Genomic DNA, 72089 nt, shown 5'->3' with positions numbered 1-72089 from the left:
CTTATTTCGGGAATCTGTGTTTCCTCTCGCCTGTGCCTGTGGCATCCGCCTCCCGTGCAGCCGCATAGCTGCCGAAGGGTCCACCTCCATGCTGATGAGACCCCTCACTGATGCCTCAGGGCACCTCGTGGGGGGCGTGTGAGACTGTGGGAGCCGGTGCGGAACTTGGAGGGGGTCGCGGAGAGGGTGTGACCGCCTGCTGACCCCCGGAGCTGGATCCGGGCAGTGGGAGGCTCCTCACCCCTCCCCCGTCCTCGGACCGTACATCCCGCCCACGGGTCCCGCGGTGGGAGCCATTTTCAAGGATGCGGGCTGGAGCGAGCGATTTGTTATCAGCTATGGACTGAATACGTGCCTGAACCCCGTTAAGGCTTCTAGACGATCTTCTAAGATTATGGCCGTGGATGTGAAGACCTGCTCTTCTCTCTGTGCCCAGGACAAGCCTCGCATGTAAGTCCCCTGCTTCCTAACCCTGCCACCGCCCAGCCTGGAGGGGCTCTTTCTTCGGGCCCTCCTTGCCCTCGGGGTCCCATTTCAGACGTCCCCCGGGAAAGGTCCTGAGGTTTCCGAACCTATAGCATCACCCATGCAAACCGGGTCAGAGGAACACGCATCCTGCCTGGTAAATATTCTACTGTGGAGTGTGACCCCGTGGGACTTGGCCACCCGGACACCAGTTTCCAAAGGTGAGGGCCAAATGGAGAATGCCCTTAAAATAGCTTCTGGATTTTTATCTGTTGACTTTAAAAAAGGTATTTACAAGAAGTGTTCATTTTAATTCTAAACGTAAATGATCTTATTTTACTCTTCAGTGCGGTTGGCATTGACGTGCCCTGGTTTGGGGAAAATTCTCAGTGGATTCTGTTCTTACTGAGGATGAGCCTGGGGAAGCACAGCGCTTTCTGCACCTTTGTCTTTCTCCAGGGGGAGGCGGTCTCAGCGATCATGTCAGCAGGTGCCGGGGGCGTTAGGGAAGCAGAGAGCTTCAGGTTCAAAAGCCTCAGGTTTCCTTCCACTCGTTAGCTTATTCTAGGGCTAGACCTATACTCTGAAGAGTACTGAATCTTACTCTGAGAAATAGTTCCCTAATGTTTCTTTTGGTATCAGATATTTGCAAATGAAACTACTGTGAAGCGTCATCATATCACGTTCGGTAGATTTTTACGTGACTTGTGTCTGCTTAAGTCTATGGGAAGGAAGTCTATCTACAACATAGGTACATGGCATAGCAGATATGGGAAATATATAAATTCCACTTTGTAGAGAGGGTCTTGTACTCATTCCTGTTACACTGTAGAATCCTGCTTCCCAGCTCACCTTGGGCTTTAATTTCAAACATGCAATGATACACTTGTTAATTTTTGTAAAGGAGATTTTTAGGTCAGCCTTTGAAAGGGGAACATGTTCCTGCCCAAAGAATAAATCAAAACGGACATTTGTTTATATAATCAGAAATGTGTCTGTACAGCTCTACCCTGAAGCTGCCTGGAGTGCTTACTAGCATAACTAACACTAAGAAGTAGCCTTCGTCGGTGAACTTCAGTAGAAAAGGAACCAGGGAAATAATCACTGATGGTTTTTCCTCCCGTCCCCTCCCTTCCCCCCCCTTTCTTTTACTCCTTTCTTTTCTTTTCCTCCCCTACTGTTCCATTTCCCCCCTCCTTTCTTTTACTCCTTTCTTTTCTTTTCCTCCCTTACTGTTCTCTTCTCCCCTCCTTTCTTTTACTCCTTTTCTTTTCCTCCCCTACTGTTCCATTCCCCCTCCTTTCTTTTATTCCTTTCTTTCCTTTTCCTCCCCTACTGTTCCCTTCCCTCCTCCTTTCTTTCCTTTTCCTCCCCTACTGTTTCCTTCCCCCCTCCTCTCTTTTCTTTTCCTCCCTCACTGTTCCCTTCCCCCCTCTTTTCCTCCCCCACTGTTCCCTTCCCCCCTCCTCTCTCTTCTTTTCCTCCCCCACTGTTCCCTTCCCCCCTCTCTTTTCCTCCCCCCACTGTTCCTTTCCTCTCTTTTCCTCCCCACCCCCATTCCCTCCCTTTTCTTTCTTTCCTCCTCCTCCTCCCTCTCCTCTTTCTCCTCCTTCTTCTTTAAGAAATGACATAATTTAAGGCACTGCCACAGATGATTTAAAACATGTACTTACCTTCCTATTTTGGAAATGACCTAAAAGGAAAAAATGATGTAAAGGAAGAAAACGACAGATTAGAATAGTTCACCTTCTCTGTGTGAGAAGGAATTTTCTGAGCAGAAAGAATGGTCTCTAGTAGCATGACAGGACGGTAGCTGGAGGCTCTCTGTTCATTGTCAGGGTGATGTTTGGTCTTGGTTTGGAAAATGAAAAGATAATTTAATTGTGTGTGTGTGTATGTGTGTGTGTGCGTGTGTTTTAGCAGAATTACCCCCATAGTGCCATGGGGCTGGCAGAGTAAGGATCTCGTCCCAATGGCCTAAGGACATACAATTATGGAACCGGAGGGATGTGTGGTGACTGCCAGCCAGTCTGGAACTTCGGTTGTATTCACAGCAGTCCATTCAACACCCTTAATCCTTGCCCAGGCGGTAGACCTCTTCTGTGTTATTTTGACTTTCCAACCCGAGGTGGTTTTCTTCCCCCAAAGGCAGGTAAGAACAGCTCCATCAGGTCAGCAGGAAAACATGAACAAAATGGGAGAATCTGGAATTCTATTCCGGAGAGGTCCCGTTTGTCTATGAAGTTACACATATCTTGAATAGCCTGGCCTGTAAAACAATGAGCAAACAAGCAAAAAATAAATAAGAACCAGAAACAGAAAAAAATAAAAATAGTAATAATCAAAACAAACCAAAAACTGTCCTCTGCTTCTCTGGGTTGCTAATTTTTTAACATAATAAAAAATTATTATAAAAATAAGAGATTTTCATGAAGGAAATGTAGATAAGCAAGAAGAAGAAAATGAAAATCACCTCTAATTCTAGCATTCAGAAAAAACATATAGTGTTTACATTTTGGGGAATGGACTTTCAGTATGTTTGTGTGTGTTTGTGTGTGTGTCTTTCTCTGCTTTATGCATCCAATACACACAATATATAAATTTATATAATATATAAAGTTTACAAAATATATATTTACAAAAATGAAACATTTTTGCTTTTCTTTCTCTTAATAAGCATACCCATCCTTTAATAACTGCAGAGTATATGATTGAATAAATATACTCTTGTCACTGGCCATTATTATTGGATAAGGTGTTTTTCAATTTTTCCTTCTTATTAATTATTTTATAAAAGTGTCTTGTAGCCGCATCTTTGTGACGTGACCGATGTTTACTTAGGATAAATTCCTAGAAGTAGGATTTCTATGTTAAAGGTTAAGAATATTTTAAATAGCATTTAAATCTTTAACATTCTATCAGGAGCAGTGTATGAGATTGCCCAGTTTCATTTACTATTCCTGAGTATAATCATTAAAGTTAAAATATCTAAAAGTGAATTGTTTAAGAAGAATAACCAGGCAGTTTAATGCTGCCATTTTGAAGAGTCCAACTTCATTGCAGAACCAAAGGTCTCTTTCAGGAATTCACTTGTTACCAAATGACATAGAATTGTATTCAAGGCAGAAGTCCACAGTGGTCTTGCCAAAGGGTTGTACATTCATTTGTAAGAAAGGTCACGTCTTTCTGGCTTAATTCAAAGGAGCGGAAGCTGGCTTGCTTCCAGGTAGGATATCCTGATTGGAAGTCAGCTCCGACATGCAGCTTTGCTCCTTCCTTACCATCGTTTGGTGTAAATTCCTTAAAGAGGAGTGTGGTGTCTACACATGCTGGTTTGCACACACACAGTGCGACAGACACGTGATCTACTTCAGTCACCCTGTGCCACTTCGGGGCCCAAGGGGAGGAGGGATAGGAAACAGGCTGAGAAAACTGGAAGTTCTTCCTGGAAAATCCATATCAAATGTTAGTGTTTGGCCCACAGACAATTACTCCATCTATTATTCCTATCAACAACAGTGAGTAGTAATTAAACAAAACCACGTGTGCCTGCCAGCACTACATTACATGCTATACAATATGCTTAGGTCGAAGTCCTTGCTAGACCTTTCATTGTAGCCTTGAAAATGATGTCTTGAACGTTTGCAAAGCTCTTTAGAGTTGACAGAGTGTTTTCACATCAGTAAGCTCACGTATGGGGAGTTGTCAGGTTTGGTGGGGCTTTTCTGCTGTTACCTGTCTTTGAAAACTGCTCCGTTTTGGACCTTCTGGAGATTCCTTGTGTTTCAGGTTTGTGATTTAAATCCTTATGGAAAAAGCAATGATGGGCTCAAATCTTTTATCCTATTTCTTAACGGGCTGCAATAAACTAGCAGATGTGGGGAGCTGTTATGACACATTTAAATAAATAAAAAATGCATAAAAGTCAGACTGGGGCAAGATATGCTTTCATTCAGTGCCTTGTCCCCTGGAAGGCAACAAGAAAAAGTCCTGTGGGCCCTGGATTAGAAAAATCCCCAAACATCTTCCATGCATGGCTGGAAGTGTAAGACTTGGTGTCCTGGCTCTAGTCCAGGGCAAAGGGGAATTTCAAAAGCTGGTTCACATACTTGTAATTTTCCAGTTTGAAGCACACACTTCCTATCCTGGCCATTTGTGCTGTCTGAGAGCAGCCAGCAAACTGGTTGTGAAGAGGGCAGAAGCTTCTTGATATCTTAAAACCATAAAGTGCTGTGGGATGTTTTTGGATGAAGATTTCAGAGATGATTAATTTTGTGACCACTCCGTGGTCATTAGTGCAGTTCTAGACTTACAGTGTTTCGTTAGTGTGGTTTGCATTATTAGTTTACTTGGACAATCATGAATTATTGATGTGGTCGTTCTACGATGGGGAAGCCTAGTAAACTGGAGGAAATAAAAAGGCATAGATTTTTGTTGTTGTTTTTAATCCTAGTTTATGAGCTGCAGTGCTCTACGTGCTTGGGAAAGCTACAGCAAGATTTGTTAATTCCCAAAAGGAGATGCTGGTGCAAAGGGCAAGCAGAGGAGTCCCAGAGGGTCTTCGAGCAGCAAAATTGTAGCAGGAGCCACAAAATGATTGAAATGGAGGATTCTCGCAAAAGTTAGGAGGCAGTGGGTTAAAAAGATAAAACCAAGAGCCATTTGACTCTGCAGGTTAGGAATAGCTTTTAAAAAGCTGGAGCTAAAACTAAGCCCGTGCGCCACAACTACAGAGCCTGAGCTCTAGAGCCCGTGAGCCACAACTACTGGACCCGTGCGCCACAGCTGCTGAAACCCGCGCGCCTAGAGCCCGTGCTCTGCCACAAGAGAAGCCACCGCAATGAGAAGCCTGCGCACCGCAGCGAAGAGCAGCCCCCGCTCGCTGCAACTAGAGAAAGCCCACGTGCAGCAACAAAGACCCAACGCAGCCAAAAAAAAAAAAAAAAGCTGGAGCTAAGTGCTAAGAGAAAGCTCCCAAGAAGAGGGACACATGTGGTGTGTCCTACCTGGGCTGCATGGCCGTCATGGGTGCTTGGTGGGTGTCGTCATGAGCGGCTGCTCTGTTCATTGGCTCCTGTGACTGGGCAGAAATCCCAGGTCGGGGAGGGGACCGGAGCAGAGGGTATTTGCTTAAGAAATGGATCAGTACTTTCTCCTTTGAAAAAACTTACAAATAAAGCCACAGCCTTGTTGGTTGCTACCCTCAATCCCAGCATTCTCTCCAGATCTGCTTATCCTTCTGGCTGGTTTCTGTGCTCTTTTGTGATTTTGGCTTTCAGTAAATGGTACCATAACACACACATGAACTAAAACTTGCTTGAAGCATGGCCAATGTCTCATGAAGCTCTTTCCATGTCAGTTGATACAGAACCATGTTTTGTTTGAAACTGCTGTGCTGCATCCCACGGAATACTCTATGTATGCAGTCATTCTGCTATAAATGGATATCTAGGCTTTTCTGATGACGCCTGTCCAGTAAGAACAATGTTGTGGATTCCAGGTGTGTGCTCTCAGTTATTTTCTGCCCAGGCAGGGAGAGAAGAAATGATATTCCAGGAATGTCTAAGGTTGGTGGGCTGGGACTGTCAGACACATTTTTTGGATGTTTATTTGCGTGAGTAGACCTCTTGCTTAGCCCGAGAGGCCCCACTAGAGTATTGACTGATTTGTGTGTGACCAATCAGAGGCCGCTTGTATAGGACAGTTAGATTATTATATTAACATTTTTCTGTTTTCTCCTTTCTGTAAGGGTGAGAGAAAAAGTAATTTTTAATGTATATTTTAGACTTCAGTGAGAACTTTCTTTTCTACCCACCCTTTTATTATTTCTGGTTTTCAATACAGGTATACCTCCTTTTGCTAAAATTCTATTTATTGTGCTTCACAGATATGTAGATTAATAGAAACACCTATGCAAACTTAATGTTTTGGCATTAGTTTATGGCAAAGCTTAGAACATGTTCTTTACAGCCAAAGGTGTTCATGTTGATTTCTGATTTTTAATGACTGTGTTGCCTTCTTGTTCTGTGGCTGACACTTGACTGATATCCGGTTACAACATGTGTGGATCATTTGAGCAGCCATAAAAGGTGTTGATTTTCCTCCTAACGTCATTAAAAGAACAAATCCGATTATGGAGAATAATGATTTGATCACAACATCCGTGAAAGAATAGAGGACCCACTGATTAAAATGACCTGGTTTTAAAATATTTATTTTGTTCATGGGTTTTAATGATTTATGTTCTCATCTGGCAGAAAGGGAACATTTGCCTGCTACCAAGTTGAAAGCATTACAGGTAGTGTTATTACACAATGACCTATGCAGAGGGGGATATTTCATTTAAGTCTCTACACCTTCTATGTCATAAAATAAATATTAGATGTTTCAAAAATAATGAAAAATGGGCGTTGCCCCGGTGACTTCGCTTGGTGGCCACCATTTGAAAAAGAAGAGCGAGTTTAGTTCAGATGATGTGAGAGCAAAGGGTACAGGCGAAAATCGACGATAAAATTGAATATAAATCCCTCCCTCCTGAAATCTCTAAGGGCAGAGTGCATCTGGTCTGGTCGAACACGTTTGGGGATTTCAGATTTCTGAAAGGTCAGAAATTTCTCATTAGAGTGATTAATTGGCTTTGAATTTTGACACTCAGATGTAACTTGGAGTTTTGGGGGAATTTGATGATGACGTTTGATGACTTTCTTATCTGGGAAAGAAGGTGTGTTGGGGACTGCTGTTATGGAGTGGGGTGATTCTTTCTGGAAATATCCAACTTTGATTGTACTCATGCTAACTTCCTGAGCGCTGCTTGAAGTCGTACCATCATGGTAAATTCTTGTGTTGCTCATAATCTGGCAGGGGATCATTGCCTATTCCCTGGCAAAGAGGTACGGCATTTCCAGTTACCCAGGTGTAGGAACAAGAATGCTCTTGCACCCATGGGGCTCAGCTCAGCCCTGTGCAAAGGAATTGGCCCCTTTGGAGTCCTTTTTGATTTGCCGTGCTAGTTTGAGCAAGGGGCACTTGAACAGGCTTGATTCATTTTTGTTTATAAGAGACAAACAAACAGACAACTCCCCACCATTGATCAGGTAATCAACAAGTGTTTATGGAGTACTTACTGTGCACTTTCAGTCCTGCCACGTGCTGTTGGGAATGTGACAGTGAATGATCAGGAGCTGCTGAACTACCTCCCTTCCCACCCCATCCTCTTCAGGCAGGGCCTTCCACTTATCTCTACTGAAAGTCCCAAGTCAGATAACATTCAGGACCACATCCTGCCTTCTCAGAAACATCTAACACATCAGGAGGGAATACAGAGGCTGGCTCGCCATGGGGCTCTGGCCTTGGGACTGCTGGAACTTGGCTCCTTGCCCATCCTTCTTGTCTGCGTCCTAGACCCTTGCTGGACAGCTTTGTTGCTGGTGTTCCTGAGTCCCCTTCTGGCCTCTCCAGGGTTCCTACCTGTCCACATGTCGCCTCCTGTCAGTTCCAAGTCAGATTCCCAGCTCCGCTGTCCTTTGGATTCAACTCCTGTCGACTCCAGAATCTGCCCCTGTCTTGGCCTCACTTTGGTGACCCCAAGTTTTGCTTTGGGCTCTAGAGTCTGCCGTTTTTTCAGCTCACAGCCTGATGCTGAGCCATAGATTATATCTTTTATGGCTTCATCCAGCTGGTCCCAAGGGGAGGGTGGGCAAGAGGACATGAATGTCTTGTTCAAAAATTATTACCTCTTTAGGGAAACTGGTCCAGAGTTTCCCTAAGGGATCTAGCTTGTCACTTGAGGGATCTACCTTGTCACTAAGTCTATGTAGGCTAGATTCTTTTTCATGCTTCTTGTGTTCAGTATTAGTGTTTGCACCATGCTCCTCAGCATCTAATGCCAGCTTTCCCATTTGGAGGTCTGCCCAAGGCTACAGTTAGAGAAATAATGATCTCACTGGCCTCTGTATGTATGTGATTATTATAGCTTAGTCTATAAGGATACGTACAATCCTTTTTTAAAAAGTTATAATTAATTTATTATATATAATTATGCATAATTATGCATCATATAGTAAGGTGCTATGATAGGAGATAGCAGTCATAATATATAGATATATGATTAAAAATAGAATGTATAGGGGCTTCCCTGGTGGCGCAGTGGTTGCGAGTCCGCCTGCCGATGCAGGGGATACAGGTTCGTGCCCCAGTCCGGGAAGATCCCACATGCCGCGGAGCGGCTAGGCCCGTGAGCCATGGCCTCTGAGCCTGCGCGTCCGGAGCTTGTGCTCCGCAACGGGAGAGGCCACAACAGTGAGAGGCCCGCATACAGCCAAAAAAAAAAAAAAAAAAAAAAATGTATAATACGATCCCCTTTTTATAAAAGTAAATAATGAATGTGCATATGTATATACATTTTCAAAAGCATGGAAGGAAATTAAAAAACGTGATAGTGACTATCCTCAAAGTAAGGTTACAGATGACTTTTTGTTTCCTTCCTGTTGATGAATATAGTTTTAAAATTTTAGAAAACCTGTATAACTTTGTAATAAAACAAAATAATAAAACTCATTTAAGCTATTGATCAAGCCAAACCTTTTGCTGACCAAACAAAATCTGGCTGTTTTAATTAGGACGCATACAATCCTTTAATTTATCTGACCTCAGTTTCCTAACTTGTAAAATATGGTTATAGCCAGCTTATCTGTCTCCCAGGATGGTTATTGTAAGTCCAAACTAAAATGTTCTACAAGTACCTTCTAAAGGAATTAGAAAATTCTAAAAGCACAATTAAAGAGCTATAGAAATAAAATAAATCATCTTCATTCTCAGAAGTCTAGAATGGATGTCTTTAGGGTGATTTTTGAACCCATCCTCCCATTGCTTCTTATAAAATAGGAAATCACCCAATGAGAGCTCCTTTTTTTGAGGGGGGGGCATTAGTCTGTGAATCATAGATTTATTTCTTCTAAAGTGACAATGAAATGTAAAGAGAAAGAAAGCCCAACTGCATAAACACATCTATTTCTATTTTAAACTCCAAGTGCATCACCCAAACCACAAAACCCCGGGATCAAATTTAGCTCCTTCCCCGCCCATGCCCAGCCCTCGGGCTCTCCCAGAGGTGAACTGCTGGGAAAGTGTCTGGGCTCTAAGCCCAGGCTGTTTAAATGGCTTCTTCCTCTCCTCCCCCCACGCCTTCCCTCCAGCACACCTGTTTGCAGATCCCTTTCCTCTCTGGCCCAGGCGTCTTGATTCTGGTCACGACCACCTGTTAAGGATGACGCAGATTTAGCCCCACGCACATCCTCGCCTTGCTGCTGCCTTCAGGGTCCCAAACCGTGTTGATTCACCCCACAGGACATTATTTTTAGCCTTTATCTCTTGGTGGTTTTGTTTTCTTTCCGCCACCTTTCGACCCAAGAGCTGGAAATAAAGTCCACCTTCCATAAAGACGAGAAAGTTGTCAGCCTTTTCCTTCCTGCTCACATGAAAGGCCTGCCCAGTGGAGCCTGGGGAAGATGCTGAAAATGTCTATTCCCTGGTCCCGAAAACAGCCGCACTTAGGAGCAGGTTGCATCTCTTCCCTGTGTACTGAGCAGAGCAGTTGTCTGGAACAGGCAGCTGTCCTTTCAAAGGGTCATGAAGACTTGCAAGGGCAGTGAAATAAAAGAAAACCACATTTTTCTCTCCTTTTGATCGTGCTTGCTGGATGCAAACATCTGCGTGAATTTGAGTAGCCTACTTCCTTTTTTTGAAGTAATTAAAAGAAATTCACAGGCAAAGAGAGAAATGATTGCTTTTGGCATAAAACTATGTGAAACAATGGCTTCCTTGGACTGGAGACCTAGTTTTTACTATGGAATAAAATAGGGGAAGGTGCTTTGTAAATTGTAAAGGGCAAGGTGTATTAAAGGGCTTGAAAATCATAGTTTGTTATCCCTGATTTTGAACTGAATGTATGTGTATAGATAATTCAAATAGAAGAGAAAGATATAAAAACAAAAGTGGAAAATGTATGAGTACCCTATATCCTTTTCAATCCAGGAATCCATTACAGGGCTATTAAAATTCAAACAATTGCTTTTTGATGAACTTTTCTTTTCTTTTTGTTTTTTTTTTTTTTTTTTGTTCATCAATATTACTGCAAATAATTTCCTTGTACTTTAGTGAATTTTTCTATCATTATTCTTCAAATTAAGTTATATATGTGAAATTACTGATGCAAAGGCATACACATTTAAAGTTTTGATATACGTTGACAGTCCATCTCCCAGAAGACTGTAGCCACTTACAATTTCTTCAAAAGTATGTGAAAATTTTCGTTTCCTCAAACTCTTGCCAATGGAGGGTTCATCTTCTTAATCTTTATCTTTCTGACCATCTTTGTTATTGGGTAGCTTGAATGTTCTTACGTGTATTAATGAGCTATTTATATTTTGTCCTTAAGGAAATGATTATTTTTATCTTTTTCCATTTTTCCCCTGTGAGGTTATCTTTCACTAATTGACTCATAAGAATCATTTTTCTATTGGATATTAGTTTTTTTGTCTTCTGTGTGCAAGTAACTTTCCAGTTTGCCATTTGTCTTTCAACCTTATAATGGCTTTTTTGTTGCCGTACACTTTTATTTCTTTGTTTTTTTTTTAAGTAGCCACACCTATTAGTCTTTTATGATTTCTGCTTTTTGTGTTTTCCATTCGATGGCTTACCTTGTCGCTGGATGTAAAGCTTGTTTCCAGACAGGTTTTGGAGCCAGGCAGAACAAGTTGAATCCTCTCCTCTGTCTCGTATTGACGGAGACTCAGAAAGGTTAAATCACTTGCCCAAGTTTGTATATGAGAATAATAATATCTACTTCACAGCATTGTTCAATGAAATACAGTGGGCTTAGGTCTTAGGGTTCAGCACTGGACTGAACCCTAAGTTCAGTCCTAACCCTAGGTTAGTTTCCTTTTTTGCTTTCATCTCCAAAATGAACTGGAAACAGTCAGTTTAGTTCTGCTAAAGGAGAGAATGACCAGACCAGAAGATCTTTTTCACTAATCTTCCTTCCAATTAATAAATGCCCTGCAGAAGTGGCTCTAAGGATAGATACCAAGGAACTGCCCATCTGTTCTCTGTTTCAGCATCTTTCTCGGTTGTGCATGAAGTGAGGGAAGGATTGAATCAGGGGACATTCTTCTGTACGAGGATCTCTATAGATTCCCCTCATTTTCACAATCATGATCACTTTGTATACGAGGAAAGCAAGACTGAGAAGAGGTAAATAACTTACCCAAGTCACGAGTCTGTTAGATCACCATGTTTGTGGATTTCCTGAGGATAATTTGAAGCCACATGACAAGCATAGATTTTCCAACTGGTTCCTCTTTCATGACTTGGAGTTGGGTCTGGGGGAAAGATCCTCTTGGCCAGTTATGTGTCAGTGTGTCCTACTAAATGACCCAGCCTTACAGTGATCTTGTTTTTCTCACTCACTCTTTACTTTTTTACCAGCCAATGACTCCTCACTTAATTCTGTGTGTTTCAGTTAGTACTCAGTTTCAATCTATTGTTTGACACATATGTGGGTGGTCAGAAGATTTTCACAATGATATTGATGGTCTGTCCTTGAGAGAAGAAAAATGAGAAAAATCTTTGGTCAACTCTGTGTCATTTTATACATATTATGTTATTTAGTTCTCCGATGTATCTTATAAGATCTGTACTAGCATTCCCATGTTAGAGGGGGTCAACCAGGGGCTGGATGGAGTAATGTAATTTATCTCGGTCACAGAACTAACAAATGGTGAGAGCAGGAGACAGATAAAAGATGTGCTGGAACACTTTCCATCATTTCACACCCTCAGTGTTTTCTTCTTTTTTCTACCTCTTTCCTAGTACCTCTTCCTTTTGGCTGCCTCATATTAGAATCTTTCCCGTTTGCCACAGTACATATACATTAAAAACATCCCAAGTAATAATTCACCAATGACATAAGATGTTATTCCAATAAGTGTGTGTGTGAGTGAGAGTGAGAGGGAGGGAGAGAAGGAGGGAGAGAGGGAGAGAAAGAGGGAGAGATTACCTGCCTATGAAGGTGAAGCTTAATTTTTAAAAAATGCTTCATGGTGAAATTTCAGGAATGTGTTCTCTGCTTATCTAGCAAAACCTTCCTGGGACTCTCTGAATCATAAGAGGGACTTTTATTTATTTATGGAGGTTTAACAAGTTAAAACCACCGTCATCCCTAGAGATGTAATTTTTACACCACGGAAACATGTGAATTTCGAGGCAAAGCTTGTTTTCCTTCCTTTGCTTCTGTGTGACATTGGTCCTAGTAAGGATTTTCCTTTCATTTAATCTAGATTTTTTTGAGTAATGACTTTGCATCATTTTTGCAGCTTTGAGTGAAGACTCTCAGGACTCCCTTTTCATGGTTTTTAGTTTGTATAGGGGGCGGCATGTTTGTTTGCAAATCACTCTGTAAATCTAGTGTTTACCTGAATTAAACAGCCACCTTAGTGTGATAGAGTCTTACTGAGGACTTTCAAACTAGGGAGGGAAAATGTTCAAGGCTTTACGTGCTTTAGGATACAAAATAGACTTTTAATTGCATTTATTTTTAAGTCCTGATAACTTTGTAGGTGACCTCGGCATGTGTGAACAGCATGGGCCAAGAAACTGTTTTTTTCCGGCTTTCAGACGTCAGATTGCTTCCTTTCACACCTTGGAATGTCAGAAATTTATTAACTTCTCTTGGAATATTATTATGGTGACAGTGGTATTCTGTTTACTTGTCACTGAGTAGTTTTCCAAACTCAGTTATCATAAAAATATAAAGGCAACCAACTCCCCCCCACTTCCACCACACGTCACATCAACAAGAACAACAAAATCAACCCTTGCTGTCATTTCTGTCACAAAGAAATTTTACACGAACCTTCTCAAAGGCTAGAGATTTAATACCAAAGTGCATTGTGACATTTGTAGGATGTGTCTCAGCATAGACCAGGGAAGTCAATTCCCTAAAAATTTGGGAAAAAATTCACTGTCTCGTGGAGTAAACTTGATATGTTCCATTATCTATTATCTGTTCCATTTCATTATCTTTTAAATTCCATTGTCTATGAAATAGCAGTCTTGATAGAGGGTTACAGGTTTTTATTGAATAGTTAAACAAAAGAGATACTGGTGGCAGAAGTATTTAGTGCCCAGGGAAGTAATGAAGTAATGTAATTTATCTCAGGTCACAGAACTACCAAATGGCAAAAGCAGTGCTCCGTTGCTTCCATTTGTCACCCTTGTTTGCTTGTAAGTTGGAGCCATTGACCAGTTTTAGCCAATGGGACGTGAGCAGAAGTGCTCTCGTGGTACCCTCATGCCTGGCCAAAGAAGCTCCTCCGTGACTGTCCCGTTCTCTCCTCCTGTGTTGTAAAGTCTCTGGGAGGTGGATAATGGAAGAAGTCTAGAGACACTTCCTGGAGGAAATCCTGCTCTGCACCTCTGAGCAAGAAATGCGCACCCACCCGTGTCCACCTGTCCATGTGTTGGGTTTTCCTTGTTATCTTACCATTGAGTCAGTCAACCTATTGGACATTTCTCCAATTTGTTTAATATCACAATGATTATCTGGATTTTTATCATGGTTCCAAATATCACCTTGGAAACTATCCTGGACGTGAAGACTTTATTTCTGCAATCTTACAATTCTTACCCCAGTGATTCAGATGTATATTTGGAAAAGTGTTGGTGGCAATGTTTGGCAGTTCTTTGTGTTACGCAGAGTGTTCCTGTAGATGTTGAAATGCCCAGACAACCCCAACAATGTGAGGGCTGAGGAGCAGTTTCCCTCCAGAGTTACGCATTTTGTGCACAACACAGGGTGGGAGAAACACTCCTGAGCATTTGCCTGGAGGAGGGTGTCATCTGAAATGATGCCCAGTAAGAGAAAATCAGTTTAGTTCAAGTTGGTCTTTGGAACTCAGCCCTGGAGGAAATTTTGCCCCAATGATCTGTCGCAGCTGTTATTTTTATGTCTTGATCCTTACTGTCTGTCAGACTCCTACCCCTCCTGTGTATGTACATGTGACATTATCCCACGTGGGCTGTCCCTTGTAATTGATTTATTTTCCCAACTTCTCCTTAGAACAAAACTGTCCTCTATGTCATTCCTCCAGTGAACACCTAGTATTATTAATTAGTGAATTAATTAATTCATTTGCTTATGAAATATTAACTGAGCACTTTTTGTGTGCCTGGCATTAGTGCCAGTGGTGGGTTCTGGTCCCAAGTGCTTGCTCTGTCCCGTGGATATTCGTTTCCTTTTTTCTTTTAACTGTTTATTTGGAAATTATTTCAAACTTAGAGAAAAGTTGCCAAGTAGTTCCCATGTTAAAAAAAGAGTTTCCTTCACCAGGTTCCCCAAATGTTAAAATTTTACCACATTTATTTATCATGCATCTCGTTTTCTGAACTTTTTGGGAGTAAGTTGCAACAAACATGATGTCTTTGACCCTGAAATGCTTCAGTTTATGTTTCTTAAAAATAAGGATCCTCTTACATGACTACAGTGCAATCATCAAAATTGGGAAATTAACATTGCTATTACTATTATGTGGTCCAGTAGTTGGCAAGTATAGATGGCCATCTATACTTGTAAATAAAGCTTTATTGGAACACAGCCATACTCATTTTTTATGGTGTGTCAGTGGATGCTCTCTTCCCACAAAGGTAGACTTGAATTAGTTACGTCAGAGAACAGATGGCCTCCAGAGCTGAAGGGATTTCCTATTTGATCTTCTAGAGAAAAAGTTTTTGATCCTTGATCTAATTAAGAGATCTTATCATATTTCATCCTTTGTCCACAATGTCTTTCATTGCAAAAAAAAAGAAGAAAATTTTTTTTCTAGTTTGGTATTCTGTCCATGATCACATGTTACATTTAACGGTTATGTCTATTCTCCTTCACTAGAAAGCAGTTCTTTACGGTTTTTTTTGATTCATCATGACCTTGACATTTTTGATAAGTGTAGGCCATTTATTTTGTAGATCATACCTCAGTTTAGGTTTGCCTGAAAATTCCCTTGATTGGATTTTTTGTGCATTTCTGGAATGAATACCCCATGCAACTTAACAGGAGACATTCAGTGTCTATTTTTCCCATTACTGGTGATGTTAATTTTGGCTAAGGTGGTATCACTCAGATTTTCTCCACTGTAAAATTAACGTTTCCTTTGTATTTAATCAGTTTTTTGTGGGAAGATATTGTATGTAAATATCCTTTTTTTTCTTATCAAATTTTCACACAATAGTTTTAGCATCCATTGGTAATTCAGCTTTATAACAATGATTACTGCAGTGGTTGCTAAGAGTGAATTTTTAAATTCCTTTATTCCTCTGTATTTTTTTGTTTGAATTGTATTGATAGAAAGAACTTTCCCTTCATTATCTATCTATCTATCCATTTGTTTGTTTATCACTATGAACTCATGGATTTTTAATTTTATTTTGTGGTTTTAATCTGTTACTAATATTGCTTATTTTGGTGCTAAAAATGTTCCAGGCCTTTTTTTTTTTTTTTTTTTTTTTTTTTTTTTTTTTGCTTTAAAACTGATTCATTAGGGAGTAACTTGAAATACTAGTGGGCAAGCACTGTGTCTGTACAGACATCACCTAGTTTAGTGCCTGGAAGTATTAGGCACTCAGTGAACAATTGTTGAACACTGGTCCTAACTAAAACAAATAAATCCCTAAGTGTAGATTGTTAGACACTGTGGTAGCTTGAGGAAGACATACTTTGGAATAGTACTTCAGTACCCTTCAGATATTTTAGCCAGCTTGAGTGGAAACCATGATAATTTTCTTTCTTTTTTGATTCATATTTTACAAGTGGCGAGGCTCACTTTTCTTCTTGGCCACGCTGCAAGCGTGCAGGATCTCAGTTCACCAACCAGGGATCGAACCCGTGCCCCCTGCAATGGAAGGGTGGAGTCTTAACCACTGGACTGCCAGGGAAGTCCCGAGGCTCACTTATTTTTAATTTAATTTTTCTCACTTAAATTTTTTTTTTATTGAATGAAAGATTTTTTTAAATTCTGTGGTGCTTCTCAATTTTCAAAAGTTTCACACACATGATTTCATATAATCCTATAATAACCCTTTTTCCCCCCTTACCCCTCTCCCCTCCTCTCTCCCCACTGGTGACCACTAGTTTGTTCTTTGTATCAGTCTCACATTTTATTTTTTTTTGCCACATCGTGTCTCTTTATTGAAGTTAGAAAACTCTCAAAAGTTACACTGTTTCTGGGGCTTCCCTGGTGGTGCAGTGGTTGAGAGTCTGCCTGCCGATGCGGGGGACATGGGTTCGTGCCCCGGTCTGGGAAGATCCCACGTGCTGCGGGGTGGCTGGGCCCGTGAGCCATGGCCGTTGGGCCTGCGTGTCCGGAGCCTGTGCTCCACAGTGGGAGAGGCCACAACAGTGAGAGGCCCTCGTACCACACACACACAGAAAAGTTACACTGTTTCTATAATCATGAGGGGGGGTTTACAGTTACATATTTGGGCATCTCTTTTTTATTTTATTTTTATTTTTTAAATTTTTATCGGAGTATAGTTGATTTACAATGTCGTGTTAGTTTCAGGTGTACAGCAAAGTAAGTGACATAGGCATATACCCACTCTTTTTTAGATTCTTTTCCCATAAAGGCCATTACACAGTATTGAGTAGAGTCCCCTGTGCTCTACAGTAGGTCCTTATTAGTTATCTATTTTATATATAGTCGTGTGTATACGTCAGTTCCAATCTCCTAATTCATCCCTCTCCCGCACCCCATACCACCCGGTAACTATAAGTTGGTGTTCTGTGACTATTTCTGTTTTGTAAATAAGTTCATTTGTACCATTTTTTTAAGATTCCACATATAAATGATATCATATGACATTTGTCTTTGTCTGACTTACTTCACTCAGTACGATAATCTCCAGGTCCATCCATGTTGCTGCAAATGGCATGACTTCATTCTTTTTTTTTTTTAATAAATTTGTTTTTATTTATTTTTGGCTTTGTTGGGTCTTCGTTGCTGTGTGTGGGCTTTCTCTAGTTGCGGTGAGCGGGGGCTGCTCTTCATTGTGGTGCGCGGGCTTCTCATTGCAGTGGCTTCAGTAGTTGTGGCTCTTGGGCTCTAGAGCGCAGGCTCAGTAGTTGTGGCCCATGGGCTTAGTTACTCCATGGCATGTGGGACCTTCCCGGACCAGGGCTCGAACCCTTGTCCCCTGCATTGGCAGGCGGATTCTTAACCACTGCACCACCAGGGAAGCCCTGATTTCATTCTTTTTTTATGGCTGTGTCTCACTTAACTTTTAAGACTCTGAAACCTCCTTACAGGAAACATGGCTTTTCCTAGACACATTGTAGTTCTAACTCAGTGGGAAGAATTCTGAATTCCCTCATGGTCTAGAAACTACCTACTTTTATCTCATTACTGGAGAGCAGTTATCCCCAGGGATTCAGGAAAGGTTTTTACATGACTCTAGAAAAACTGATTCAAAGTAAAAGCAGTTCTCTGTATTTTCAAATCTCTATTTTCTGAAATCTGTAAAAACTAGTCCCAAGAATTATCCTAAGAAATCATGTCCCCCCCATCCAACACTATCCCTCCTCTGGCGCATTTTCTTTCCTAACTTACCCACAAAGGGAAAGGTGACTGGTCACGCTCTGAATCTTGCTTTTAGGGTTACTGTTTGTGATTTGCCTTTGAAGTTAGTGAATGGGTTGGCAGGCAAAGGGGCTATTTTGGAATTATAGGACTGTTGCTTCAGACTGTCTCTGCCTGGAAGGAAGCCATGAGTAGTGAGGAGGAAATAGCTGGGCGAGCTTCGAGGAAGCATAATGGGTGATATTTTCCTTATTCCTAAGTCAAGGCTTAGCTTTTACCGTTAATAACTTGATAACTCAGAGGATACAACCTTGTCATTCATTTCCTTAAATAAGTGGCTTATACAAGCATGATGTGTATATGTTGGCAGGCATTGAAACGTGTGACTGGGCTGTAGTGGGACTTCCAGATGGTCAGTTTTTGTACCTCTGTGAGCCTCTGTCTACCTGCTACCCCCCTGAGTCTGGGAGGTAGAGTTGAGCACAGATCGATCTTCCCTTTGACTCTGAGGCAGAGCAGAGCAGAATCAGTAAGTTTAAGTGCAGAGTTAAGCATCCTTGCTTTCTGATGAGCTCACGAATTGCCATTGGAAGTAAAACTGGTCCATTGCATCTCAGTTTTGGAGATAAGTTATCCGAGGAGGTAACAACACTTCTCCCGTTAGGAGAATGCAAAAAGTTATTCACTCTGTTTGGATAGCTAAATCCAAGTTGTTCTTGGGAGCAACATGATGACCATCAGCTATGTGCAAAGCAATCTGGAAGTCACTGCAGAGAGTGCCACACATTCATTGCTTTTCCAGGGAGGTTAAGGCATTGCACTGGTGTCTACAGCGTCTAACTCTTGGAATTCCATTTAGCATCTCAACAGTCCACCCTCTACCATCTTTGGCGTTTTGTTTTTGTGTTTTGCTTTCTGAACTCTCCTTGAGCAAGAATGCTGTCTCCCCATATAAATGGCCGTGCCAGATAGTGATAGCCACGAGCCTTGGAAACCGCAGCCAGGTGGGAGATAAGCCCTGACAGCCTCCCTCCTATTCCTTAGCAGCAAGAGTCACACACAGGCGGCAGGAAGCGGCTTCCAGGAGGGTGCACCCTGCGGAGGGGACGATAACAGCGGGAGAAGCACCTGCAGGCAGCGGCCCTTCATCCAGGAAGAAAACAGGATCTAAAACATAAACAACATCCTTGCAACCGCAGCGCGTGCACAGCTCACACCGGAGTTGGTCTGACTCCATTCTTCCAAGACTCTCATGAGAATCTTTATTGAAACAGGAAGATGTCAGGAGATGAAGTTTCACAATTTCCGGTGAACATCATGAAAGAGTTTTATTATTGCTCTTTTGGTTTTAAGCACACGAGTGTGAGCAACCAGGCCAAGTCTACAACGTTGAGCCTGTTTTTTGTTGAATAAAAATTTAAATGCCTCAGGACTGACACGATTTTAAGGGAAATGATGTAAATTGGAACAAGACAAAAAAAGGAAAGGATTTTGAGGATCTCATCTTTCCAAAAGCATCTCTTCTGAAGCAGATGTTATCTTTGTTAACTGTCGTATGAACAGCAAATGATGACATTGATTCAGTGTTCACCATGTTCAGGCATTGTGCAAAGTGCTTCCCGTGTGTTATCTCACTTAACACACTGGGCAGACTTCTGCACAGAGAGGTGAGGTAGCTCTCCCAATGTTGCACAGCTAGTGAGTGATGGCTCCAGGATGGGAACCCAGGCAACTCGGCTCAGAGCTAGCTCACATATCCCTTACAATCTTTGCCCATCCGTACGATTCTTACTTTTCAATAGGCATTGTATTGTATCCATACTCTTCCGTAAATACCCTGCAATTGGTAAATGAACATTTGTGATCACCATGTTGATTTTGTTTATTAAAATTATGAGTCACCCTTCAGTGCTAGATTCAAAGTACCAATTACAGTTTATGCCAAAAGTCTTTCCTGCAATGGTGCAGCAGTCCTGATGGCATTGAGCCAATGCCCTTTACAGTGTTTTTAGGGATCAGGCCTAAGAAATAAAGAAAGGAGGAAGAAAACAGATCGAGAAGGTACATGTCAAAGTAAAATGCATCATTCTTGCCTCTGAGTGGGGTAACTGTCATTAATTTTAAAAGCACTGCCACAATGGACGTCCCTCCTGGTTCCAGTTCTCAAAGCAGAGCCCTTTTTCGAGCTTCAGCTGTTGCTTCACTTCGATTGCTCCTGGCATTTCTGGAAGATGTGAACTATTCAGGAATTAAGGCTGTCAGAAGTATGTAGATCTATCCTGCCATCTTGAAAATGCACCCACCTGCCTGGGCTCATTAGAAACGCTGCTGTTTCAGCAAGTAGTTCAGTTGCGCTGAAAAGAAATTGGAGAGAAGAGCTCAAGATTTTTCAAGCTGGTGGTCACCCTTATCTTGTCATAGGTATCATTGTGTTACTCAGTTATCTGTTTGTGCAGCAAGTATTTATTGATTACCTACCACCTACCAGGCATTGTTCCCTGGCTGGATGGAGTAGTGAACAAACACTCTCCTCCAGAAACTTACACTGTAGCATGGTATTAAGTGGTCTCTATGTTATAAATACTTAATAATGGTAGTTTAAAACAGCAAATGACACAAGATGACAATAATAAAAACATAATTGCTTTGTTGAATTTTAATAGGCATTAGTAGTGTGCCAGGCACTATACACGTATTAACTCCTTCATCCTTGCAAAAAAAAAGCCTTTAACCTACAAAAATGGATCATTTTAAGAGTCAGCCAAATGCAATTATTATTCCCACTTTAAAGGTGAAGAAAAAGAGAAGCCTAAAGAAATGGACATGTTTCCTCGACATAATACGTATACAAATGTTGGAACTGGGATCAAACCCAGGGCCCTCGGAAACCAAGGCCACGCTCTCCGTCACCACGCTGTGCTCAGCCAGAAAGGCAGAACTTAAAATTAAATACGACCAGATGATAGGAGATCGGTTTAAAAGAAGACTGGCAGCTGTTGATATATAATCACTTTGGATGTTAGTACAATATGCCTAGCACCCGTTGGCTGGCTCTTATTTTCACCATCATCTTTAGATGACAGTAACATTTAGCCCTTGTAATGATTTGCAGGTGCCAAGATAAGGCCTGGAGGAAGAGCTTCCTTTCTTAGTTAACCCCAGTTGAGTCATTTATCCTCCTCACTATGATCAGGAATTATTTTAAGTAACTGGCTTCCAGGGGATGCGGTGGGGATTGACATAGACGGCTGGACAGATTTTGCAGGATTTCATTAACTCACCAACGCTGACCTTCCCTAGGGAATGAGTAAGTTGAGTCTATCTATGAAAGGTCCTTGTGACTTCTTATGTGGGTGGGGTACAACTGATCCTTGCAAAGCGTTAAGGAGCTCCAGCTTCCCGCAGGAAATCTGTGACCGAGTCCCGGACCGAGAGCGGAAACATTAAGCGTATCGTGGGAGAAAAGGAAGTCAAAGTGCTAAAGTTATTACTCTGAACAGAGGATATTGGAGCATCCTGCAGAAAACTTCCTGTTTAGCCAGTAGACTAGGAAAAAAGATGAAAAACACTCAGCTTCAATGACTACTGTGTAAATGTATTTCCAAACTTTCATTACCTTGGGCAGGGCTTACAAGAACTCACGGTTTCCCAAGGTGGGGGTGAGTCACTGAAGCACACCCTGCTTCCTCTCTTCCTTGTTTTGGTGGGCACATCAAATCCTGCTGTCATTTGTGTGGGCTACCCCCAGGCCTGAGTTACCTCCTAGGCTGGACTTTTCCCCTGGAATGCACTTCCTTTAGCTTGTATTGAACCCTCTGTTTAGATGGATTCAGAGAATGCAATTGAAGTGTCTGGTTCCAGCTCTCTGCTCCTCCAGGGCCAGCTGTGGAACCGCTGATTCAGTAAAGAGCGAGCAACACTGATGCTTAAATGAAGTTTAAGCAGCTATTTATGCTTTTCATTCCCCGCGGACCTTCGAAGGGTAGAATAAGATCCAGTTCAAGGAGAAAAATTGAAGTTCTAAATTTTTCTATTAAAAGTTAAAGCATTTAAGAAAATTTCAGGTATTTGGTCAGATGTATCCCAAATGTTGTCATTTTTTGGTTTGTTCTATAATTTTTTTTTATTGAAGTGTAATTGGTTTACCAATGTTGTGTTAGTTTCTGCTGTACAGCGAAGTGAGTCAATTATACACAGACGTACATCCACTCTTTTTTAGATTCTGTTCCCATATAGGTCATTGCAGAGTGTTGAATAGAATTCCCTGTGCTATACAGTAGGTTCTTATTACCAAATGGTGTTATGTTGTGTTATGTGTTATGACAGGAAGTTACTCTGAATAAAGGCCTTCTTAGTTGTTTTAAAATTTATCTGACTAGCTTGCTTTGTATGAAATAAAGTAGAAATGGTTATTATGGGAAAGAAGGGAAAGCTAGTGTCTTTGAGTGGATGTAAGCTGTCTAGACTTCTCAGTGCATCTATATCATGGTTGTGTGTGGACTGTTTGGGCGTCTTCTCTCTAAGCTGTTGTTTATCATCCTCTTCTCCTTCCTCTCCACGCTCCAAATGAGGCTGGTCTGCTAATCATTCTTCTTCTTTTTTTTTTTTTTTGCCGTATTTTCTTTTCTGAAAGTTTCTGATCAAAAAGCAGTTGCAACAAATAGGTAGTTAAGGGTAGAGAAGCATCAGACTTATAAATCAGTAAAGATGAAAAACATATTAAAAATTTTTTTTAAATTAAAGTGTCGTTGATTTACCATGTTGTGTTAATTACTGCTGTAACAGCGACGTGACTCAGTTATACATATATGTACATTCTTTTTTATATATTCTTTTCCATTATGGTTTATCCCAGGATATTGAATATAGTTCCTTGTGCTCTACAGTAGGACCTTGTTGTTTATCCATCCTCTATATAATAGTTTAGCATCTGCTAACCCCGACGGTCCCACTCCATCCCTCTCCTGACCCCTCCCCCCTGGCAACTAGTCTGTTCTCTATGTCAGTGATTCTGTTTCTGAAAAACATATTTAATCAGTGGTATGTCTGATACCCTGTTCTCCCTGTGTTCTTGCAAACACCATAGATTTGAGCCTAAACCATCATTTGGAGACAGCACTCTGACGGGACAACTTTTGTAAGATCATATTTCGTTGCTTCCTATGGGTCCCTGAGACCCTTCGACATAGAGCTTTATATATTTCTTGTAGCTCTTCAGTATGCTGTGATGATTCATAATAATAGTAATAATAATAGTAACATTGTTTTAATTTGTATCCTTCTGATGGCTGACTTTTTTTTTTTTACATCTTTATTGGAGTATAATTGCTTTACAATGGTGTGTTAGTTTCTGCTTTATAACAAAGTGAATCAGTTATACATATACATATGTTCCCATATGTCTTCCCTCTTGCGTCTCCCTCCCTCCCACCCTCCCTATCCCACCCCTCCAGGCTGTCACAAAGCACCGAGCCAATATCCCTGTGCCATGCGGCTGCTTCCCACTAGCTATCTACCTTACTACGTTTGTTAGTGTATATATGTCCATGACTCTCTCTCGCCCTGTCACAGCTCACCCTTCCCCCTCCCCATAACCTCAAGTCCGTTCTCTAGGAGGTCTGCGTCTTTATTCCTGCCTTACCCCTAGGTTCTTCATGACATTTTTTTTTTCTTAAATTCCATATATATATGTTAGCATACGGTATTTGTCTTTTCCTTTCTGACTTACTTCACTCTGTATGACAGACTCTAGGTCTATCCACCTCATTACAAATAGCTCAATTTCGTTTCTTTTTATGGCTGAGTAATATTCCATTGTATATATGTGCCACATCTTCTTTATCCATTCATCCAATGATGGGTACTTAGGTTGTTTCCATCTCCAGGCTATTGTAAATAGAGCTGCAATGAACATTTTGGTACATAACTCTTTTTGAATTTTGGTTTTCTCAGGGTATATGCCCAGTAGTGGGATTGCTGGGTCATATGGTAGTTCTATTTGTAGTTTTTTAAGGAACCTCCATACTGTTCTCCATAGTGGCTGAACCAATTCACATTCCCACCAGCAGTGCAAGAGTGTTCCCTTTTCTCCACACCCTCTCCAGCATTTATTGTTTCTAGATTTTTTGATGATGGCCATTCTGACTGGTGTGAGATGATATCTCATTGTAGTTTTGATTTGCATTTCTCTAATGATTAATGATGTTGAGCATTCTTTCATGTGTTTGTTGGCAGTCTGTATATCTTCTTTGGAGAAATGTCTATTTAGGTCTTCTGCCCATTTTTGGATTGGATTGTTTGGTTTTTTGTTATTGAGCTGCATGAGCTGCTTGTGAATTTTGGAGATTAATCCTTTGTCGGTTGCTTCATTTGCAAATATTTTCTCCCATTCTGAGGGTTGTCTTTTGGTCTTGTTTATGGTTTCCTTTGCTGTGCAAAAGCTTTTAAGTTTCATTAGGTCCCATTTGTTTATTTTTGTTTTTATTTCCATTACTCTAGGAGGTGGGTCAGAAAGGATCTTGCTGTGATTTATGTCATAGAGTGTTCTGCCTATGTTTTCCTCTAAGAGTTGGATAGTTTCTGGCCTTACATTTAGGTCTTTAATCCATTTTGAGCTTATTTTTGTGTATGGTGTTAGGGAGTGATCTAATCTCATACTTTTACATGTACCTGTCCAGTTTTCCCAGCACCACTTATTGAGGAGGCTGTCCTTTCTCCACTGTACATTCCTGCCACCTTTATCAAAGATAAGGTGTCCATATGTGTGTGGTTTTATCTCTGGGCTTTCTATCCTGTTCCATTGATCTATCTTTCTGTTTTTGTGCCAGTACCATACTGTCTTGATTACTGTAGGTTTGTAGTATAGTCTGAAGTCAGGGAGCCTGATTCCTCCAGCTCCTTTTTTCGTTCTCAAGATTGCTTTGGCTATTCGGGGTCTTTTGTGTTTCCATACAAATGGCGAAATTTTTTGTTCTAGTTCTGTGAAAAATGCCAGTGGTAGTTTGATAGGGATTGCATTGAATCTATAGATTGCTTTGGGTAGTAGAGTCATTTTCACAATGTTGATTCTTCCAATCCAAGAACATGGTATATCTCTCCATCTATTTGTATCATCTTTAATTTCTTTCATCAGTGTCTTATAATTTTCTGCATACAGGTCTTTTGTCTCCTTAGGTAGGTTTATTCCTAGATATTTTATTCTTTTTGTTGCAATGGTAAATGCGAGTGTTTTCTTGATTTCACTTTCAGATTTTTCATCATTAGTATATAGGAATGCCAGAGATTTCTGTGCATTAATTTTGTATCCTGCCACTTTACCAAATTCATTGATTAGCTCTAGTAGTTTTCTGGTAACATCTTTAGGATTCTCTATGTATAGGATCATGTCATCTGCAAACAGTGACAGCTTTACTTCTTCTTTTCCTATTTGGATTCCTTTTATTTCCTTTTCTTCTCTGATTGCTGTGGCTAAAACTTCCAAAATTATGTTGAATAAGAGTGGTGAGAGTGGGCAACCTTGTCTTGTTCCTGATCTTAGTGGAAATGCTTTCAGTTTTTCACCATTGAGGATGATGTTTGCTGTGGGCTTGTCATATATGGCCTTTATTATGTTGAGGAAAGTTCCCTCTATGCCTACTTTCTGCAGGGTTTTTATCATAAATGGGTGTTGAATTTTGTCAAAAGCTTTCTCTGCATCTATTGAGATGATCATATGGTTTTTCTCCTTCAATTTGTTAATATGGTGTATCACATTGATAGATTTGCGTATATTGAAGAATCCTTGCATTCCTGGAATAAACCCCACTTGATCATGGTGTATGATCCTTTTAATGTGCTGTTGGATTCTGTTTGCTAGTATTTTGTTGAGGATTTTTGCATCCATGTTCATCAGTGATATTGGCCTGTAGTTTTCTTTCTTTGTGACATCCTTGTCTGGTTTTGGTATCAGGGTGATGGTGGCCTCGTAGAACGAGTTTGGGAGTGTTCCTCCCTCTGCTATATTTTGGAAGAGTTTGAGAAGGATAGGTGTTAGCTCTTCTCTAAATGTTTGATAGAATTCACCTGTGAAGTGATGGTTGACTTTTGAGGGCAAGCACCTCTCCATCTACTTCTTACCTGTTTGGATTTTCTAATTCCAGTAAGTGCCTGTGCAAAACTTTCGCCTATTTAATTCCCTATTTTTTTCATTGTTGATTTCTAAAAATTTCTCAGCAGATCTGGGTAGTAAGTCTTGTCAGTTTTAGACACTCTGCCGACTTCTCTAAATTCTTCCTGAGTGCTAATCTTCACTCAGCAGAATCTCTCCTGTTGCAGCTGTCTCTATGGTGAAAGGCAAATCAGATTATGTAACTGTCCTGATGAAAATCCTTTAATGACTCTTAAGTCCTTAAGATAGACATAAATAGACAGGATAAGATAAGAGAGACAGGATATGTAAGATCCTCCAAAGTCTTAACCTCATTTCTTACTACTCTCCCTCTTGTTCTTTGCTTTTTTTTTTGCTACAGCATGATGGTATTACTTACCTTCTAAGCCTGGACCTTTTTGAGATGAAGTATGGACCATATTAATGATTACCTCAAAGCAGTTGATATGAACAGGGACTGTCGTAGGTAACTGGGGACTTCTGGTCACCCTAGCTCTATGGGACTTTCATTTTATTTGAACTTGACAAATATTTCTGGGCTTTTGCCCCCATGGATATTTCCTTTATCTTGAACATTGCTTCTCACTCACTCAACTTTCCCTAGGATCACCTTCCCCCTCACTTTTCAGGTCTCAGAGTAACACTGGTCCTCAGAGAGACCTCTTCTCTGGAAACAGTTACATGCTTTCAAGAAGCTTTGCTTCTGCTTCTTTCCTAATACTCATTACACTTATTTATTTATTTATTTTTTACATTTCCTGCTTAGTGGCTCACTTCCTTGTCCAACTGTAAACTCCAGAGACTTGTCTGCTCTGTTCACTGCTGCATCCCATGGGGGTAGTAGAATTCCTAGCACAGAGTTGGTGCCGGATTCACGCTGGTTGAGTGATGAGAGTTCATCTTCATAGCACCTCTGTGGGGTGGATATTACTGTCCTTAACGTTTTTTGATAAGGAAACTGAGGCATATAGAGGTTGTGCGAAACAATATAACTAGTAAATGGCAGGAATAATATGAACACTGAATTCAAACCCCATGCTCTCAAGCACTGTGCATCTTCCCTCTATAGATGAATTCTCTTTGTTCACGGTCTTTTATAAAACATACCCAAGGCACTCTTGTTGACTGCTGTTTGGACTACTACTGTGAAAATTTTTGCTAAGAAAAAAATCAATTTGAAAGTATATTTCAAAACCTAAAAATATTTATACTCTTTGATCCAATAACTCCATTTCCAGAGATCTATCTTACAGGAATAAATAAAAGATGAAGAGAAAAATTTATGCACAAAGATATATGCTGGAAAATAATTTACATAAACAGAAATGTAAATTACCTGAAAGCTTAATAGGCATGGAATAGTTAATTAAAATATGACAGGTCCATGGATGAAATATACGTAAACATTAAGATAATGTTTACCTAATACGTTTAATAATATGGAAACATAATAATATGTTACATTCAAATCTGATAAAAATGTAATTCTAAATATCCTTGAAGCATTAATGCATGTATATGTATCTACATCCTTACGTTTGCGCGCGCACACACACACACACACACACACACACACACACACATCTACAAACATACCAACCTGTACACGGGACTGTCTATAATTGCAGGGTTCCAAGCAAAATGAAAAATTGAAACCCCTTCTATAAAACTTATTAAGAATTTCAAGATGGTGACAACATAAAATTAAAACAAAACTGGGGTCCCTCTGAGTGTGGGACCCTGTGTGACTGCAGAAGTTACACACTCATAAAACCAGTCCCGTGTGCATATTGTGATAACAAAATAGCTACAAGAAAGTAAGTTCAGTTATTTCTGGCAGTTACCTTTTGTGGTAGCGTTACGGATGGTCACTTTCTTCCTGCTGCTTCACTCAGTTACCTGAAATGTTCTCAATGGCATATATTGCTTTAATAGTCAGAAATAAAAATTATTTTTAAAAGCTACAGATTTTCATAAATCCTGCAAAGCTACAGTATATGTCCTGAAGCTTAACTATGAGGTTTCCTAGATGTGAGTGTACTTCACTGCTCAACACCCCAAATACTTCTTCTCAGAGTTTTGGTTATTTCAACTATAGTTACCTAATAGGAATAAGATTAGTCCGAGGCAAACTTGATTGAAGTTGATAAGGGTTGTCTTTATCTATCATCCTTTTGCCTTTCTTTTTTCTACCAGGGAGGTTTCCCTCTGCATTTTCTCCCTTTAGCCACCTAATGACTTCTTATTTTCCCCCTTTATCAGAAGAGGAAAAGTAGTTATCATTTGTTACAAGGTTGCTACGTGCAAGAGCTGCACTAAGTAAATAGCAACAAGTCCTTCAGTCTTTTAAACAGTCTTATCGAGTAGACAGTGTTATTCCAGTTTTATAGAAGAGGATGTTGAGTCATAGAGGTTATATATTTAGGGCCAAGGTCGTAATAGTAAGAGACAGAACAGGATTAGAACTCAGCTGGAGTAGGTAGTCTCCAGATATGCTCACCAACGAGCCCTCCCATCTCCGTGTGTGCCTGTACTCCTTAGATCAAGACGTGGGATCTACTTCCCTACGTGAACTGGGAATGGTGTTACGACTTGCTTGGAGCAAAGAATGAAGTAGAAGTAGTATCCTGGGACTTCAAAGTATAGACCTTAGCAGCTTCTGCTTCCTAGAACTTGGAACCCAGCCACCAAGCTGCAAGGAAGTCCAGACTAGAGCACTGCAGGATTGGAGACCATATGTAGAGAGGTTGGAAATAAATAGGTCATCTCACTGTGCTTATAAGCCTCAGAGTCTGTGTGGGGAGATAGCTCTATAGACCCAAACCCACAGTGCTTGCTTTGTAATCAATGCTGTAATAGAGGCAAGTAAAAAATGCTATAGAACCCAGATGAAGAGTGAGTAACTGTGTGTGTGTGTGTGTGTGTGTGTGTGTGTGTGTGTGCGCGCGCGCGCACGCGCGCGTGTGTGTGTCTATGGTGAGGGCAGTGGAGAAGGTGGCTTTATGGAAGAGGTGGCAATATTTGTCCTGCATCTGGAGGGTTAGTCGGGTTTCTGAGGTAGAAAAGGATATTCTAGGCAGTTGCTAAGGCGTGGAAGTGTAACAGAACAGGACGTGCTCAGGGAATGTGAGTGAATAGTACTTGGTGTAGTTTCTTTTTGAGTCTTACACTTCTAAACCTTAAATCCTCGAAAAACTCCAAACTTTCTCACTGCGGTTGCCATGCTGGTGAGGCTGAACGATAGCCAGGGGAAGGGTTTTCTGCCATGATCGGTGGAGAAGGACTTGTTTTTTAGACATTTATTCCTCTTATCCGATTCTTTCATTGTGCTATTACATAGTGTATTAGTTTGCTAGGGCTGCTGTAACAAACGACCAGAAACGTAGGGGCTTAAAACAAAAGAAATTTATTCTTTCACAGTTCTGGAGGCTAGAAATCTGAAATGAAGGTGTGGTCAGGGCCACACACTCTCTGAAATCTCTCAGGGAGAATCCCTCCTGCCTTGTCCAGCTTCTGGTGGCTGCAGGTGTCCTTGGCTTGTGGCCACATAACTGTCTCCACACAGTCTTATTCTCTGTGTCTATGACTTCTCTTTTCTTACAGAGACATTGTCACTGAATTTAGGGCCCACCGTAACCCAGGGTGATCTCATCTCAAGATTCTTAGCTTAATTACATCTGCAAAGACCCCTTTTCCAAATGTGGTCACCTTCACGGGTCCTGTATGAACACATATTTTGGGAGAGGGGTCATCATTCAGCTCACTACAAATAGTAAACCCAAATCTCCCTTTGCTAATTGTTTATAGTTAAGGATAAATTAAAAAATAAAAGCCTTCTTGTGTCATCATTTATAAACTTCAAAAAGTTTAAAATTCTAAGTGTTTAATTCAAAATGTGACATCGGTTACAGAAGCTTGGCAGCATCTCCTAGGCAGGACTGTATCATCGCATAATTGCTCCTGTAGACCACCTATGCCAATTGGAAATCTTTAGAAAATACAACGTGCTTATATTAAAGGCAGTTAGAAGGTGGTCTACGTTATTACAAATACATGTTTTTCATTACATTTTACTGTCGGCAAGTGCTGGTGTGAAACCCACTGCCCTTCCTCATAAGAGGAAAACCAAAAAATACACCAACATCTGGGATCTTTGTGTGGGTTATTTTGTGGGTTCCAAAGACTACAAACTCAATTCAGAGAAACGTGAATGGAAATTCGATGGGGTTTACGTTGGACTTCTATACTTGCTTGTTTTGTTAGTAAGGAATGACTGCCTGGAACTTGGACTTGTTGCTAGACCCCAGTTTTCTTTTCTTTGCAGCTCGAGTTTCTATCCTTAATCAAAGCTTATGGAGCGAGGGATACTCTCCCAGTCTGTAGAATGAGAGTTTTACCTACCAAGGTTACATGCAAGAATTTGGGTGGGTTTAAGCTGCTTCCTCTTTGGAAGCAAGAGAACTTTAAGACTTGGAGAAGCTCTTTCAGTCTTCTTCACTTGCTACCCTGGGAACTGTAGTAATTCTAGGTGTTTCCTTTAAAAAGTCTACATCCGTAGAGGCGGCAGGGAGTCTGTTTTATTAAAGTCTTACAGGGAGTATTGAACACTTTCCAGTTTCTTCATCATCATCATCACCGTAATCATCTTCGTAATTTTCATCCTCTTCATTGTCAGCAATGCCACCTGGAGAATCCCCTCACTGAGCTAATGGCTGGTAATCATGTTATCCTGGCCTCCAAAACAAAACAAAAAGAAGTGCCTTTCAGAGAATCCGAGTAGGCTGTGCCTGCTTGCTTTGTTTCTCTCTGTGTTCATTTCATTTACATATGCAAAACACCCACTGACTCTAAGGCATATGGGAAACACGATCCCAAACAACTGGTCTCAACAATGCAGACCAGCCTGGTCCCGAATTCTGTGTCCCTCTGTTTCTCCTGTTATGCTAGTTTGCTGTCACGAAGGCAGAAGTTCTTTGTTAGCTGGATGAGATTTTCGTTATCTTATGAGAATCATAAGGTGAGAATCATAACCTCCACGCGGAGTTGACATCAGAAAGGTTAAGTACATGCCGAGATAGGGCAGATTACCTTTTGCCGTTTCCCCTAGACTTCCTGACTTTTCTGATGTTTAATCAGTTGTTCAGTAGATTTAAGGAAGCATTTCCTGGGTATGAGCCTAGCAAAGACTTTCTTCTTAGAGACATTCCCTGAGTCAGGACACAGTAGCTAGAATTCAGAAGCCAGGTCTCTGTGCGTATTCCCCAACTACTTGGCACACGAAGATTTGCCAAATGAAAGACAGGCAGGCTCTGAGCAGTCAATGCATTGAGAAGCCGTGTAAATCCTGCTTAAAGTTCCACAGACTTAGAGACATGTTTTTCCACCTGACAACTGTTCAGAGCAATTTGGTTGTTCCAAAACTTCCTTCCCGACTTCCATCATTCAAAATCTGGGAGACTTACATCAGCGCTCCTGGAAGACTCACAGAACATTTGGGAAATTTGTCGAGTTGAGGAAATGCTGAAGCTAGGTGGCGCTGGCTGCCACGGAGTGCACAAGACACACTTCTACGTGTGAAAACATGCCCTGTGTCCAAGGGGCACAACTGTGAAACCCTTCTAGGCAATCTGTTATGAGGTGCATGGAGCCCGACTTGGAACAAAAGAGAAATAGAGACTTTCCACTGCATTGCTCTCCCACTCTGCAACATTACTCACTCTTGAACATGACCCATTCCTTCTGACTTAAAAAAGAAGACACGGAAAGCACAATTGCATTTACCTGTTTTCTAGATGGACGACTCCTGGTCATTTGCAATTCTGATATATTCTGTTCGGTCTTTTTGGTTCTGCCACCAACACTGACTAGGAGCTCCACAGGAAAACCAGAAGTTCTGAAAAGCAATCGGACGACAACTTGGTTTCAGTCCCTTTTCCGTTAATGCCTATTTTCCACGAGCCGCATAACCTGTGCATTTGGAATATCTTCCCAATAGCACTGGCTTTCATAAGCTATAATGCCTATAATGCCTGTCAGGAAATAAAACTGCTTTGGTGGAAAGACCAAAGTCATAGCTGAGAACACAGGAATGTCGATCGAGCCTTCGAAGTTCTGCAGAGCGGACAAGAACAAGAAATGCACTGCGCCAAGGAGGCAGATTTACCAAAAGCAGCATTTTTACCACTTTCTAGTCACAGCGGCTGGCCACACCACCTTCTGCAGAGCCGCTTAGCTTTAGGCACGGGAGATGTTAATCTTCCAAATCTGATAAAGTATTCTGCCTTGCGAATGCTTATGGAAAGTGTTTCATAGATAAGTATCAAATCACATTGAATAAGTTCCATTTATTAACAGTAGTGTAGTTGCATTAAATTGAAAAATTCATCAAGGATATGCTTTGTGTTAATATTTCCAGCTGTACTGGAAGGTACTGGCCGTAGTATACATGCATCTGTAATCGTGAGGGGTTTATTGCACAAGGAAAAGCAGAGCACACTGTTGATCTTCCTTCCTTCCTTCCTTCCTTCCTCCCTCCCTCCCTCCCTCCCTTCCTTCTTTCCTTCCTTTTTTTGTGGCACAGATTCACTGGTAAAATGCTGATCCTAATTAATCCCCAAGTGGAGACAGGCTTAGTGGCTGGCAGAGGGGTCATAAACTTTATTTATTTTACTGGCCTCAGAGATGCTGGAATCTCTGTTCCAACACGAGTAGCTTTGGCTCAGGTTAATATTTCTACCCCGGCTCACGGCCTCCTCTCATCCTCGCGCTCCCTCCATAAAAGGAGCGCATTGAACAGAGTTCCTTTTCCTAAAAATGTACACCATTCCCCTTTACCCTTCTGGCATCATTCCCACTCCCTCACCTCACCGGTGCACACATTCTTGTGCCAACCTCGTAGGTATGGTAGTGATGGAGGACTTCACGGAAGAAGAAAGGAGTTGAGCATTTCAACTTTCCTCCTGCCATGGAAATGGAGTTTAGCCTTATCTCGTTAGAAAAGGCCACAGTAAATTCACAGAAAAGAAAATAAGCTCACAAATGGTGGGCAGCTAACTCATTCATCTTGTTGATCACTGTATTTCTGGCACGTAGCGCAGAGCTTGGCATATAGCAGTTTTCCCTTGCTAAGTACCTTTTCTGTATCTGCTTCCACGTTCCAAAGATACGAGGATCTCTGTCACCTTGGACTGAATGTGAAACCGTTTATCAAATGGTAAACCAATGGTATTGAGCACCAGCTGTATGCAGAACTGTATTAGAAGCTATGGGGTTGGGTAATAATGATATATTCCTCCATGCTCTGTACCTGTAAGTAGATAACTACACGTTTGGAAGGAGTTGCTATAGCACACTGCCTGTCAGCCATCTGCCTTAGAATCTAGCTGTGCTTCCATCTTTACGCTAGTTAAGCTAGCCAAATGCCACACAAGAAGCCACAAAGCCCAGTTGTTCTGGAGCAACTGTGCGCAGCACTCATTGGCTTTCTGTGGGCAGGATTTGGCCCATAGGTCTCGTCTGTTGCCAGGGCTCAAAGGAAGTTAGGGATTAAATAAACCTATTTCTGGGTCCTAGCGTAATGTCATAAGCGCATGAGGTCATAGTCACAATGGCACACTTGGCAAGTTCAGGGCACTGATATGCTACCTTTGTTTCCCCCTGAAATCCCAGTATCTTTCATGCATTTATTTTTATTTATGTAATTTAATTTTTAAAAATTAAAGTATAGTTGATTTACAATGTCATGTTAGTTTTGGGTATACATCAAAGTGAGATATATATATATATATATATATATATATATAATTTTTCAGATTATTTTCCCTTATAGGTTATTACAAAATATTGAGTACATTTCCCTGTGTTATACAGTAGCTACTTGTTGGTTATCTATTTTATATATATTAGTGTGTATATGTTCATCTCAACCTCCTTATTTGTCCCTCCCCCACCCTTTCCCCCTTTGGTAACCATAAGTTTGTTTTCTGTGTCTGTGGGTCTATTTCTGTTTTGTAAATAAGTTCATTTGTATCTTTTTTTTTAGCTTCCACATATAAGCGATATCATATGATATTTGTCTTTCTCTGTCTGACTTACTTCACTTAGTATGATAATCTCTATTTGCATGCATGTTGCTGCAAATGGCATTATTTCATTCTTTTTTATGGCTGAGTAGTATTCCATTGTATAAATATACCACATCTTCTTTATCCATTCATCTGTCGATGGACATTTAGGTTGCTTCCATGTCGTGGCTATTGTAAATAGAGCTGCAATGAACATTGGGGGTACATGTATCTTTTTGAATTATGGTTTTCTCAGGCTGTATGCCCAGGAGTGGGATTGCTGGATCATATGGTAGCTCGGTTTTTTAAGGAACCTCCATACTGTGCTCCATAGTGTCTGTACCAATTGAAATAGCTTTAACAACTCATTTAAAATGCACCTGATATTAAAGCAAGTTCTCTTGTTGTGTTTCAAGCGCTTTTTTTTCTCCCCATTCCAATCTCATAAGTTTTGTTCTGTGACAAAGGACATGTCTCTGTGAGTTTCCTTTTGGATCTCCTCTTTTGATATCATATGATAGCCTTTTTTTTCCTTTTCAGCGTAGATGAATTTATAGCCAAAGTATGGAATGAGCAGAGGTTTTCAGTGTCAGTAGTATTGACATTTTGGGGCTGGGTCATTCTTCTTTGTGGAGGTTTTCCTGTGCAATGTAGGGTGTTTGGTAGCATCGCTGGCCTTTGCCGCTAGATGCCAGTAGACCACCCCCTCCCTGCAAAAATATGGCTCCAGACTTTGCCAGATACGTAGAGGCATCTGAGCAGGGGGTGCTACCTGTGGAGAAACACTGACTTGGAGCAACGTGATTTTTCTGCCTAGAACCATAATAGCGTTACTCAGTAGCCACAAGCTGGCTAATAGGTTGTTTTCCTGTATTTTACCAAAAAATTCATGTGAGGAAAGTGCTCGTGACGAGGGGGGAAAATAATTATAGACCCTTACAGACTATTCCTTGACCAAGACAATGCCTTGCGCCACCCGTCACCTCCCCCATTCACTCTGTTTCCCACTCACGCATTGTTGTTTTTAACAATCCGAGGCAGGTGTTGCCGAGGGAGACCCGCTGCAGAACTTCCAGAGAGTTCTCTGGGTGGAGGGTTATCTGAGCGAGCTTGCCCCAGGTTCGTGTGGGTGAGGACATTTTTAGGGGCATCCTTCTGACTGGAGGTCCATTCTGCTGCTTCTCCTTGATCCTGAGGTTGCTTGTTAGCACATTGACACGCAGACAGAAATTATTGTAAATGGACTTTTTTTCTTATTACTGACTGTTGTGAGAGGGCGTGGTATAGATGGTCAGAAAGCAACATTAGAGATCGAAGTGAGAAGCACCAAAGCAGATGCTCGTGGTTGGATGTTAGAAGTGCAGCTGGCAGAGCAGGAACGAAGCCGTATGGACGTGCCCTCTGAGTTGTTCGCAGTCGGCTTCAGGAAGGAGCACCTAGGAGTCTCGTAGGTGATTTCCAAGGCGACCTTCGGCTCTCTTCAGGGGTACCAGGGTATGTCCCTCTCTCACTTTAAAAGTAAAACTTTCGGCAATAGAGCAGGGAGGTCGGGTTTTTGTTGTCGTTGTTTGCTTGCTGTTTTTGTTTTCTGCAGGCTTTTCCGACCAAAGTGGATGGAAATGACTTTGAAGGACTGGGGAGGTGGGGGTGGCTTGGCTTCTTCTGTGTCTCTGCCGGCCCACTTCCTCGTGGCCCCTCACAGCGAGCCTGGAACGCTGATGGGCATGGGGGTGGGGGTGGACACGGAAGAAACCTCAAGGAGAGAGGGCGGAGGTCGGAGCAGAGCTAGCATTTGTTGGACCAGTTTTTGGTTGACATTATCTCATAAGTTGCTCACAAGAAACCTGCGTTTCTTCCTTATGTGTAGATGAGAAATGATACATATATGTTGACTGTGAGAAAACTAAGAAGCGCCAGAATTGACATTAAGATCTCCTGTTGTGGGACTGGGAAACCCATCCTTTCTCTGTTCCACCCTGGTGCCCCTGGACAAGGTGCAGGGTCTGTCTTACCAGCCTCTTGTGATGAGGTGTCTGTTGTAGGTGGGCATCCTCTTTGATGAGATATGAAATGTCAAGCCGAAGCGTGGTGCTTACATAGCATGGAACTGCCAAGAATTTGTACACATTGGTTACCATCTGGCTACAAAGCATCGTATTTGACTGCCAAAGATTAGTTAAAATACGCTCTGTTGTTTGTTACTTAAACACATAATGCCTAGCAAAGAAAAGGCTAATGAAAGTACAAGGTTACATGAAATCTTTTCAGATACATTATTTTCTTCTTTTTAATTTAATTTTTTATTTTATATTGGAGTATAGCTAATTTACAATGTTGTGTTAGTTTCAGGTGTACAGCTAAGTGTTTTGGTTATACATATATCCATTCGATACACATATCCGTATAGGTGATTACAGAATATTGAGTAGAGTTCCCTGTGCTATACCGTAGGTCCTTGTTGGTTATTTATTTTATGTATAGTAGTGTGTATATGTTAATCCCGAACTCCTCATTTATACCCTCCCCCACCCCGACCTTTTCCCTTTGGTAACCATAAGTTTGTTTTCACAGATATATTATCTTCTTTTTTAAAAAAATTGATTTATTTTTTATTTATTTATTTTTGGCTGTGTTGGGTCTTCATTGCTGTGCACGGGCTTCCTCTAGTTGTGGCGAGCAGGGGCTACTCTTCGTTGCGGTGCGCGGGCTTCTCATTGCGGTGGTTTCTCTTGTTGTGGAGCATGGGCTCTAGGCATGCAGGCTTCAGTAGTTGTGGCTCGTGGGCTGTAGAGCGCAGGCTCAGTAGTTGTGGTGCACGGGCTTAGTTGCTGGGCGGCAAGTGGGATCTTCCCCAGACCAGGGATCGAACCCGTGTCCCTTGCATTGGCAGGTGGATTCTTAACCACTGCGCCACCAGGGGAGTCCCTGTTATTTTCTATTTAAAGAGACCATTTAAAGTTTTATTTGTGGTTCTAGAATTTTGTTTCACAAACATTTCTGAACCCCATGATGGCTCTAGAATGTTTGAAGGAGACTTTAATGAAGTGAACTAGAGCAATGAATTACTTAAGAACTGGTAAATTGGGAGTTTTTCTCATTACGTGTCTTATTTATAGATCAAAGTCACCTTTCTTGAAGCCCCATTCTTGAAGCTGTGGATCGGACTGCCCGTCTTGCCATGGCATGTGCCACATGGTTAGCTACATGCCCCGTTGTCCCCACAGATGCTGTGGAGCCTGACTCTGTAACCACCTGTCCTCCAGTCACTCATGGCCTGCAGAGGGAGCCAGCTCTGAACTTCTTAGTGGCACTGGTCCCTTGTCCCCGGTGCATTCCTCCTGGCCTTGGTGAAAGGTGCCTGTTCTCTGGGTCTCCCACGGAACTTGCTCCTCTGAATGGGTCTTCTGGACCCACATTATTTCTCCGTTCCAGCATGGCCACGCCCTGAGGGGCTGAGAGAAGCTGATTTCTTTCTTTATTCCTCTACCCTCTGCCTAGGCAACTCAGGTATTTCTACATTGCCGAGAGCTGCCCATTGTCTTTCTTCCCAGGCTTCTAAGAGCCATACCAGTGACACGTTTTTCCAGTTCCGTGGATTCTTTGCTAGAATGTTGAATGGAATTAAGTAAAATACTCCTAATTCAACAAAGTCTTGCTTATCCAGCTTGACTCCAGCCCCCTCGATCAAGTGCCCTCAACATTTCGTCGCAGGAGAACCCCCGGCCCCCGCCAGTTCTTAGGGACGCAGTTCTTTAGGTACACAGCTTCTCTGCATCCTTACCAGACCCAGCAGGTTCTGTTGAGTTGTAACTCTTCTTCTTTAACTCTTGGGCAGTTCGTGGGGGGTGGGTGATGGGGGTAATATATTAGTTTCCTATGACTCTGCTGTAACGAATTGCTACCAACTTAGTGACAGAAAACAATACAAGTTTATTATGTTACAGTTATAAAGGTCAGAAGTCCTAAAATCAAGATGTCAGTGGAAGAGAAGTCGTTTCCTTGCCTGTACAGCATTTAGAGGCCAGTTGCATCCTTGTCTGATGGCCCTTTCCTCCATCTTCAAGGCCTGCAGCATCTTCAGATGCTTCTCTGTCTCTGTCTGTCTCTCATTTTCTCTCTTTCTCTTGTTCTTTCCCTGACTTCTGCTGTCATTGTCACACCTCCTTCACTGACACTAACCCTGCCCCCTCTTCTAAGGACCCTTGTGATTACACTGAGCCCACCCAGATAATCCAGGATCATCGCTGCATCTCAAGATTCAAGTTTAATCACGTTAAAAAAGTCCCTCCTGCCATGTAAAGTAGTCTATTCACAGGCTCCAAGGATGAGGATAGAGATGTCTTTGGAGGGTCGTTATTTTGTCTACCACAGACACCTGCTGTTTTACGGGAGAGGGACAACCGTAGTGGAAAATGCTAGCTCCTCTTAAAACAATGATGGGCTGCCTTGTGCCAGGGACTATGCATGCCCCTCCTACCAACCAGGAGACTGGCTGTCCTCTTCTTCTGCTGGGTGGCGGGTTGGCCGCTGCAAATCCTCACCTCATCGCCTGTTTCTGTGGATCAGCCCTGGCACCATTTTTGTTATTCCAGGTCGTCTGGGAAGCAGATGCCAAGACGGGATTAAACATGCAGGGAAACATCTGAGAACATCTGGGGATCTGCCATAGAAGGGGAAATAGGGAGGGGCATGGGGGGAACTGAGAGAACCTTTAGCCCATGAAGCCAGTCTGACCCCGAATGGAGAGCGATGCCCTGCAGTCCGGTGGAAGTTCAGTGGCACTGCGGGGGTGTCCTCAAGCCAGAGCTGGCCATCGGAGGACCCCCTGTCTCCAAAGAAGGGCTTTGCCTGAGTATACGTCACATTCAGTTACTGGTCAGTAGCAGCAGCCTGTGGGAGGTAGAGAGCCTTGGCAGACACGTGACACTGGATTTCCGAGCTCAGCAAACGGGGCCCTAGTTCAGTTATCTTCCCTGTAGCTGCAGGTCTATGGCAGGCATTCTCATTCTGCCACAGACACCATTTTGACTTTCAAGCGTTAGGAGGTAGACCGTAGACCACAAACATTACCACACGGGACTCAGGAGTGTAGTTTACGTATGACAAGAGAGGTATAACCTTCTTGGAAATGAAAGGGAAGGAAAGAGCACACACACTTCGAACAAGAAAAATGTTACTGGCCTTGGTAATGGACCTTGCATGGGGGGTTAACAGTCTATTGGCTTGACGCTGGCTGAGAGGAGAGGGTATCCCTCATGGAGCGAAGAAATGAGCACACAGTCAGAAGCAGGAGGATGTGTGTTGTGTCTGGGAACAGTGAGTGGCGCCACCACGTGTCTGTAGGAAAACAGCGATGGGTTTGGCCACCAGCTAGAGTCATAGGGTGGAGGGCAGGCAGCAGCTTGAGTGGGAGTGAGCCAAGCACCAGGGAAAGAAAAGTGTCTGAGGGAAGAAAGAGCAAGTGAAGGAGAAGAGGTCCTTCTGAGTGAAGATGAGGTCTAAGGGAAAGGACTGAAGATAAGCCATATTAATGGGTAACAAACGTGGGCTTGTCATTAAATTCGAAAAGTGTTTAGGTACTGTGAGAGAAAGGTACTAAAAGTAGCGTGAATATGGTGGCCTACTGAATTAGGGAGTGATGGACAGAGACGAGTGGAAAGAAAAACTCTGACTGGAAGTTGGAGGGTGAGGGGTAGAGGGTGTCTTAGGATTCTGTAGACTCTAGCACAAAGGAAAGAAAGAGGCAGATGTAATTACCGAAGATGAAGTGTCAGGATAATGAAGTACCCTTTTCTGTGTTCCCAGAGTATGTGCATTTATCATGGGCCAAATAACAATGAGAATCAGTGTGTGATAAATACTATCTCCTCTGGCAGATTTGTGAGTGCCTCGAAGACTCATTCATCTTTGTATCACCAGGACGTGGTTCCCAAACAGGACTGTAGAAATATTCAGTAAGAAACCGTTGCATAGAAGAATGAGGACTGGGTATCGGGAAATGAAAACCAGTATCAGTTGACTCCGTGGTGGGGGGTAGGCACTGTCAGGCACTTTCGCCCGCATCGTTCCACCAGTTCTCCAACCATCCTATGAAGTAGGTATTATTCCTACTTAAGAAACGAAGAGACTGAGGCTTTGAGGAGTTCTCTAACTTGCCTAACTTCCCATTACTAGTAAACGGCAGGAACAGAGCAGGACGCGGGAGTGCGCTGGGGGAGGTGACCAGAAGTTTCCTCCATGGTAGAGAGCTTTGATGTGGTTTTTGAAAAAGCCTGGTTTGAGTTAACACTAAGAAGTTAAAGGAGTTTGTGAATAAACGGTTGCAATTTAGTGGTAAGACAATGAGCTCCTAGATTATGCAGTGAAAATGAGACCATGAGGTAGTGAGTAGGGCTAGTTTGGTCCAGGAATTGAATAGGGATGAGAGAATGGAAAGATATAGCTGCAAGAATGGATTTGAAAACCCAGGATTTAGGAAACATTTCTTTGACTTTACTTTCAGTTTGTTAAGAAAGTATAGCACAAAATACAAAACCATAGGAAACCAAGTTATGCTACGTGTTAACTATCTTTTGCTGTGTAACAAATCACCCCAAAATGTAGTTACTTAAAACAAGAACATACATATATTATCACACAGTTTATGTGGAATCTGGGCATGGCTTTGCTGGGTCCTCAAGCTCATGGATTCTCACAAGGCTTCAACCAAGGTGTCAGCCTGGGCTGCATGCATCTTAAGGCTTAATGAGGGTGGATCCGCTTCCAAGCTCAAGACAATGCTGTCGGGAGAATTCGGCTCCTGGGAAGTTGTAGGGCTAATGGCCTCAGTTCCTTAACACTTAGCCTTTCCAGAAAGCTTAGCCTGTGTTAACTGGCATTATCAAAATGAGCACCTGGAGGGGTGGGATAGGGAGGGTGGGAGGGAGGGAGACGCAAGAGGGAAGAGATATGCGAACATAGGTATATGTATTCACTGTGTTATAAAGCAGAAACTAACACATCATTGTAAAGCAATTATACTCCAATAAAGATGTAAAAAAACAAAACAAAAAAAAGAGCAAATGAGGAAGAGCCAGAGAATGCCAGCAAAATGGAAGTTATGGTCTTTTCTAACTTAATTTCAGAAGTCATATCCCATCACTTTTTATGTAGAGTCAGGTCACTAGGACCAGCCCACCCACAATGTGGGGACGGAATTTACACAAGAGACTGAACCAGGAGGCGGGACCGCGGTGGCTGTTTTAGAAGCAGCCTACTACAAAGGGATCTGCTGGGATAGATGCTCTCGTCCAAAGAAGGAAGTAGAGCTGAAGCTGCCTGTGAATGTGCAGAGCTGAGCATGAGATAAAAGAGGAGGAGGTTAGGAAGCACTTGGAGGTAAGTGTAAGGAAATCAGATGATTTATTCAGACTCAGCTTTATCTTTCTGACAAACCTTCTGCAACCAAATTTCTGGAAAGAAGTTACCTGCCACCTTTCCTGACCCTCTCTCAGTTAAAGTGTTGGTTAAGGTAGAACCTTTCAGTATATCATGCTCATCTGAACATTTGATCATAGATTTGAACTCTTATAGTTTTTCAGTGACCGTTGCGCTTTTCCCAAATCCTGTCAAATGATTCAGTAATGAAGGCATTTCTTGTGTTTCTGGAGCCTCAGTTAAGCTTTGAAACACACATTCTATGGCTGGACAACTTTTTTTTTTTTTCACGATGCTCAGTGGTCAGAGAAGAGCAGTGGTTGAGATGAGGTCCTGTGCACATTGATGGTCTATTGCAGGTATTCAATAAAGAAGGATCCAGTTTTGTTAATGGAAAAAAAATTACCATTTTTATCCTCTAAAACCCAGAACATTGTTACTGTGGATTAAAGAAAATTTCAAAGGTCGTCTTCATCTTTGTGGGAGAAAAAGTTGGGTCAAGAGTCTACCTTCTCACAAGGGCATCAAAGACAATGAAATGGTAAAAGAATCTCTTCAACAGATGGTGCTGGGACCACTGGACATCCACATGCAAAAGAGTGAAGTTGGATCCCTGTCTCATACCATATGCAAAAATTAAGTCAAATGGACCAAGACCTAAATACAAGAGCTAATACTATACAACTCTTAGAAGGAAACATAGGAGTAAATTTTGTGACCTTGAATTAGGTCATGCTTTCTTAGACATGACACCAAAACACAAGGAACAAAAGAAAAATAAATAAATTTGACTTCATCAGAATTAAAATCTTCTGTTCTGCAAAGGATATCAGCAGTGAAAAAGCCCACAGATAGGGAGAAAATATTTGCAATTCATATATCAGATAAGGGACTGATCTGATATATAAAGGACTTTGCATAAAAATATATAAGGGACTCTTCAAACAACTCAATAAAAAAAAGACAACCCAACTTAAATACAGGCACAGGATTTGAGTAGATAATAAAGATGATGTAGGAAAGGTCAATAAACACATGAAAAGATCCTGAACATCATTAGTCATCAGGGAAATGCAAATCAGAACCACAATGCAATACCATTTCACACTTACTAGGATAGCTGTAAAGAAAAAGACAGACAATAAAAAGTATCCGTGAATATGTGGAGAAATTGGATGCTTATACTTCGATTCTGTGAATCTAAAATGCTATAGCTGTTTTGGTAAACACTTTGGCAGTTCCTCAAAAAGTTAAACACAGAGTTCACATACGATCTGGCACTTCTGCTCCTGGGTATATGCCCAAGAGGATGGAAGACATAGCTGCACGAAAACGTGTACACAGATATTCACGGCCACATTATTCATAATTGCCAAAATGTGAAAACAGTCCAAATATCTGTCACCTGATGAATGGATAAACAAAATGTTTTATAATGTATATAAACACTGGAATATTATTTGACCATGAAAAGGGATGACGCACTGATGTATGCTGCACCAAGGAACCTCAAAAACATCGCACTAATGACAGGAGCCAGACACAAAGCACTGCATATTGTGTAATTCCATTACATGAAACGTCCAGAATAGGCAGATCTGCAGAGAGAAAAGGAAATCTGTGGTGGCCGGGGCCGAGGGGAGGGAGGAATGGGGGGTGACTGTTCATGGCTCTGGGCCTTCTTTTTGGGGTGAGGAAAGTGCTCTGCAATTAGATGGTGGTGACCAATGCACAGCGTTGTGACTATGCTAAAAACCATTGAATTATCCACATTAAAAGAGGGCACTTTATGGTATGTGAATTATATTTCAAAAACCTGTTACTCGAAAGAGTCTCCCCCTATTTCACCTCTTCTGAGTTTTGAAATTTAATAAAATGAACAATAGTCTGGACTACGTTGGAGGTGCCTAGGGACCAACTTTCCCGCAAAAACCTGTCACAACAACCTAACGGCCTGTCTTTCAAAGGATTGAAATTCCATTCAGCATGAATGTAAAGGCCAGGAAAAAAACCCATTCTTTGTCATTTCAGTGTTTTGAGTTTTCATTAACATTTTGTTCCTAAAGATGAGTGGTAATCTAACAAGTGTAATTAGATGAGATGCTAACACTTGTCACAGAAAATCTCCTAAGAAGGAGTTCAAGTTCTAACATCCCATCCCCTGAATTCTCAATTCCATTTTTAAAAGTAGCAATAATTGTTTCTGGAGCATAGGCTCAGATGTGTTTAATGTATTTTAAAACAATATATTTCTAAACACAAGATATATAATGACAAAAATTAAAAATGCCCACAAAGAGGATATTACCACACATGACAGCTTATTTTTTGATTTGGCAATTTTCTGCTAAACTCATAGCATCTGGAGAGAGCAGCAAGTAACAAAATAAGACAGATTTATGGAGCCCACACATGGCAATATTTTTGTGTGAAATTAGTCAAAATCATTTTACTTGTAGATGAAGGAATGGATTCCAACAAGTTTGCGTTTTTTAAAGAGCAATCGTATTTGGTCTTAGTGAACTGGAAGATCTGAGCAATGCATTGGATTAGTTGATCACCGGCATTGTAACTCACAATAAAATCTGAGGAAGTGGGCCAAGCATCGGCTCTCAGCAGATTAGGATAATAATACATTGATTTTCAATAAGTAGAATTCAACCCATATTGCAGTCTACCTTCATATCCAAGGAACCAAGGGGGAAATAAGCCATTAGAAGAATTTTCCACTGAAATTTCTTTGTTCTGCTCTTACGTATGCCTAAAATTTTCTGACACCAAAGGGTGAGACAGGCATACATGTGCCTCATTCGAAGAAAATCTAATGTACAATATTTAAATTTTATAATATCATTAAGAGAAATGGCTGATTCCAGGTCTGGGGCAGGGTAAGTACAAGATGAACCTGAAACATAAAATAAGGAAGCTATATATATATATATATATATATACACACACACACACACACACACACACACACACACACACATATACACGCACATACACAAGCACAAACACCCCTACATACATATATATAGCTATATATATATGTATAGCTATGTATCTATATATGTATATCTACATATGTCTATATATCTGTATAGATATATACACACACATACACTGGCCTGTCACAAGGCTACTGTTAGCCAAATCTAGGACAATTTGAACATTAATTATATGATTATTAAGTAAACAATAAGGAATGAATTAAACAATAATGAGTTATAAACCATTGAAAAAAAAGGAAACTTATGAGTTCATACCAAAACTAAATAGATAAATGGAGAGAAAGGAGGACTCTTGCTAATAGTTGAAGGCCGAGGGTCTACTGGTAAATGCAGGGGAACTGTGGACTTGGAAAACTACCATTTCGCAACCATTGTGGCAAGATGCAATTCGGGCCATCATTGAAACTCTCTTTGCAAATCAAGCAAGAATCTTCAATGGATTCTTAACACAGAAAGACATTTTGATGAAGAACAGGATGTTGGTGTGGGTTTAAAGTGTCTTCCCACAGATTACTTCTCTGTTGTAAGGGAGACAAATAATCTAGTACCTCTGCAGTGAAGAATCAGATCATACTTTGTACCTTGATCAAAGTTGCCATCACCCACGAAGAACAGGTAGACATTGTGTGCGTCCAGGTGTGACGCTCCCAGGAGGCTATCACATCACCTAGGCAGTGTTTCAGCCGAGAATGCATAAACTCAATATAATCAGGAGGAAAGATCAGACAAGTCCCAAAGGGGAAACTTTCCATTAAGTAAAAGAGGGGCTATATTTTTCCCCAGTGTCAATATCATGAAAGGTAGAGAAAGGCTGTGGAGATGTTTCAGAAGAAAAGAGGTCAGAGACCTCAATGCGATACCTGACCCTAGAAAGCTTTGGTCCTGTTCTGGAGTGGGGGTAGGGCAATGCTTCATATGACTCTGTTAGGCCAAGTGACAAAATTGGAATACAAACTGCAGATTAGATAAAAACATTTGCTGATACTAAATTTGTCAGGACTGACAACTGTACTTTGGTGATGTAGCAGAATATTCTTATTCTCAGGAAATACACATTGAGTTGAGTTTTTTATGGGTCAAGGCCATGGTATATTTAATTTACCATCAAATAGTTCAAAAAAATAGATATATCTAGATAGCGATATATTTAGATAAAAAGAACCAATGATAGAACAGTTGGGGTAAGATGTTAAAAATAGGTGAATCTGAGTAAAGGGTATATGAGTATTTTTCATATGTTTTTTTCCACAATTCATCTGTAAACTTGAAGTTCTCTCCAAATAAAAAGTTAAAAATATATCCTTTAACTGGGAAGGTTTTATTTCTCTTGGCAAGGGATTGCCTGCTTGTGAAGAACTCAGCAAATGAGCCCCTTGACTTGGGAAATCTACTAGAGCTTTCAGATATGATGACTTTGCAAATTACAATTTGGATGCAAATTTGGGATTATGTTGAGAAGGAAAGGCAAAAGGCTAATTTTATTTCTGTTTAGGGGCTATTTGGTTACAAGAAAAACAAACCCGTGTTAACCAAAAGGAAATTTATTATAGGGAACCAAGAGAATTTCATGAATCCCGACTGTGGGAAGTACTACTGCCCTCATGGGAACTATTAAGATGTCAGTCATCTCTGTCTCTGTCTCTCTCTGTCTCTCTGTCTCTATCTCTTAACTAGTTAGTTCTGGCCAGATAGAAAAGGGAAGCTACTTCTTCAGCAAAGTCTATAGAGGCACTTCCAAGTAAGAGGGTATGGGCTGTGCAGGTACCCCAAATAGGCTTTTAATGTTGAAATTAAAAAAGAATCACTGACCATTGCTCTTGCATTATTAACTTTTATTAATAGTTATTAATTTTATCAATAATTTATCCTAAGGGTAATATAAGATAAAACAATTTTGAGCACGATATGCTTAAATTTGCCTTTTATAACGATCACAATGACATAGCACGGGGAGAGCATTTTAGAGAGACAAGAGTCAATGTGGGATATAGTTTTGATGCTCTTCTTGTAATTCAAGCAAAACACGGTGACTTGAATTGGGGTAATGGTAGCAGTGGAGGTGGAGAGAAGGGAATGGATGAGGGACATTTTTAAAGGGCACAGTTGTAAGCCTTGGTGTTGGACTGAATGTGAATGAATGAGGAAGAGGATGTTTTCAAGGATACCTCCCAGGTTTCCAAGTAGGAGGGACCGGTAGAGCCATTTATGGGGATTGAAAACATTGAGGAGGAGTTATTTGGGGGGAGGAAAGGACATGAATTCAAAATGGGTCTTTTTAAAGTTGAGAAACCAAAAAGACACAAAGAGAACTCTCGGGTAGCTAGACATATGGGTTTGGAACTTGGGCCGCTGAAGAGAGAGCTGATGTAGATGATCTTGATAAAGGTAATAAGTGTGTGGTATTTGAAGCCATGGAAATTGATGCAATACTTTCATAAGAAGGGAAAGAGGTAGATAAGAGGAGATACTTGGACCAAACCCCAAAGAACTCCAACATTTAAGGAATAGATGGGGAGACGAGATCTCCAGCCGCAGTCTGAGAAGAGATGGCTTGAGATGTAGGTGGGAAATCAAGAGAGTCCAGTGTGGTCAAATGCTCTTGAGGGCTTCAAAAAGGAGCAGGTGGTCAACTGTGTCCTATAGTGATGCTACTCGGATGGGTCAGGTATCATTCTTATCCCCCCGCCCTTTGCAAATGGGATACCCGTTAAGGCTCACAGAGCTTAAATGACTCACTCAAGGTCATGGTGCCATTATTATTAGGTGATGAAGCTATTAGGTGATGAAGCTGGAGTTTGGACTCAGGTCTCTCTGACTCTAAAGCCTGTGCTTTTATGCCTTGCTTCATTCATTTGGCCAACAAATAGTTATTTCATCCCTACTCTGGATAACAGATCCTGGAGATAATGTGATGAGCAAAACCTACATGGTCTAGAGCCCGTAGCCACTGCATTGCAATTTGGCGCCAGTGGAAAGGTGCAGTTTGTAGGGAATGGGTACGCAGGTTGGATTAGTACTGTATGGCCTCCCAACAAATTACTGCAACTTCGCAGTGTGAAACAACATCCACCTCTCATCCCACAGTTTTGTACGTCAGAAGGTTGGGTGCACTTGGCTGGGTTCTATGCTCAGAGTCTCGTAAGACAGAACCCAAGGCTGGGCTTTTATCTGGAGACTCTAGGGAAGAATCCATTTTCAGGCTCCCTCGGGTTACTGGCAGAATCCACTTCCTTGCTGCTGGAGGACTAGGGTCTCCATTTCCTTGCTGGCTCTCAACTGGGGGCCTTTTCCAGCTCCTAGAGGTTTCTTGCAGCTTCTCGCCACGGGCTTTCTCACAGACGCCTTTGCAACGTCACCTCTTCAAGGCTGGTCATGGGATACCTCATGTAGAATCCCCCTCAAGCTTTGCATCTCTTCCACTTCTTCTCTCAGCAAGAGAAACCTGGCTGCCTTTCAGCGGCACGTGTGATGAGTTTAGACACACCTGGGTCATCTCTCTCTGGACACATAACCTAACATCATCGTAATACCTCATCCTATTCACAAGTTCCAGCCACAGTCAAAGGAGAGGGGGTCCTACACCAGTGAGAGTCATTGAGAGTCAGTCTTAGAATTCTGTCCCCGTACAGGCACACACCTCTTGTTGCTGCCTTCCATCCGAGATCTCCTAATTCTCCCTTTAAAAAAATCTCATTGAGAGAGAAGTATGCAAACAGGTGAACTGTCCGCTGACTTGGCAGTAATAGTATCAGCATTTCCAGAAAAAAAGCCTGGTCTCCTTCTCTGGGAACCACCTTCCAAAGTGGAAAAATATAAGATGATCCTGCAGCAAAAAGATGTCACTTCCCCCAAGATGCCACAGAGGGGAAGCTCGGCCTCGTTTCTGGGAAGAGGGACTGCTCTGGTCTGCATGGAAGGCCACCCAGGAGGGAGTGCAGCCATTTGGGAATCTGAAGAAAGAGTGCAGTGTCCTGCACACAGCGTCAAATTCTACCACAGCCGTTCTGTTGCCTCTCCCAGAGGGATCAAGACAGACCGCTGTCCCGGGAGATCAAGAGTCCAGGACACTGTGATTAAGGGGGAAATGATGCTCTGGGGATGAGCAACACCAGAGGCTTAACTGCCCAACTTCCTGGCCAGTTTCAGCTTTTGCTGCTTTTTGAGTTGTAGCAAGATGCCCTTTCTTTGGAGAAAGCAAAGGGAGAGCCAGGGATATGGACAACGCAATGATGAGGGCTGCCAGCCTCTGAGAATCTGGAGCCTGGGGTCTTGGCTCTGAGAGCCGCAAAGCCTTCAAAAGGCCAGAGAATCGTCAGTGAAAATGAATGGAAAGCCTCTGACAGGCATGCTGTGAGCTGCGAAATTACAAACAGACCTGGCATGCTGACTGGGGAGCCCAGCAGAATCCGAGCATCGCTCACTGTTATAAGTCATGGGACAGCAGGCTCTTGCTTCACTGGAGCCGGCTTTGGCATAAAAAAAAAAAAATCATCATCTGTGTTTTTTTTTTTCCTTCTTGGCTAGTTCAGACCCCCAGGGAGGGACTTTGTTGTTGTGTCTGTGCCCCGCACCTCTTTTGTAGTACAGAGGAATCACGCAGCAGAATCAGTGGCTGTCTGGAAGTACTGAAAAATGATGAGGGCAGAAATCTTAGCATGCAGGGCATTTGGATCAAAGGGTTCAGGGATAGGCAGGCCTGATAGGTTCAAACCTTTATTCCATCACCTTCTGTCTGACTCATCTTAGATATGTTGCTTTTTCTTTGTGATTCTTAGTTAGCTTCCCTGAGTCCATCCAGTGTCTTATCTGTAAAATGGGGGCTGGCAGGGGGAATGATGTCTATAAGCTATGGAAAGAAAGCAACATGGATGAAATGCTCAATAAATAATAGGATGAGATCTTAAACGTAGGTAGTATCTCATCCAGCATTCAGAGGGCCTGTTGGCTGCCTGCTCAGAAGCCGCTCCTCCGAACTTCTTCGTGGCTGGCAGAGCCTGTTGTTCGGTATAGGTATTGAAAAGGCAAATATTCTTGTTCTCCTAGCCTCTCTCACAACCCAGATGTGGGCATGTCACTTAATCCTGAACTGGACCTGCTATAATCACCTTGAAACTTTAAGGGGAGACATCACTGTTTGCAAAAGAAGAAAAAATTGGGAAGAGGGGAAGCACAAAAGCCCATGACATCAGAGAGCTGCTGAATTAATCCTGGAACATCCTTCTTGTATTAGGATTATCTGAGTTATGCTGAGGAAATAAGCGAGCCCTAAATCTTAGTGGCCTCTCACAGCAAAGATTTATTCCTTGCTCAGACTGCCTGCACACTGTAGATGGGATAGGGCATTTCTTCCATGTCTCCTGGCTCTGGAAGCCAGGCATGTGGGACCATTGCCTCCTAAACATTATAGATTATTGTGTCAGAGGAGTAAAAATATCTCTAGAGGGTCTGTAATAAGTCTCTAAATTATCTCGTTTCCAGTTTATTCCTCATCCTCACTGACAGACTGATTTTTTTCCAAAATTGCACTTTTCACTTTTATTAGACAGTTGTTGCTGTAGTAATGCTGTGTAACAAACAGCCCCGAACCTCAGTGGTTTACACTGACAAACATGTGTTTCTCCCTCACACGCCTGTGGGTTGGTGATGGTGGTTTTGCTGGGCACAGCTAGGATTGCCTATGTTTGACTTCACACCTGTATTGAATTCAGTTCTATCCCATGTAGCTCCTTCTCTTGGGATCAGCTGCTACCTGATGTATGTTCTTCTCATGGCTATGGAAAGATATATAAGCAAACTGACCCATGTAGGCGTATTTAACATCTCTGTAGGTTCCCATTAGTTAATATTTTATTGGTCAAGTCCTGTGGCCAAGCCCAAAGAAAGAGAGGTAGGCACTGCAAAGCCATGTGGAATGGGATGTGGACACATAGTTTCATTACAAGTAGGAAGAACTGGCAACAGAAGTCCAATTTATCAATCACATGCCAGTGAACTGATCACAACCTTCAGTACAAAATAAAGCCTACGGTACTAAATTGGGCGTTTGAAATTCTCTACATTCTTACCTTTTCATTTTTTTCTGTTCTTTTCTCCCATGTCTCCTTATTCAAGTCAAACTGGTAGACTTTGTCCCTGATCATCCATGATCCAATTGTGGTCATATCTCAGTGTTTTGTTGATTGCATTCATCCATTGAGATAAGTCATACCCTTCTTCCATACCCCAAATAAACCGTAAGATACCCTCCCGTGCATTCGGTCTTCTGAGTCTGTACCATAGCATCTATTCGAACTGTTTATTTAGGGATTAGCAATTGTAATCTTGGATGGATTGCCCCCCCCCCCCTTTTTTTTTGTCCCATGTAGAAACCATAACTTTGAAGCATACAGAATAACTTGACCACTTGGAATTGAAATTCTTGGCTTTACTTTAGGGCAATACCCACAGGCATGCAAGCCAGTAATCATTTTCATTTCCTTGAGATAGGAACTTTGACTGGTAACAAGATCCCCTTTTCATTAGCCACGGACATTCGGGGACCTGGGTAATTGAAAGAAAGCAGTCAACGCGCAGTCCTGCTCATACAATCTTCGGAGATTTAATTGATCACAAGATATTTGGCTGATCACGAAACTCGCTCTAAAAATGAAGTAGGTGAATAACACTAATGCAAGAAAGAGAAAAAAAACCTTTTCCCAGTACAGTATTTTATACTGTAGTTACCTCCCAACACTCAACCAAAAAAAAAGGGGGGGGGGGTTGGAAAATGTTAGGCTGCTTCTGCTACCTTTACCCTTAACTTGAAACTCTTTACTTGGAAAGGTCCTTTCCGTATTCTACTGTGAGCTCTCAGTGTCTGGTAACATTTAGCTCCACATTTTAGCTTTGGGAAATTGTCTCTGTGCTACCATCAATTAATCAGTGTTCACACACTTAAAATTACATAGATTAGACATAGCCACTGTTGGCAAGGCGAGCAGTTTAACACAAAGGAAATTCAAGTTCCCTTAGGGTGGCTGTCTTTGATAAGAAAGGAAATGCCCTTAAATGTTGCAGTGTTGCTTAACTGTGAAACAGTTTTTATTAGCCAGGGTTCTCCAGGGAAACAGAGCCAATAATAGGATCGAATAATCGATAGATATATAGAGAGATTTATCTTAAGGAATTGGCTCACACAACTGTGGGGCTGGCAAGTTTGAAATCTGTAGGTCAGCAGGCTGGAGACCCAGGGATATTGCAGTCTCTCGTCTGAAGGCAGCTTGGAGGCAGACTTCCTTCCCCTTCCAGAACCTCAGTCTTTTCCCTTAAGTCCTCTCACTGATTGGACAAGGGCTCCCTTATGTGATGGAGGGTAAACTGCTTCACTCCAAGTGGGCGGGTTTAAATGTCAGTTCCACCTGAAAAAATACCTTCACAGCAACCTCTAGGCTTGTGTTTGACCAAGCGACTGAGCACCGTAGCCTGGCCAGGTGGACACTCCACACGAACTGTCACAGGGCTTTAATCCAGGATTCCTGACATTTCGTCAGGAAGTTCAGAATTAGGCACACGGCACTGGCTGAAGCCACTTGCAAGGAAGCAGGGTGTACGTTTAGCTAGGATTACCTTGCGCTCGTGTGTGGTAGATCTCTGGACACCAACTTGAAATGCCTTCTTACAAAATTCCTTCTTAGCCCCTGGATATTCAGGATGGCTATTTGGCGTGTCATTCTTTACCTCTTCCAAACTCTAGTTTAAGAATACCTTTACTGGTTCTGTTCGCTACGTCCTTCCCCTTTCCTTTTTCATCCCTTCTAACCATCTCCTTCCTCATTCCCAATAATCACGTTTTCCTAATGTAATTCTAAATTGCTGACAGACAAGGTCTAGATCTTTTACCTTTTTACACAGCCCATGAAATGAAGAGGGTGCTTATTACTGAGAATTAAGTTTCTACACCCATGAAAGATATGTCTTGGTTTGCACAATTTCTGAAAAGTTGCCTATTTAAGGGGCTTTGAGGAGGGAACACAGGTACTAAGTAAGATTTACGAACAGGGAATTTCTCAGATTAATTCAAGTTAGATGGTTAAGTTAAGGTAATACAATCAAATCATTTAGATAAAATTATTTATGGTAAAGTTAAGATAATACGATCAAATCATCTAGATAAAATTATTTATAAAATTATCTTAGGTAAAATTAAGGTTTGTCAATTAAATGGTAATTTCAACAAGCGAATATTTTATTTCAGATAAATGATAAGCAACAGCTTTATCCCAGTAGCACACATAGGGAAGTAGGACTAGCGCTCTGAAGGGTCATCAGCACTGTGCAAGGATTGTTACTGAACCAGGTTCGTTTTGCTCGATGCACAGCAAGCCAAAACTCCGAGGCACCGACGTTTGCAGCAAGGAGAGGGTTTACTTGCAAGCGATGGGAAGGAAGGACAGATCTCAAATGCACCTGCCAAAAGCAAGGGGCTTGGGGAATTTACGGGCTAAGGAATACAGAAACAGGGCAGTCGGAGGCGTGTGCAGCGTGCGGAAAGCTGCGGTCGTCAGTGTTCTGCGCAGGCGTCATTAGGCTTCCTCGTGAGCGGCTGCAAAAGGTCTCCGGACACTCGCGCATGCCCAGTCAAGGGTCGGTGGTCCTGTCCAGGCTTAACTGGCTCAGACCGGACTCAGCGCAGCAGGCTCCAAGGTCTTGGAAAGCAGCTCGGGCAAACGTCTTACTTTTTAGGCTCCGCGCCACGGGAGGACCTGCAAGTCTTGAAACGACCTTGATTAGTGAAGGCAGGTGAAGTGGATTTAACCCAGGGTTTCAGATATGAACAGAAGTGTTTCACGTATTTTAAAATCCTCTCTTTCCCGAGTTATTCACATACTTGTACCTTCTCCTTTCTCCAGGATTTTGAGTGCCTAATCACTTTGCATGAATCTAATCAGAAAATCCAAGTGTGTTCTATATTTCACAGTCTTACGTTTTCCTTAAATGAACTTAGCTATGACCCTGAACCTCTTTTTGCCCCTTGCCTGAGGAGACGTATATTTCGATAATTATTGGGATGCTTTCCTTGTCTTTCTTTATTCTCTTCCTCCCTCTCTTCTCCCCACCCACCTTCACTGGTGTTGCATAAAGATTCCAAGGTCACAGACAGCATCCAGGTGATAAGGGGAGATGAAGGGGACAGTTTCTCGCCATCATCAGTTGATACTGGCTATCCCCAAGATACCTTTTGTCCCAGGCTTTATGGTACCTTCAGAGCTTGTCCTCTGCTATTTCTGTGCCACTTTGGGGCACTGCCATCTTTGTCAGGGTTGGGAGACTGCCTGGGGTCTGATATTCCTGAAGGACTTGTGCCCTGTCCCCCTGAGGCCCTGCTTTCTGACCTGCAGTGGCCAACCCAGCCACTCAGTTGACAGAAGAGTGAACCTTTGCTCAACTTGGGTGACTTTCCCTTCTCTCTGTTTAATCGCACAGCCTTGTGTCTGTTCCCACCCGAGGAAGAACTTCTAGCGTCGTGCCATGAAGGAGTCCAGGCTGCACGGAAGCATGAAGCAGGTAGGAGACACCTGCTAGTAAGAAAGTCTGAAATGGGCCGAGCTTCCCTGCTGGCAGGGAGGAGAAGAAGGTGTGGGGGGATGTAATTCGACGTTAGTATATCTTGAGGCACGCGATATGTGCTCTGGTTCATTCTGGTATTTCTGCTGTATTTGCTTTCCCTGCCAGATGGAAAATTCCTTCAGGTCTGTGTTTCCCTCCTAACGCCGTGTCTTAGCACTCTCAGGGCGCTGTAACAAAATATTACAGACTGCGTGGCCTCTGAACAACAGAAATGTGCTTCTCACAGTTCTGGAGGCTGGAGGTCTGAGATCGTGGCCAGCATGGTCGGGAGAGACTTCTCACGTGATGGACAGCGTGAGGGAGCTCCGTAGGGTCTCTCTGTAAGGGTGCTGATGCCATTCACGAGCGTTCCACGGTTTGGACCTAATCATCCCCGACAGCCTCCACCTCCTATAAAGCATCACTTTGGGTGTTAGGATTCCAACAGGTGAATTCTGGGGGGACACAAACACATTCAGAGCATAGCGCCTCCATAAACATGATGATATTTCAATATCAAAAAATATTATTGAGGGACTTCCCTGGTGGCACAGTGGTGAAGGATCCGCCTGCCAATGCAGGGAACACGGGTTCGAGCCCTGGCCCGTGAGCAACATGCCGCGGAGCAACTAAGCCCGTGCGCCACAACTACTGAGCCTGAGCTCCGGAGCCTGTGAGCCACAACTGCTGAGCCCACGTACCGCAACTGCTGAAGCCTGCATGCCTAGAGCCGGCGCTCCACAACAGGAGAAGCCACCGCGATGAGAAGCCCGCGCACCACAACGAAGAGTAGCCCCTGCTTACCACAACTAGAGAAAGCCCGCATACAGCAACGAAGACCCAACACAGCCCAAAATAAATAAATTGATTAATTTAAAAAAAGTATTGAATGACTGAATACAGGAGAGAAACAAATAACAGTTATAGAAAATAATTTAGAATGTAACCATCATTGGGCAACAGAATCATTTGGAGAACTTGGGTAGATTTTCCTTCTGGGACCTCACTCCTGGGGAGTCCAATTTAATACAACTTGGGGTGGAATCTGTATTTACAGAACACCCTAGGGATTTCCAGTTAGAGAACCACTGGTTTATCAATAAATTAGTAATTTCATTTTATGGAGGAAAAAAATGAAGTTCAGAAAGATTAAGTGACTTTGCAAAGATATAGCTAGTGATAGGAAGAAGGGACCCCAGTTTGATTTGCATGTCTTTTTATAAATACATTATTTTTGTGATAAAGACAATACATATTTATGCTAAAAATTCTAGCAGTATGTAGAAGTGTACAGTGAAAAGTAATTTTCCACCTCTGTCTCCAGACTCGCATTTTTATCTCTCCAGAGATAATCACAAATTCTTTTCCTGTGTATCATTTCAGACATTTTATATACAATTATAAAAATATACATATGCATAAGTATATCATACTTTACACAAATGAGACTATAGTATGCATACTCATATAATTGGTTGTTTTTTTCCACTCAGAATCTTTTCAAATCAGCATTTATGCATGATATGATTTATGCATATGTTTATATTTACATATAAGATGTCTGAAAAGGATACCTAGGAAATACAATTTGTGATTAGCTCTGGGGAGTGAAAATGGGAGTCTGAGAGCTGCAGCGGGAAATTACTTTTCACTATACACCTCTATACACTGTTTGAATTTTTAGCATAAATACGTATTGTCTTTATAGCAAAAACAATGTGCTGTATTTATAGAAGGGCATGCAGGCCAAACCAGGTCCCTTTCTCATCCTTGTCACTAGCTGTATCTTTTCAAATCAGCATTTATACATCTATTTTGTTTACTAAATAACTTAGATTTTGAAGCATGAAAGCATTTGCTAAAGTATCTGTCCTATAACTGCTATTTTCCAAATATAGGATGGCTTTCACATATAGGATTGCTTATTTTGTTATGAGTGGAAATGTCTGCTCATCATGAGAGGAAGATCAAGGTTCATGTCAGAGGGGTCGGCAAGCGGTGGACTAGGGTGCTGGGAGGAAAGGGTAGAAGACAGACTGCCGTTGGAGCATCTTCATGGAAAAAGCCTCCTACTCGCTGTAACGTTTATTCTGCTAAAGCAAAAGTTGACAAGATGTGTTTACCAAGTTTGTAAAGGAGAAGGCAAAATAGAAAGTTGAGTAGTTGGTAAATTACGGGCGTATGAAATTTTGGGAAAAGATGCACATTAAAAATATTGATAGTTTAGCAAGAAATGAAGGTCGAATGCTACCCTGGACTTGACTCCGTATTAATTTTGACCAGATAGGACCTGGTGATGTAATAGCAATGAAACTTTGAAAGAAAATGGTCATATTATCAAGTTCATAGCAATAATGGAGGAGAAATCTGGCACCAGGTGTAAAAGTTGTTGGCTTATTAAAATGTACATGTTTCCACATTTGAAATGTGATACTTTGCAAACTCATGCTTGTATACATTTAAGCTTCTGGCGTTCAGATAGGAGTCCTAGTTAATTTTTTTTTTTTTCTGCTGCATGGCATGTAGGATCTTAGTTCCCCAACCAGGGATCTGAACCCGCATTCCCCTGCAGTGAAAGCGTGGAGTCTCAACCACTGGTCTGCCAGGGAAGTCCCTGCAGTCCTGGTTTAAATGTGCTGCGTTGCTTGGTTCCAAACTTTCTTTGTTAAGAATTTTTCTTCAATTTTTAATTTTTTAAAAAAATGTGAGCTTGTTTGATCTTTTTATTGTGGTAAAATATACACAGCAAAATTTATTATTTTGATCATTTTAAATGTAAGACTTAGTGGCATAAGGTGCGTTCACATTATTGGGTATCCATCACTACTGCCCATTTTCAGGACTTGTCCTCGTCCCGAATAGAAACTCTGTACCCATGTAACAATCACTCCCCATTCCTTCTCCCCCAACCTCTGGTAACCACCATTTTACTTTTTGTCTTTGTGAATCTGCCTATTCTAGATACTTCTTATAAGTGCAATCATACAATATTTGTCCTTGGTATCTGGTTTATTTCACTTAGCATAATGTTTTCAGGATTCATCCATGTTGTAGCATGTATTAGAATTTCATTCCTGGGACTTCCCCGGCAGTCCAGTGGTTAAGACTTTGCCTTCCAATGCAGGGGGTGTGAGTTCGATCCCTGGTCGGGGAGCTAAGATCCCACATGCCTCATGGCCAGGAAATCCACACATAAAACAGAAGCAATATTGTAATAAATTAAATAAAGACTTAAAAAATGGTCCATATCAAAAAAAAATCTAAAAAAAGAATTTCATTCCGTTTTCTAGCTGAGTAATATTCCATTGTATGTGTATACCACATTTAAAGGATCCATTTATCTGTTGACACTTGGGTTGTTTCCACCATTGATGTACAAGTACCTGTTATGAGTCTCTCATTTCATTTCTTTTTCTGGGTTTATGCCCAGGAGTGACATTGCTGGATCATATGCCAATTCCGCTTAACTATTTGAGTTAATTTTGGGGGAGACTTCCTGTTTACCACAGTGGTTGCACTTTTGCACGCCACCAACAATGCACAAGGACTCCACTTTCCCCAACTCCTCCCCTACACTTCCTGTTGTCACCCCTCCTCCCCTCTTTGGATAGTAGCCATCCTAGCAGGCATGAAGTGGTATCTCACTTTTGATTTACATTTCCCAAATGACTAATGATGTGGAGCGTCTTCTTGTGTGCTTATTGGCCGTTGGTGTACCTTCTTTGGAGAAATGTCCTTTACTTATTTGAAGTTTTTGTTGTTGCTGTTGTTCAGGTTGAGTTGTGCAGAGTTTACATGTTTCATGTTCAGGCTTCTTTGGGCCATGCATCCTGACAAGGAAAATGGACATCTGATCATCTAGGTTGTTGGAGAGAGTGGAGGCTTAGGGAAACCTTCTCTGGCTGTGCTGCTTCTGCACCTCCCAGGTCCCACTACATCTTGTAGTACAGTTGCGTGACAGCTATCTGACCGCTTCCTCTGGTGCTCAGGACGCTATGGAAGTGCTTGGGAAGTAGTGCCCACCTGAGACGCCATCCAGTGACTGATGGGGGTTAGTGTATAATGAACTAAGTGGGGTATGATATAACTCCAAGGCACAGATTCTGCACTGGACCCCAGAGCTCCCCAGCAGGAATTAGCGTATCTCCTCTCAGGGGGAACTAGCTTAGTAACAATGCTTTATTTCTTTTCCTTCCCTGTCTCACTTCCCCATTTTCTTGGTGTTTCTGATCATCGTTTAAACAGCTTGCATTTGAATCCTTGTCGCGTGATCTGCCTCTGGGGAACCCTAGCTAAGACAGAAACGCAGGCTGCGGGCGGGACACAAGTTGGCCGCGTGGGGTGGGGAGAGGGACTTGAGAGCCTTCCTTCGGTTACTGTCCTTCCCCAGGATCTTCTTCCTGTGGGTTCCTAAAATAACCCCTTTCCTTGTTGGGATAGAATGGGAGGCATGGTACCGGTGTGACTACCAGCAGGCAGTTAAGCAGTAGTTGCTACTCTCCGCGATATATTAAAGTCCTTTGCTCTTGTTTTCTATGGAAGAGCTGCTTTTGGCATATTAACTTTGGTTTCTGTATACTTTTTCAATACAGTGTTCCATGGTTAGACCAGAGAGTGGCTTACTACCAGAGAGTGAATACGACATCTTAAAATAAGGTGCTCTTCCAGCATTTTGAGCAGTAGATAAATATGACCTCATGGCTAAGCATTTCACAGGCAGTCTGTCATTTGCTCCTTGCTACTGTTACGATTTCCATCTTACAGATGAGAAAACTGAGACTTGGAATAATATATGAAACAATACATCCTAGCTATGATTTTTATGACATTAAAGTTTTGATTCTATAATTCAAATATTATTTCAATCAGTGAATGGGACATGGACAAAAGGGTCATTTCTCAGACTTGCATTTGCAACAGAAGTGGAAGGAATAACTAATATACTAGTTAAACGACTCAGGTTTCAAATATCTCGACATTTTTAATTTAGGCAACAAAAATTATAGCACAAGTATAGGATGTGGGAGCCCTGGCTAGACAGTAGTTGACCACAAATTTTATATGAGCCAGCAGTGTGATGCGGTTACTCTAATGCAATGTCCAGCATCATTCTAAGAAGGCCTCTGACCAGAAGATGGGTGTACTCCTCCTTGGTCAGATCGAATGTGTTCATTGGAAGGACCAAAATTTAATGAGAGATCTTGCTGATGTAGGAAGCGACCAGGGTTCTTTCAGAATGGTAAAATGTTCTGGAAGCCCTGCTGCGTGAGGAACACTTGAGGGCACTAGTGTTTATTCATCTGTGTCTGGGAGGCAGAGTGTAGTCATGACCTTGGGAAACACACAGACCTAAAGTGAAACTCAGCTCCTTTACTTTGCCGCTCTGTGATCTCGGATGAGATACATTCTGTGCTCCGGTTTCCTTTTCTTTAAAGTTGCAACACTAATGCATGCCCTTATATATCCTATAATGTCCCAATGAGAAATTATACGCAAAGTACTTGGCATATACCAGATGTGTAGGAAATAGTGGTTTTCATTCTTTCAGATATTTGGAGGCTTGTTAAGCAAGTAACTAGCTCCGCCCTGACCCAAGACCAACTTAGGACCAATAGGCAGTTGTAGGGGAGAAAATCTCATTTCAGTATTAGGAGTAGCGCACTAATACTTGAATTGTCTTGCAAAATGCAGATGCCTCAAAAATCTGGTCTCTGCCTAGAACTGCAGACTTGTACAGCCAGTTGTCTACACAGCAGGCGTTTCAAACACATTAGGGTCAAAGCAGAATTCTTGGGCTACATACATTGCCTGCAAGCCTGGTCAACCCTCAGTTTTCCACATGTCAGAAAATTGTACCACCACCTGCTCAGCTATTCAAAGCAAATGTCTTAGAGAGTCTTGTTAACCCTGATCCCGGTATATTCCAAATCCACCCACTTCTATCACCAGGATCACTGTCACAATCCAAGCTGAGAACATAGTTTTTTTTTCTGATTTACCACAATAACCTTGCAGTTGGTGTCCTTGCTTCTACTCCTATTGCTTTGGATTCTGTTCTCCACACATGAGCACTAATGTCCCCTGTTTAAAATTATTTAATTAAAAATTTAAATACCAGCTTCCCATTGCACTTAGAAGAGAGCCCACAATCCTTATTCCACCCTGCAAAGGCCAACGTTGAGTGGTCTCTGCCCACCATTCCAGCTTTGTCTTTCAGCATCCTTGATCTGATCCAGAGCTTGTTTTCTGTTACATTGTTTATTTCACCTCTTCTTTTGCTAAAGACCCTTCATCTCAGCTATTCCTTCTGCTTAGATCACTCTTCTCTCTGAACCCCGACGTCATCTCCTACAAGAAGCCATCCTTGATTGCCTGATCTTTAGGAGCTATGCAGTCACTCTCACGTTATTCTATTTCAGTGCTTTGAATTCCACTTATCACAGCCTTATGAGTTTTCTATTCATTACGTTATTCCCAGCACCTATGGAAGTGCTTAAAATATGTATTTAATACATAGATACGTGAACAATGGAAAAATGGACCCATGAAACAGCGGGTTCCTTATTAGTGAAAATATACAAGCATCTTCTCTTTGGTGACCATATATTAGCAGATACTAATATATGTTATATTAACAGCCCTGAGTCAGAGGTCCAGCTAGATGAGCACGGGGATTCTTTCTAATCCACAGGTTCTGTGATCTCATTGACAGTTTCCCACTTCTGTCTTCAGCAGCTCAGAATTTACGTGTGAAGAAATCAGTGATTTGCTTTGTGTATATATATTTTAAAGGAATTAAAAACGGAGGAATAATGGAAGGAAAGAAGAAAAATGCCTCTAGAACAAGTGTAAATTTGAAAATGGATGCACTAACACAAAATCGGATGAGTGGACTTTTATGAATTTGTTTACTTGATAGACCTGAGGTAAATGTCACATAGACTCACAACACTGAAAGTTATGGCTGTTCATCCACACGTAAGCTTCTGCCCGGTGCAGTTTTCTGACTGGGTCTGTCTCAGATGTTGGAATTTGTGCTTTTCTATAAAAATCAAAAAGCAGGGATTCATTCTGTTCCATGGACTTCATCTGTTCCTTGTTTCAACTGTATAAATATTATTTGCATGTCATGGGTTTCTGACCCCTACCGGTGGAGACCAAATCGATTACCCACGAGCTGCTCAATTTGCAATCATTTAAAATTCCAGACTCTCTCTGGCACAGAGGAAGAACAATGGAAACTTGTCTTACTGCTCTGTCTTGGTTTATTTCTTTCCTTTCATTTTTCTTTTGATTTTCCCTTTTCATCCCTCCCCGTTTTCTGCTTTTTCTTGCTGCATGCCCTCTGGGTCCCTTAGGGAAACCCCAGTCCTCTTTCACTCGCCATCTCATTTTTGGTCACCAAATGAAAGTGTCAGATCCTTCCAGGAACCCTTCGTATTCACAAGGTCAGTACACCTGAGTCTGCTGAATGCAGGTGTCCCAGTGTCAAAGGAGGGAGAGAGGGGACTGAGGACAGTTACTATCATAGGAGCTGCATGTGGTTGATCTACCAAGTGGCAGCATCTTTCACTCACTGCCCCAGCACAGCTCCGAGGGCAACCTGGTCTGTCTTTAATCTACTCCGACCACAGAGCAAATGTTTTAAATAAAATCTCTGCATGAGTGAGTCACTACTCTTCTGGCTTTTATATGACATACCGAGGAGTGATGGTTTACTTTGCCTGAGTAACAAAATTAATATAAGAGAAACATTTTTGTTATGTGGTATCTTAAAAAAATACAAAAAGAAGAAAGAAGAGACATATGGGCCTGAGCAGTGAGATTTGGATGAAAAAGTTCCACTTGACACAAGGGAAATAATGAAAAAAAATGTAGTAAATTTTCTTGGCACAGAAGGGTAAAAAAAACTAGCAGGAAGCAGTAGGAAAAAAAACACACTTTCACTAAACAGCTGCAGTGCCTCTAATAATGTCCCTTACGTAAGGTCATAATCTCTAAGAACCATCATTTATTATATTATCATTTTTGAAAGAGATGTTTCATGTTCAAAACCTTTTCAATTTCTAGGGTGCTTGTGTATTCGGTGGCATCTGTTATGGTAGAGGGACATGGTGATGTTTTGTGTCTCCCCTTAGGGAGCTGGTTAAGAGGTAAGTGCAGGCAGTGGTGGTTGCCCTCCTCTGGCTTGGAGAAAGTTTCTGTGTGATTTTGTCTGACCCAAAACGTCCAACTTCTGTAATATCAGCTCGGTTTTCATGGTTTCTGATGCCCAAACCAAATGTTCTCCATCCAGCGAAAGGGATGTGTCTTGAAGACACACAAGGGTGTTTGGGGTGCCTCAACAATCCCTTATGAGTCCACACTTGCGGTGTGTGGGGTAGTTTGTGTAGCAATTTCATTTTTCCATCAACTGATTCTGATTCCAAAATGAAAGGGAATTTCTTTTGGCCCCAGTCTTGCCTTCATCCAAGGAAGACACTACCGATGAAAAACAGAGATGTGCTTGCCCATCCTGGCCAGCCGTGCAAGGAAGGGGAAGCCCAGGATGAAATGGCAGCTGCAGAGAAGGTCAAAGAAAGCTGTGAAGTTTGACATTCAAGAGAGGACAGTCTCACTATGGAGAACAGTATGGACGTTTCTTAAAAAACTAAAAATAGAACTACCATACGACCCAGCAATCCCTCTACTGGGCATATACCCTGAGAAAACCATAATTCAAAAAGAGTCATGTACCAAAATGTTCATTGCAGCTCTGTTTGCAATAGCCAGGACATGGAAGCAACCTAAGTGTCCATCAACAGATGAATGGAAAGAGAAGATGTGGCACATATATACAATGGAATATTACTCAGCCATAAAAAGGAACGAAACTGAGTTATTTGTAGTGAGGTGGATGGACCTAGAGACTGTCATACAGAGTGAAGTAAGTCAGAAAGAGGAAAACAAATACCGTATGATAACATATATATGGAATCTAAAAAAAAAAAGGTCATGAAGAACCTAGGGGCAAGATGGGAGGGAATAAAGATGCAGACCTACTAGAGAATGGACTTGAGGACACGGGGAGGGGGAAGGGTGAGCTGTGACAGGGCGAGAGAGAGTCATGGACATATATACACTACCAAACGTAAAATAGATAGCTAGTGGGAAGCAGCCGCATAGCACAGGGAGATCAGCCCTGTGCTTTGTGACCACCTAGAGGAGTGGGATAAGGAGGGTGGGAGGGAGGGAGATGCAAGAGGGAAGAGATATGGGGATATATGTATATGTATAACTGATTCACTTTGTTATAAAGCAGAAACTAACACACCATTGTAAAGCAGTTATACTCCAATAAAGATGTTAAAAAAAAAAAAGAATAAATAGAATCCTTTCAAAAAAAAAAAGAGGACAGGCTCAGAGTGCATCCCGTGTCTGCGGCCATGGATTGGCTCTCATTCTGACAATTATTATCAGCATCACTGTGAGCAGGTGACTTCCGTCTTGGAGATTCATCTCCCACATCTCAAGAGTGAGACTAACCTACCTGCCTCTTTCCACACGGTAGGAAGCATTGAGATCACATCTGCAAAGTACTAGCACATTTCTGGCATATAATCAGTTTGCTGAATAGTGATTCTGTAAATGTTATTTTTATTATAAAATGCTTGCTGAGAGCATCTTTTAAGGGCCCTTTCGCTTTCTTCCGCCTGGCATGATATTTACAAGCAACATTTCCTTCCTCAGCTCAGAGGGCAAGAGGGGTTGATGCTCTATTATGCTTTGTAACTGAAGGAGATGCAATTTTTACTGAACAAACGGTGAAAAAGATTAAATTATTTTTACAGAATCTGATGACGTTTGACCCTCAGTTGCTAACTCAATGCATTAGCAAGAAATTGAATCTCAATCAAATTTGGCGTTTCTTGGGGGTCGAGGTTGAGTGTCCTGTACTGGCATTTCGGCAGCTTCTTGTCAGTTTGGACATCAGCATATTTGCTAAGACCTGGACGTCCAGTGTTTTGAGTCCAGACTTCCTAGGTTGGTCCATTTTGTCCACTGAGGTCTGGCCATTTCCAGGAAGCTGAGAGGAAGCAGGTTTAGGGATCCTATTACTCAGACAGTTCTAAGGTCCCCATGCTACCTGATTTAGGAACCACACTTTCCCCTCTCCCTCTCCTCCTGTATCCCATCTTCTCCCATACAGCCCTCTCTTCTCTCACGCCACGTGAGGTTTGCCTACTATGATATACTTAGAGAATTCAGGATTTTGAAAACATAAGCCAGAAAGTGAAGTCATCTTCAGACAACTTCAGATTTTACCCGGCAACACAAACCCTTACAGACAAGGGAACACTTAAAGTTTGACTATTTTTCTTGTAGGAAGAAATACAGAATCAGCAAAGTACCTGTTTTTATCACACTAAATTAGCTTGCCATATGCCAGTTTTGAGGATGATCCAAAGGGGCATTTTGGAAGTGTTGTTTTCACTTTGCATTTTACAAATTTAAAATGGGAAGAAGACACGTTCTTTACTTCAGATGGGGCCTGGGTGGTTGCAGAAGAAACTCAGCCTTGAATTTGCTTTTTTTTTTATTCCCAAGTACTTCTTGTTATTTTATTACTGGTAAATAATGGAAGAAAAAATACAGAAACTAACACCACTGTAAAGCAATTAGATGTTAAATAAATAAATACTTTTATAATACCTAAAAGCAACAGAAGACTGAATTTGTTTTTGAAATAAACATTATTTTTTAGAATAGGATTGGATTTTCAGAAGCGTTATGAAGATAGTCCAGAGGGTTCTCATAAGCTCCACACCCAGTTTCCCCTGTTATTACCAGCTTACATTAGAATGTTACATTTGACACCACTAATGAACCAATATTGGTATATTATTATCAAATAAGGCCCATATATTAATCAGATTTATCTCATTTTAACCTTTTTTTTTTTTTTTTAGGACCCCATCCAGGACACCACATTACATATACTTGTCTTTTCTTCTTGGGTTCATCTTGGCTGTGACAGTTTTTTAGGTTTTTCTTGTGTTTGATGACCTTGACAGTTTTGAAGAGTACAGGTCAGGTATATTGTAGCATCCACTATATTGCATGTTTCTGATATTTTCTCAAAGTTATACCAGGGTTTTAGGTTTTGGAGAGGAAGACCACAGAGGTAGAGGGTCATTCTCATCGCATCTTATTGAGGGTATATGCTATCAAAATGACTTATTACAGTGTCTGCTAACTGTGATCACCTGAATGAGATGGTGTTTTTCAGGTTTCTCCATTATAAAGTTACTCTTTCTGTTTTCCCCTCTTTCCATCCCGTGCTCTGCGGCAGAAATCACTATTGGACCTCACGCTTATGGGATGGGCGTTAGGCTCCATCTCCTTCAGGGGGAATAGCTACGTAAAATATTTGAAATTCTTTTGCATGGGAGATTTGTCTATTACCTCATATTTATCCGTTTATTATTTATTTGTTCAAAGACTTGCTTATACCAGTATGGACTCATGGTTATTTATTTTACATGTTGGGTTATAATCTTATGTTATTTCTTTGGCTCAGATTATTCCAGTTTTTTTGCATTCAGCAAAACTTCCTTTGCTTTTTCGCTCAGTGCCTACCCCCCATCCCTTTCTTTTATGAAAAATGGTATGTAGGAATACCTTTAAGATCGAATAATTCTAATTTCTGTAAACACACGTAACACCAGGTGATTTGTAGGAGTGGAGAAGGCAAATCAACAATACTTGCTGAGGGGCTTCCCTCGTGGCGCAGTGGTTAAGAATCCTCCTGCCAGTGCGGGGAACGCGGGTTCAATCCCTGGTCCAGGAAGATCCCACGTGCTGCGGAACAGCTGAGCCCGTGCGCCACAACTACTGAGCCTGCGCTCTAGAGCCCATGAGCCACAGCTACTGAACCTGCAAGCCACAACTACTGAAGCCCGCGCGCCTAGAGCCCGTACTCCGCAACAAGGGAAGCCACCGCAGTGAGAAGCCCACGCACTGCAATGAGGGGTAGCCCCTGCTCGCCGCAACTAGAGAACGCCGGAGCGCAGCAATGAAGACCCAACACAGCCAAAAATAAAAATAAATAAATTTATAAAAAACAGAAACAAAAACAAAAAGCAGTAGTTGCCAAGTTTAGAATGCATCCGTGAACTTTTGCATCTGAAGTTGCCAACCCAACATGGCCCTCTGAAGATTTCCATGCTAGTTTCACATTGGCAGATGTCCACTTCCTGTTTTACGGGGAGGGAAAAACCAAACCTCCACTAAGGTCTGAAATATCAAAATGGCTCAAAAAAAGCAAAATTTGGTTGACAGAAGTTTAAGGGATTAGATATATAGATGGGTTTGATTCCCCCCAAATACACACAGATTGTGGACTTCAGGTGTAAGGGAGGGACTGGGACCACTTCCTAGTAAAAGTTCTCATGTTGTCCTCTGGTGCCTACACTGAATATACCCATAATGTTACAGTTATTCAGTGAAACTGTGCTCCAGGGTCCTCATTCTTCAGCTCTAGAAGTTGGTGGATTAAGGTCGGCAATCCGCTGGTACTTTACGTGTGGCCATGCAGATGGAGTTTCATGTACGGATTCTTCTGGCTTCTGGTTCTGTCCAAGATAGTATAAATGCAAACTTATATCCGCGCCCCCCCCCCCATTACAACTGAAAATATTTGGGCAAAATACAAAAAAAAACACCCCAGCTACCTGAAGACACTTAGAAGTAAACATAAACAGAGGGGTTGGGGAGTGAGATACTGGAGAGGTGACCGAAAGTGGATTGTGTTTTCCAGTTTTTAGTCTTTTCTCTTATGGCCCTGAACTGCACAGCCTGACATGGGAGGTGAAAACTCCTAGAGTAACGCCACCTGTCTTTCCTGAGGGACTAGAAAAAGGAGCCCCTGGGAGCTGAACCGTGTGGGGGACCCTTGTTCTCTTTCTTCTCTTTCTCTCTCGTCTTGCTCTGAGGGCAGGCCTGAGTCCCAGAGAAGCGTATCGCTCTCAGTGCAGGCGGCTAAAACTCGGAGAAGCCCTGTGTTTCCGGCCAGAGCACCCAGGAGAAGAGGCCGTGAGCGTGCGAGAGGGTGGGAGCGGTTGAGAGAAGCTGGCTGGTGAAGAGGGACCCCGCCTCTGTGTCTGAACCACGGAGGTCCAAGGCTCACCTCTGAGCCGCACGTGTTTGAGACACAGCAAAGGCTTTGAGACCCAAACGAAGATTTAAACTATATTCAAAAATCAGTCAGTAAAATTCACCATATCAACATACAGAAGAAGAAGAAAACTATCTTTTTGACAATAGTCAACATCTGTTCATGATAAAAACTCTTGCAAATTAGGGATAGAGTGGGACTTCCTTAACCTGAGAACGAGCATTTTCAAAAGGCCCACAGCTGACGTCATACTTAATCATGACAGACAGAACGATTTCCCTCTGAGATGGGGAACGAGGCAAGAACGTCCACCCTCGCCACTCCTATTCCACATTGTACTGGAGGCCTTAGCCAGTGCCTGCCATCGTGTAAGCACAAGAAATAAAAGTGTTAATATTAGAAGATAACTTGATTGCCTGTGTAGAAAACTCCAAAGAACCTCGAAAAAGGTACTGGAAGTAATCAATGAGCTTAGCAAGTTTGCAGAATAGGAAGCCAAAGTGCAAAAATCAATTGCATTCCCATATACTAGTGCTGAAAAAGTGTAAGTTTAAAAATAGCATCAGTCACGATGCCGTTGCAGATGATGATTTCTAACTCTAAGTTGTTAATTTATTTTTTCTGAGACTGTGTATAAGTCTGTAATAATCCAAGCTTGGTAAGTAGTTGAGTGGGCCTGACTAAAAAATGTTTGGAAAGGAATTTTAACCAAACCTGTGGGATTAAGTTAGAACTGGAATTGTGAACACAGGTGTCAATTTCACTAGTCATTTTTACAAGACGCAGAACAGCGCAGCTGACCCTGAACTACACAGGTTTGAACTGTCCGTGGGTCCACTTAGACCTGGAGCTCTTTCAATAGTGAATACTGTGGTACCTACATGATCAGTGGTTGAGTTGTCTGCAGATGCGGGATTCTGGATACGGACGAACTAGGTATTACATACAGAAGGCCGATGGCAAATTATATTACACTTGGATTTTTGACTGAGTGCGGAGGGTCGGCACCCCTCATCCCCATGTTTTTCAAGTGTCCACTGTACTTTTGAAGGTAGATTTGTTTTTTTTTAATTTTTAATTAATTTTTATTGGAGTATAGTTGCTTTACATTGTTGTGTTAGTTTCTGCTGTATAACAAAGTGGATCAGTTATACACATCCATGTATCCCCTCTTTTTTAGATTTCCTTCCCATTTAGGTCACCACAGAGCACTGAGTAGAGTTCCCTGTGCTATACAGCAGGTTCTCATTAGTCATCTGTTTTATACGTAGTAGCGTGCTTATGTCAGTCCCACTCTCCCAATTCATCCCCCCCGTCCCCTCCCCCCTAGGTAACCATAAGTTTGTTTTCTACATCTGTGACTCTATTTCTGCTTTGCAAATAAGTTCATCTGTAACATTTTGAAGGTAGATTTAAAGTCAGACACTTAAACCTAGGAAGGCAGTCCAATGCTATATCCCAAAGTTGAATGCATGACCTAGGGTAGAGGTTTTCAGATTGTCTTCCATGGAGCCATAAGATTGCATGTAGTACCGCCTTGGGGTCGAGGTTGTTTGTGTGTGTGTGTGTGTGTGTGTGTGAGAGAGAGAGAGAGAGAGAGAGAGAGAGAGAGACCGGGAAGGTTGCCTGCATTCCCTTTTCCCCCACCATCTTATTCACAGCAGTTTTATTTTATTTGTATTTTATTGGAGTTCCATATAAGATATTTCTTGAAAAAAGGAAAAAGAGTCTGTCTCATAGCTAAAAATAATTATGAAAACCACCGATCAATTAAACAAAGAAAAGGCCAACAACATTGACAGGGCTCCCCAAGACAAGCAGCAGGTAGACAGCAAGGGTCTGTCCAGAAGCTGGCGTTGGATGGGGCATGAGGAATGTTTCCATTACCTTTCAGGGGTAATTTGGGCTTTGAGGACAGGACCTCAACTGCTGACGGACGGAAAGACTGCTCGGGAGTTCAGTTGTTGATAGGAAAATTACAGGGAACTAGTCGGCAACGTCATTGAGGCAAGAACACATTTTGTGTTAAATTGGGCTGTAAAGGTCTGATGCATAACCATCAGAAATCTGATCTGGTAAACTGTTGCCTGGGAACAGCTGTGGGAGGGGCCCGAATCTGCAGGGGTGGGGGCATGTCCCCACTCAGTGCCCTTCTAGAGGTGGGTGTTGAACATTTCATTAAAGTCAGTCACCTGGGCAGTTTGTTTAAAACGCAGGTCCTTTGCTTCTCCACCAGTTCACTGAGTCAGGATCTCAGGCTGGGATCCAGAAACGTGCTCTTTTTAACGAAAGGTGCGTCCTGGTGAATCTGATACCCTCTAACATATCAGAACAACTTGCCAAGTTTCTCGCCGTTTCTTGTTGTTAGGAATCACGTGTGGTCTTGTGAAGCGTTCAGCTTTTCAGGCCTGTTCCCCAAAGATGCCTGGGTGCGAGGAAGCTGGGGTATTAATATGCTGGGTTCTTCTTTTTTTTTTAATTGAAGTGTAGTTGATTTACAACATTGTGGTAGTTTCAGGTGTACAGCAAAGTGACTCAGTTATACATATATATGTATATTTTTTCTGATTATTTTCCATTATAGGTTATTACAAGATATTGAATACGGTTCCCTGTGTTATACAGTAAATCCTAATTGCTTATCTATTTTATGTAAAGTAGTTTGTATCTGTTAATCCCAAATTCCTAATTTATCCCTCCCATCCTTTCCCCTTTGGTAACTGTAAATTTGTTTTGTATGTCTGTGAGTCTGTTTCTGTTTTGTAAATAGATTCATTTGTATTTTTTTTAGATTCCACATATAAGTGATATATAATATTTGTCTTTCTCTAACTTCTCTTAGTTTGATATTCTCTGGGCCCATCCATGTTGCTGAAAATGGCAACATTTCATTCTTTTTTATTATGCCAGGTTATTCTTACCATAGATAATAGTCGTGGGGCATATTGAGGTAAGAGTCGAGTTTGTGGAATTTCTGGCTTTTATCGAACAACTATTGTAATGTTACAGATAACTCCCAAGGAATATTTAAAAAATAATTTTCAAATTTTCTTCCTCTCACTGGAAACGGTTTTATGAAGGTGTCATTATGAACAGTTTCATGAGATTGGGACAGAAATCATGTATGACTACAAGTGTTGGTTTTGGTGGAGTGACAAGGGGGCCTGTTTGTCACTATTTGCATGAATATGACATATGATTTGCAAAGTAATTAGCTGACATCAAATGCCATTGCTTTCCATGTTTGATCAGAAAACTGCTTACTAACCTCAAGGGATGCTTCATTTAGGTGTAACTCATAGATATCCTTTTTTTTTTTTTTTTTTTTGCAGAAGACAGAGCAGAAACAGCAAAATTACAGCAGAGTTAATTTTAGCATCAGATTCTTTTTTTTTGAATTTTATTTATTTAATTTTTATACAGCAGGTTCTTATTAGTTATCTCTTTTATACATTTTAGTGTATATATGTCAATCCCAATCTCCCAATTCATCCCACCACCACCCCCCCACACGCTTTCCCCCCTTGGTGTCCATACGTTTGTTCTCTACATCTGTGTCTCTATTTCTGCTCTGCAAACCAGTTCATCTGTACCATTTTTCTAGATTCCACATATATAGCATCAGATTCTTCACAAAGGAAAATAAACCTATTGGGTCTCCAGAGAACATTTTCTCTTACTTTCTATGAAGTGAATTTGCTTTTTTCTTTCAAATTGATTGATTGATTGATTTTTTAACTTTTTTTTTTATATTGGAGTATAGTTGATTGACAATGTTGTGTTAGTTTCAGTTGCACAACAAAGTGATTCAGTTATACACATACATGTATCTATTCTTTTTCAAATTCTTTTTTCCAATTAGGTTGTTACATAATATTGAGCAGAGTTCCCTGTGCTATACAGGAGGTCCTTGTTGGTTATCTAATTTTTTTATTACATTTTCCTTGGAAATTTACTGGATAAAAGCTAGGATTATTCCCAAAAGGAGCTGTGGATATCTGCTCCTTTGTCTCAGAGGTGAGTGAGTTGGACATACAGAAACAAAAACTCATTTGCAGAAGCACCTCCACCAGTGCTTATCAAACTTTAATGTACTTATAAATCAGCTGGGGATCTTGATAAATGCAGATTCTGATTTGGTAGGCCTGGGGTTGAGTGTGAGATTCTGCGCTTCTAATCAGCTTTCAGGTGATGTCACTGCACCTGATCCTCTGACCACACTTTGAATAGCAAGGGGCTAAAATATAGTATCCTGTCCTGAGAGGTGGGAGTGATGAACTTTAATTTCAACATGCAGTATTTGACTTGAGATCATGCGGTCTTTGACTTTCTGTGTCTGATATTTCACTTAGCATGATGGCCTTTTTCCGTGTTGTTGCAAATGGCAGGATTTCTTTCTTTTTCATGGCTGAGTAATATTCCATTGTATATATGCAACATTAAGTAACATTCATTCGTCCATTGATGGACACTTAGACTGTTTCCATGTCATGAATATTGTAAGTAGTGCTGCAATAAACATGGAGGTGCACATATCTCTTCAAAATAGTGATTTCATTTTTTTGGATATATATCCAGAAGTGGAATTACTGGGTCATAATGTAGTTCTATTTTTAATTTTTG

This window comes from Tursiops truncatus, chromosome 20 (genome assembly GCF_011762595.2).
Source record: "Tursiops truncatus isolate mTurTru1 chromosome 20, mTurTru1.mat.Y, whole genome shotgun sequence".
Classification (NCBI taxonomy): Eukaryota; Metazoa; Chordata; class Mammalia; order Artiodactyla; family Delphinidae; genus Tursiops; species Tursiops truncatus.
Note: the sequence above shows the minus strand (reverse complement) of the source record.